General features: G+C 35.1%; 3 protein-coding genes across 5 annotated transcripts; 2 read left to right on the forward strand and 1 right to left on the reverse strand.

Annotated features, from left to right (window-relative positions):
* The first annotated feature begins 34,873 nt into the window (after positions 1 to 34,873).
* LOC140184856 (uncharacterized) lies at positions 34,874 to 45,627 on the forward strand. The gene is made up of 4 exons (XM_072238045.1): positions 34,874 to 34,943; positions 43,515 to 43,762; positions 44,509 to 44,976; positions 45,049 to 45,627. The coding sequence occupies exons 1-4, from the start codon at positions 34,874 to 34,876 to the stop codon at positions 45,625 to 45,627; spliced, it is 1,365 nt and encodes a 454-aa protein (XP_072094146.1).
* A 4,000-nt stretch (positions 45,628 to 49,627) lies between these two features.
* On the forward strand, positions 49,628 to 52,619 carry LOC112801024 (uncharacterized). Of its 2 annotated transcripts, none has more exons than XM_025843527.3 (11): positions 49,628 to 49,850; positions 49,966 to 50,079; positions 50,171 to 50,289; positions 50,382 to 50,428; positions 50,518 to 50,618; positions 51,050 to 51,137; positions 51,249 to 51,357; positions 51,458 to 51,629; positions 51,756 to 51,827; positions 51,984 to 52,097; positions 52,197 to 52,619. In XM_025843527.3, the coding sequence occupies exons 1-11, from the start codon at positions 49,746 to 49,748 to the stop codon at positions 52,287 to 52,289; spliced, it is 1,134 nt and encodes a 377-aa protein (XP_025699312.1). In that variant the 5' UTR covers positions 49,628 to 49,745; the 3' UTR covers positions 52,290 to 52,619. The 2 variants fall into 2 exon arrangements, with proteins under 2 accessions (XP_025699312.1, XP_025699314.1); XM_025843529.3 differs by having other exon boundaries at positions 51,984 to 52,070.
* Positions 52,620 to 62,977: 10,358 nt separating this feature from the next.
* Positions 62,978 to 64,379, reverse strand: LOC112799627 (uncharacterized). 2 transcript variants are annotated; one of them, XM_072236519.1, is made up of 4 exons: positions 64,064 to 64,379; positions 63,822 to 63,969; positions 63,489 to 63,727; positions 62,978 to 63,407 (listed from the first exon to the last, which is right to left on the reverse strand). In XM_072236519.1, exons 2-4 carry the CDS (start codon positions 63,940 to 63,942, stop codon positions 63,225 to 63,227), a joined length of 543 nt encoding a protein of 180 aa, XP_072092620.1. In that variant the 5' UTR covers positions 63,943 to 63,969; positions 64,064 to 64,379; the 3' UTR covers positions 62,978 to 63,224. The 2 variants fall into 2 exon arrangements, with proteins under 2 accessions (XP_072092620.1, XP_025697488.1); XM_025841703.3 differs by having other exon boundaries at positions 63,822 to 64,361.
* Between the last annotated feature and the right edge of the window lie 7,710 nt (positions 64,380 to 72,089).

The following is a 72,089-nucleotide window of genomic DNA, read 5'->3' on the forward strand; positions in this document are numbered from 1 at the left end:
GTGAAAATTAATCCTTAAATTTTAAAATTACTTTTTGTTCCAGGTAAAACCCAAAACATTATGCCATTTTGACTAATATGCTTAAATCTTATGGTTCACATAATTTTCTATTGTCCTATTATACTAAATAATGCAAGCAAAATATTTAAATATCTTCACATGTGGTATAACATCTCAATTTTTTGCGTTTGATTTTTTATCATATATTTTTTTTCAAGTCAATAAATACTATGTGTAATTTTTTTTATTATTATTCTAGTGACTCTATTATTTTTTTTAATAAGTAATCTCTATGGTAGATCTTTCTGGTATAAAATCAAATTATTTTTTCTAAAACATGAATCTTTTATTTTAACCTTTGTTTTATCACTTTTTTTCAATGCATTATCATATGATTCGTGAGTTTGATCTTTATGTAGATTTTACAATTTTATATATCTCTTATTCCTGTAGATGCCTTTTTTTTTTCTCAAACATTTTCAAACTTCAATTGTGATATTATTTAGACCAACTATTCTATCATTTTTCATCTGTTTTAAGATCTTAATTTCAAAATCTCAAAAACATTTTTTCATACGTATAATTAATCTGAATATGGAAAAGTGGAGTATCCATTATTAAATAACTTGTCAAATCACATTTTTCACGATGCAATTTATTATTGAGATTGGTCATACACTTGACAGGGGTATCTACGGGATTGGATTGGTTATGGTAGTCCCAAGCAAATCTCAACATGATGGGGACCATAGGTGGAAATTCTATAAATAATGTTAAGAATTATTCCTAATTTCTTAGTCTTATTGTATATTCACTATTTAAGTAGAAGATTTTTCTTCCGTCCTGTATAATTAATATTTTTAATTATTACCTTTAACACATTTTAAAAGCATGTTTACTTAGAAATAAGACAGTGATTGACAGAAAAAAATATCTCTAAACATTCTATTCCTCGATCGGGTTTTCAATTTTCATGTTATGAACCGCATATTTATTTTGGACTTTGTCCAAGTTAGTTGAAATTAAAGATTTGAGATTGAGGCAGTGGCAGATCAAATCATAGGGATTTTTTTATATTATTTTATTTTCTTTGGGGGGGGTTGTCTTTCCAAGAATGATTTTTGCAGACTATACTAACATATCTCGTAGTCCAATCAAAAGTACTGCACCCAATCGATTTCATTTAATTCCGATGCAAACATTGAGAGAGATGAGAGAAGACGACCCTGATCCTGTAATCTGACATTCCAACTTTGAAGCAACAACATGGCGCAAATTTTTTATTGTTTATGATAGCGAATCTGCTTTTTTAAGTTTTGGTGATTTACGAATGTGCAGTGCAATATAGAAATTGTATTCCGTAATTTTTTTTGGGCAAATCACCTCAATAAATCAAATGCCACCTAATATTACTTGGATATCTCAAACTAAAAAATGCAACTTTAGAATTTCAAAGCACATTTTTATATAAATTGAAATGACTAAATTTGATTTAATAAAACACGTAGTAAATTGAATTCATTAAATTTGAATTAGGTAAAAAACGTTGTTAAATGAAAATCGAATTAAATTGATTCGAATTATGTTGATGGACAAGATGGTAACAAATCGAATGTAATGAATTCGATTTAAAAATAGATGTAAATCGAATTAAGAAGATTCGATTTAGTCAACGGATAAAAATTCCAAGGTAATTCGAAACCATTGGATTCGATTTGATGGTTTTGTAAATCGACTCCCATTATTTTAATTTACATGTGTCCAACATCTTCCATAGTTCAAATCTAATACATTCGATTTGCATGGATCTTGGCTATATATACAAATCGAATTCATTTCATTCGAGCTAGCAAACCCACATACCCCACACCCAACCCACCACCCAGATCCGAAAATCTCTGAAAGCAACCCGGAAATAACTAAATATGTATACATGGAGGACGATTCGAATCGTCTGTAGACTAGATGGAGTCGCGTATATTGCTGGTGCTGTCTATCTCGAGATTAATGATTTTTATTTTTTTTTTAAATAAATTAGTCATTGTAGTTGGTTAGAAATGTTAGTTTGAGATTATTAAAAAAACATAAAGCAGATATTTGAATTTAGTTCATGATAGAATTAGTGAGTTATTAACTATAGAATAAGGTTAACTATATATTTATGAATAGGGTTAACTACAGATTTTTTGACTGTGTTAATATAAAAACAGATTTTTTTATTGACTTGTGAGGCACTTAGGCAGTTGTTGTGTACCCATGGAGGACTGTATGCCGTATTAATTTTTTTTTTTTACCTTGAAGAATTGGATCCTAAATTATGAAGTGATTAGTGTTTTTATCTATTAAAAATTATTAAGGAATTATTGTAAACATGTTTTTAAAGTTAGCACATGCAATGTCTATGGTAATTAGAGGTTTTTATGCATTGAACAGTTTTTTGTGACGATTGTGAGAAGGAATTTTCTATCATTATGCAACCCCATCGATGCATCAGCAGCATAAGACGGCAATATGGTATGATGTTGGATGATAGGATCGTTCCGTACTTGCAGATGGCCGGTTTGTACCATCTTGCAAAACTAAACGAGAGTTGGTTTCGATTGGACGAGCCGTTGGTCAGCAGATTCATAGAGAGATAGTGGCCTAAGACGCATACCTTTTACATGCGATTTGGGGTGTGCACGATTACCCTCCAGGATGTAGCGTACCAGCTCACGCTCCCGATCGACGGTCAGTATGTTAGCGGATGTCAGACAAACTTTTCATGATATATAGAGGGTGGCCGACCAGCGTAGGTGTGGTTTGAGGAGCTGCTGGGGGTATTGCCTCATGCGAACTGCATCTACAAATTCACAGTGAAGTGAACACGGTTTCAGGAGGGGCGGTGGAGGTTGTGGCCGAGGCCGAGCCCGACGTGGCGGTGGAGGAGGGGATGATGAGAGCAGTGGGGGGCCGACGGTCGAGGTGGAGGTGGAGATGGTGACGGGGATGACGGAGGATCTAATGATGGTGAGGGTGGTGGAGGTGGTGATGGGGATGACGGAGGATCCAATGATGGTGAGGGAGGTGCAGGTGGGCTTGGGGGTTCAGGTGGTCACGGAGGTAGGGGTGGAGGTGGTGTAGGTACTTTAGGGGGAGTAGGGGTTCCAAGGGGTAACGGACACGGAGTGGGTGGGGGACTTGAGTCAGGTGCTGATATGACATGATAATCAAACTTTTTGTGGTCACTAGAGATCGATGTGGCTAGACAAGTATGAGGACCATTGTACCATTTTACCTCCCAGATGCCTTTGCGCTAGTGGAGGCTAACCCGGATGAGCCATGTGCACCTGCTGCCAAACTCCTTGCACTTGTCATAGTACTTGCGATGATCCGATTCCAATACTTTGTACTCAACCCCACAGCGAATGCTATAAGTCTTCACGCTAAACACGACTTCCTCTTTATCCTAAAACTACTGATCGACCTGAAATTCAGATACACCTTCTGCATTTTATGTGTCTTTTGCCCCGAAGCCAACAAGTACACTGGGGTTCCCTGAGGTGTCATGGTATCCAAGTCCAGAGCAGAGAAGTGCAGGGGCGGAGGGGGGGTACTGATTAGTACCTAAACTAGATGCTCCCCAACCCACAGCTGAAGTTGTCTGTGGTGTCTCATCATCGCTGTCATCAGCTATCGTGGCGGGCTCCACATCATCATCAAAATCATCATCATGCAATGCATCCTCAACCCCATCGGATACTCCAATCTCTCCGAAAACTGGAACCATCGTAGGAGAACTAAGCGTTGCGAAAGCAACCTCCCCCAACGGTCCAACCTCACCAACTATTGCTTCACTTAAGGATTACTATGTGTTCATAACACGCAGCGGAAGAAAAGAAAGTAATCTTTAAAGATCTATTTTGTGTTTAAACTTTATTCCAATAATATACAATATATAGATAGTAGATCAGATGTAAATACCTTTAGACGCTTTAGTAAAAATCGCTTTCTCCTTCGATGGTACGAAGGCGCTATGCGTATCCACACCGAGACCAACCTTTACTGTCAACTCTTTGACCAATGGACATCTGATCTAAATTGAGAAACCTCTTGCAACTCTTTGCACGCCATAAAATTCTTCTCCAAGAATTAGGCTCACATACGTTTATGTGTGTAGAGGTAAAGGAATAAAACCCTTATGTTTTATTCTCTCTGTTATCTTCTTCTACTCTTAGAATACATATATATAGTATGAGATTTGTTACTGATTTTAAATTTGATTCTCAATTCAAATTTAAATCATATCTTAAAACTCTAAATATGAATCCTTCAAATTTATGAATCATATCATAACTCAATTTGAAACAGAATCAGTTAGGATCTCATCCAAATTTAGAAATAGAATAACTAATTATTCTCAAATCTCATTTAATATTCTCAATTATCATACTATTATTATATTCTTAGTGCTAGCAAAGAATATAATAATATTCCATTTGAATTAATATAATTATTTATTTGATCAAATCAAAATAATAATTAAATAATTCTACAGCAAAGATTAGAACACTCGTTAGTGTGTGACCCCATAGGTTCAATACTAAGCAGGTAGTAAATTAGTCATACTAAATTTACTAATCAAGGTTGGCGTCTAACAACACTCCTCGACGACCCGATAGTATGAAGTAATATATTTTTACTAAGAACCTCAGAAGAACAAAGTATAATTCCTTCCATCTTTCTAGCTCTTGGTTGACCGTTAGAGTATGGTTTAATTGTCAAACTCTAACTTGTTACCATTATTATAATGAATTGTGAATGACTTAAAAAACTCATTTCTTCATTCATTCAATCCCCTTGGCCAAGGTTTTATTCATCTCAGTCATTATAATCATAGAGCTCAAACTCTTTACCGAGAGTTTATTGATTCCTTATTGACTAATCATTAATTCTACAACTATTTAAATCATACCCAATATCCATTCAACTAGTACCTTAGGGTATTAGGTGTCCGGAATCAAAGTATAATAAATACATTGTTAATTATTATGACAGTCGCAGGTCAAAGGAAACTCTATTACTATGTTCATCTTGAGAATATCCTATTGACAAATATACGGTAATTATAACCATTAGGAATTCTCAGAGTGAGTCAGTTCAATGGTCATATCTCTATATGCACCATCTATATATATAATTTAATAAATGAGATATATTAATCTTCATCCAATGAAGACCATTATATATATATATATATATATATATATTGGTCTTTCCGGATTATTAATGTCCTTTTTAATAATCCTATGATCAAGAACAATTTAGATTAAATTATAAAAGATTTATCTCTCGATATTATGATCACTGTCACAATGATAAATTTTTAAATTTAATCAAGGACCTTATTATATTAACATTTTAATATAATAACAATAACAAATTATTTGACACATAATTAATTGGATTGTGGTCATACTCCTTATTCCCAACAATCTCCACTTGCACGAGAGCCAATGATGATAGATTGGATCTTGGGCATACTATTATCTCAATAATCTCCCACTTGCACTAGAGCCAATCAATCATGTGTATAATTTTTAATGCACATTTGTGTTTATCAAAACTCTTTTGACCTTAAACACCTTAACTTTTGAGCATATGTGCTTGACCTTTTGTAAGATATGTCTAGTGCATAATAAATATCACGTTTTTTCAAAATATAAAATCTCCCACTACAGTAGTGCATAATTTTATTTTAAGGACAATCCTTATTGAACATGATTATAAAAAAATTTAAGTAATCATTAGATCTATCTGTATAGAATTGCATCATTATACAAATAGGCTACCTTTTCAAAAAGTTAGTTTGACGATCAAACATTTTATACTTTCAAGAGAAAGTATATCCTCTATTGAGTGGTATCCAATTCTAATAAAAGTAATTGTACTCCCACTTCTTTTTTAAGATGGAATCCCTTTTCTAAAAAAGAGTTTAACCTCTTATCACAGACATTTTATTATAAGAAGAGTGATAAAAATAATCTCATTATTTCTTTAGGATAACCAATAAATCTCATTTATCGGACCTAATATCAATTCTATTGTTGTACAATCTCTTAACACATATAAGACATCTCCAAACTCTAATGTTCTTGAGTTTCAGCTTATGCCTTTTCCATATCTCATATGGATAAAAAATTGATTTAGTGAAAAATTTGTTAATTTAGCAACATTTTTAAAATATAGTCTAAATATTTAACAAACAATGATACTCAACTAAATCAAATTTCACGTTTTTTTTAAACATGATAGAGTACATAGAGTACTAATATTTGTGCATTGAGAGAATCCCATCCTCTATTCAATAGAATATCAATTAGATATTAGAAATTTTACTTTAAACTCTTATAATAAAAATATTCAATATCTTTATTATTGGTCAAATCAACCCTTAAGAGCAATTTTGATACGCATCCTCAATACTCATATTAAGCTTTTCCAAAAAGACCACAAACCTTAATCATGTTAGGGCCAATTATCAATTATAAATTATTTGTAACAAAATACATCTCTAAAAATGCTTGCAAGAACAATTCTCGCTAAAGCCATTTGGCTAATGGCATTCCAACTTCTAAAGTTGTTTAATTCAAAATATATTGCCAAATACTCTCACTAGTTTAAATAAAATCTTTGATAGTCATACTATCTTATTTTGGACACCATACATCTTCTCAAGATGTTCAGTAATAAATAGTGGGTATATGCTTTTGAAATTAGAACTCATGGTTGTTAAAACAGCCTATATTATAGTAAAATAATATTTTAGATACTTCACAAGTACTGACTATTTCATTACTAATTTTATTGGACAATATTATTTCAATAGGATTATCATGTCCATAAAACCCTTTTACACATAAGAACAATTCTCAATGTATAGCCAATTTATTACTTTCAAGTATGCCATACGAAAGATGGACATATTTAAAAATTTAAAATCTGAAAGTAAATCAAGAAATCTATATTTAAAAAAAAAATAATTTAGAATCGCGAATGAGTACCTTTATTACTTTCAAGTATGCCATACGAAAGATAGACATATTTAAAAATTTAAAATATGAAAGTAAATCAAGAAATCTATATTTCTGAAAAAAAATAATTTAGAATCGCGAATGAGTACCTTGGTTGTCAAGTTGTTATATCCAAAATAAACATGATTAAATTATATCCTATATAATTATAATCTCAAATAATTATCTGGTTGTCAGACAATTATTTAACTGAATTATATTTTATATCCCTAGGTTGTCTAGGTTCAAGTATAAAATTAATTCTCCTTATGCATCATCATATACATGAATAAATTCTATCCGTGATTACAAGTCTCCTCGTTGTCAGGTCGTTTCTTGTAAACAAGAGATAAATTTATTTTTGATAATATCCTAACTTTTAGGACTTATCTCTGTTGTTAGAGAATTTCTACCAGTATTCTTGGATTAAATTTTATACTCCCAGTTATCTAGGTAAAAATATAAAATTAAATCCCTAATACATCAAATGTATGTACTGATTATTATCTTAAAAATAAAACTCCTGGTTGTCAGGCCACTTTTTATAATAAGAACATTAGAAAAACTAATTTCTAAAATTAAATATTCAAAACACATCAATCAAATCAAAATTTGATTTTTCATGTACTAACGTTTAGCTTTAAAAAATTATCAAATCAAATTTGACCTTTATATATACACTTATATATATAAGAAACAAACAAGAGATACTTTGCATCTTATTCCTTTTATTGTGATCAAAATCACAATAAAATTTAATAAATAAATAAAATCAAACAAAATATTTTATTATAAATATAACTTTTATATTAAAAATAATAATTTAATCACAATTAAATAATTAAAATAAATTAATTATTAATTTATTAAAAAACTATCTCAATGAAAATAAATACATCACATGCTTAAAAATAATTTGAATTAATCCTATTAATTCACAAACTTTAAGAAAATAGAAATAAAAAGTTAAACACAAAAAAGCCAAAGCTCTGATACCACTTAAGGATTACTATGTGTTCATAACACGCAGCGGAAGAAAAGAAAGTAATCTTTAAAGATCTATTTTGTGTTTAAATTTTATTCCAATAATATACAATATATAGATAGTAGATCATATGTAAATACCTTTAGACGCTTTAGTAAAAATCGTTTTCTCCTTCGATGGTACGAAGGCGCTATGCGTATCCACACTGAGACCAACCTTTACTGTCAACTCCTTGACCAATGGACATCAAATCTAAATTGAGAAACCTCTTGCAACTCTTTGCACGCCATAAAATTCTTTTCCAAGAATTAGGCTCACATACGTTTATGTGTGTAGAGGTAAAGAAATAAAACCCTTATGTTTTATTCTCTCTGTTAACTTCCTCTACTCTTGGAATACATATATATAGTATGAGATTTGTTACTGATTTTAAATTTGATTCTCAATTCAAATTTAAATCATATCTTAAAATTCTAAATCTGAATCCTTCAAATTTATGAATCATATCATAACTCAATTTGAAACAGAATCAGTTAAGATCTCATCCAAATTTAGAAATAGAATAACTAATTATTCTCAAATCTCATTTAATATTCTCAATTATCATACTATTATTATATTCTTGGAGCTAGCAAAGAATATAATAATATTCCATTTGAATTAATATAATTATTTATTTGATCAAATCAAAATAATAATTAAATAATTCTACAGCAAAGATTAGAACACTCGTTAGTGTGTGACCCCATAGGTTCAATACTAAGCGGGTAGTAAATTAGTCATACTAAATTTACTAATCAAGGTTGGCGTCTAACAACACTCCTCGACGACCCGATAGTATGAAGTAATATATTTTTACTAAGAACCTCAGAAGAACAAAGTATAATTCCTTCCATCTTTCTAGCTCTTGGTTGACCGTTAGAGTATGGTTTAATTGTCAAACTCTAACTTGTTACCATTATTATAATGAATTGTGAATGACTTAAGAAACTCATTTCTTCATTTATTCAATCCCCTTGGTCAAGGTTTTATTCATCTCAGTCATTATAATCACAGAGCTCAAACTCTTTACCGAGAGTTGATGGATTCCTTATTGACTAATCATTAATTCTACAAGTATTTAAATCATACCCAATATCCATTCAACTAGTACCTTAGGGTATTAGGTGTCCGGAATCAAAGTATAATAAATACATTGTTAATTACTTTGACAGTCGCAGGTCAAAGGAAACTCTATTACTATGTTCATCTTGAGAATATCCTATTGACAAATATACGGTAATTATAACCATTAGGAATTCTCAGAGTGAGTCAGTTCAATGGTCATATCTCTATATGCACCATCTATATATATAATTTAATAAATGAGATATATTAATCTTCATCCAATGAAGACCATTATATATATAATGGTCTTTCCGGATTATTAATGTCTTTTTAATAATCCAATGATCAAGAACAATTTAGATTAAATTATAAAAGATTTATCTCTCAATATTATGATCACTATCACAATGATAAATTTTTAAATTTAATCAAGGACCTTATTATATTAACATTTTAATATAATAACAATAAACAAATTATTTGACACATGATTGATTGGATTGTGGTCATACTCTTTATTCCCAACATTCACAACTGCAGTTCAGCTTAACTGCAAAGGATGGTGAAGCTACTAAATTTGGCTCAGGTGCAATCACCGACACAACTGACAAAGAACTAACAGGCATGAAATTAGAGCAGGCTGGATGTCCTATGGAGTGGGGATTCCTATTCGAACCTTCAGAATCTTATACCACATCCACAAGTTTTGCCAACAGCTCCAGAGTCCTCACCTCGGGAAACTGATGGCGACAATGGAATAGCACCTGAAAATCTTCGTCACTGCTATAACAAATGAATCATACTTGACATCATCGTGTAACACAGAAATCGGGTTTCTATAGAACAACTTCTCTACCCGTTTCACGCCTTGCAATCCTAGTCTTTGGAGTATAGTATTCTTAAACTCAGCAAAACTAGTCGAAGGTTTGAGAAAAACACTCAGCGGGTCCTTATCAGTAAACTTAATTCCTGATCGCGTTTTTTATTTAATGGACTCTCTATAGTGCACAAGAGCTAAAAAACCCTCATCACTAGCCATTGTGAATCTCACTCTTCTACAAAATTTCGTGTTGAGCTCGTTTTTATATACCTCAGTGCTCTATAAATCGAATTATATGTTTTCGAATTATTCATATAGTACAAAACACAGTAAATCGAAACTATTAGGTTCGATTTACCATAACGTACGTGCATGGATAAATCGAATTCATAAGATTCGATTTACGTTCATTTACAAATTGAATCCATATGTTTTAATTTACGTTCATCTTCAAATCGAATTCATTTGTTTTGATTTAGTAAAAAAATATCAATTTGAATCCATTTGATTTGATTTTCATTCAATAACGTTTTTCATCTAATTCGAATCCAATAAATTCGATTTATTACGTGTTTCATTAAATCGAATTGACACAATTCAATTTATATAGAAATGTGCTTCGAAACTTTGACGTTGTATTTTTTAGTTTGGGACACCTAGATAATGTTAGTTTGCAATTAGTTTATTGAGATGATTTGTCCTAATTTTTTATTATATGTTTATGAAAAAAGTAAAAACTTTTATCCAATAATTGTTTATTTTAACTTTTTCTAAGAAATAGAAATTTCACCTAACAAATTTTAATTTTAATTTTTTTCTCAAACAAGAAAGATCTCACCCAGCGATTTCTGATATTAATTAAGAAACAAAAATTTTACCCAACGATTTCTAATTTTAAAGTTAAAAAATAGAAATCATATCAGCGATTTCTTATTTTATTTTTTGTAAAAAAATTCATCCAATAATTTCTGACTTCAATTTAAAAAAATTGAAATATCACATAGCGATTTTTTATTGTACCGCCTTATTCTGAAAAAATTCTAAAAAAATCAATATCTTTAAGGTTTGATTATTTTATCGGTCTTTATAATTTTACTAAATCTTCGATTAGGTCCTTATATTTTTTTTTCTTTTTATTCTTATATCATATCAGATTTTGAAGTTAAGTTCATGCCGTGACAAAAACTTTAGAATTAACGGAATATTTTGTTAAACAAAACGAATATACTTAACACTTAACTGAATATTATATTTTGTTTAATCGAATATTCAGTTGATTTCAATATTTTTGTGACGATAGAAATTTAGTTACAAAATCTGATATAGTTTAAGAACCTAACTAAAAAAAATACAGAGACCTGATTAAAAATTTAGTAAAATTATAAAGACCAATATAATAATTAAACCTATCTTTAAATTTCACAAAAAATCCTTCTTATATGAAAATTTGCATAACATGGATAATAAGTATTAAATAATCTTCTATTGGAACAATTTTTTTGCAAATTGATTGTTTTTTAGTTGTTTACTTGTTTTTATTTCTGTTTTCTGTATTTTACAAGAAGTTTTTTTAATTTTTGAATTTATTATTTTATTTTTTACAGGTTGCGGAAAATATATTATCTCCTACAACAATAAAAAGTCAAACATGTGGCATCTTCTTCTCTTTTTATAGCTGGTGAAAAGCTAAAACAACTCATATTTATTATACATCCCGTCAAGGACAAGAATTACACCATTTTTACTGTATTTTAAAATTTATTTGTGTTATTTTAATGTATATATTTTTATATTTTTATATTTTTATATTAAATGTAATTGATAAAAGATAAAAAATATAAAAAAATACTTTTTCTTGATTATAATAATAATTTATTATTTTGCGTGCTTTATTTTATATAATTGACATATAAGATCTTTATTGAAGAGCATTGATATATTTTTTATCAAGAGGTTTTTTTTTTTAATTATCGGAGTCAATAAGAAATGAGATTCTGATATGAAATTTATCTTAAACTCAATGAGATATAAAAGACTTAAATATATTAAACAATATAGATTCAATTGCGTTATCAAAAGTTATTATTTGAGTTTTTCAAGCATATAAATTAAAATAAATAACATTTTATGTGATTGTCTTAAAATAATATTTCACGTCATGCCTACTCCGCTATTTGCGGCTAATTTTTTTAATAATGGAACTTTTTATTGTGTTATTTATTATTAAGTCTCAAAATAACTTTTGAAGTTGTATTTGAACTTTAAAATAGTCTTTAAAATTAATAGTTACTCAATTTTATCCTTAAATTTGTACTCCGGAACTTATACTAATTTTTAAGATGCTTTTCGTTTATCGAAACACTAAAAACAACGTTGTTTTGTATTTATTAAAAAAAAAACACGCTCCCCTTCATCCTCAACCCTTTTTCAGTTTCCTTTTTCCTTTTCTTTTTCCTTTTCCTTTCACGCTTCCTTTCTCCTTTTTCAACCCTTCCTCCCTTCTCCTTCTCCAACACATCCCCAGTTTTCCTTTCTTTTTCTCTTTTCCTTCTCCTTTTCTGACCATTTTCCTTCCCCTTCTCCTTTTCCTTTTTCAACCTCTACTGCTTTGTTAGTTTTTTGTTATTATTATTATTATGACACAGCACTTGGTGTCTTCTGTTTCTTAACTGCACCGAGAGTTGTTACCGTCGTCAATCTAGCTGCCGGAACTGACTCGCGTCTTCTACTCCAGTTTGTGACTCTCGGGTCCAACAAATCAGCGGGTCGCCGACGCCTTTCTGCTTTTTCTTCTATACCAGCTGTGTCGCTATGTCGTCATTATGCTATCAAAGCTGTTCTCGAACTTGACTGATAAAGTAGTAACAAGAGTAGCAGTGGATTTTGCCTTTCTCAACCTTTCAGTGTCACTTCTTCAGGAGCACAATAATTTTTTTTTAGTTTTTATTGACTGAAAATTGATGAGTAATAAAAATATTTAGTTAATTTATATATGAAAATTAATGATTGGTAGTGTATGAAGAAAAACAAAATGAGGTAATGGAGGAATTAATTTCGAGATTAGGGAGGCAGAGGGAGACTGGAGGAGATAAGAGAAGATGGAGAGGCAGAGAGAGATAGAAAGGATACAAGAGTGTAAAAGACTAGGTTGGAGAAGGAGGAGCGTGCGGCGCGGCGTGACACCGTGATAGAGGCTGGCGAGAAGACGCTACAGAGAGAAAGGGAAGGGAAATGGGAAGGGGTTCGAGTTGGGGAAGGGTAGGCTCAGGTTTTCTTTTTTTTCTTTAATAAATACAAAACGACGTCGTTTTAAGGATAAAATTGAGTAACTATTAACTTCAAAAATCACTTTAAAGTTTGAGTACAACTTCAAAAACTATTTTAAGAGTTAACTCTTTATTTTTATAAAAAAACTGAGTATTTTAATTTATTATAGACATTAATTCTTTTTTAATTTAAATCCTCAAAACTGAGGTTCAGATTTGTATAAAAATTGGAGGCTCAAAATTATTACAAGGTAAGTCTAAATTTTTGGGAGTTTTTAAATTGGATTCTTAGATTTTATAGTGTATAAATAAAAAAATCTGATTTATGATAAAAAAAATCTTTTTCTACAAATTTAAATTTTAAATTTGTATTATCTATATATAAAAAAAGAAACACTATTTTTTTACATTGTTAAAAAATATTACTAAGAGAATCCATATCAAAATTAAAAAGTGATATTTTATTGGTTTAAATCTTCTAACAGTAAGTCACCAAAAAAAAATCACATAGGGATGCATCTCCAGTACTTCAGGAGAACAATGAAACAATACATTGTTTGCTTATCCCAATCACTCTTTGTAACCATAAAAACGAGTGAGATTAAAGAGTCCGAGCAAAACTTAGTATTATAAGATTGAATCCCTTTTCTACTATGAGAAATTTTCATGGATCCTTTCCATGCCATTTTCTGATGAGTAGGATCCTCTTTTAGAGGCAAGCTCAGAGCATACTTGGCATTAGATTGAGGAAGAAGGAAATAACACTAGCTAAGCTTTCAAAGAGGGAACAAAAATTTAGAACATTTTGTAAGATAGGAAAAGAGGATATATTACAATGTTCATTCAAGTCTGATTACAACTGGGGTGAGCACCTCCTTTTATAGAGGTGTCTGGATAGAAGTGCTATCTCACGAAATCTAAACAAACCTATCATACAATGCCAACTGGAGGATAAGGATAAGCCTTATCTTCTTTCTAACTTTTTTGAGACATGTGACAGAAGCCACTTTATTCTAGCACACTTAATAATTATACATAGTGGGACTACTGCTTTAGTAAAGGGACGGTTTGAAATAGTCTTCCAGAAGGGTCCCATCTCCATCTGAGAAGGATGAATCAGAACAGATTGACAGTTCCTAAATCCGTATCCGGGTCTTGTAGATAGAGAAACGGGTCTTCAGTGTTTCCTTCATTTGGATCTTGGGTATCTTGCAGGTATGGGTCATATGGGTCTGATTTTGGGCCTTCAGCATCATCGGGTATTCTTGCATCAACTCTGGTTGGGCTTGGCGGTAAGGCATAAACTCTTCCACTTAGATCTTCAGAATTCTGATCTTCTTCAAAATTTCTGCTTGGAACATGTGTGGACGTGCTGGGTTGGTCTCTTGGAGCATAAAAAGAGTATTGTCCAAATTGATTGATGATCCCTGAAGTTATGAATCTGGATTGGAACTCCTGGAGGGTTATTGGTGGAACATCTGTCTGAAACGGGAGTCCTTCAACTACATCTTTTTCTCCATATACTCCAGGCTACCAAAGCTTACAAAGGTATTTAGCTAAGGCATTTAAGACTGTCTTTTCATCTGTGGGCTATATGGTAGAATACCCAACAATATCGATCTTGTTCATGGTATGTGCATCTCCTCTAGTAAAATAATTCCTCTGTAGGGTGACAAAACAACAGAATTTCCATTTTGCCTTAGAGGATTTATTCCACAGTTGGTGCTGTTCGAGCATATTATATAACATTCCTCTCCATGCTCCAAGTGGGGCATACATGGAGAATAACCGGACTAGATGAGATTGGGCTGTAGTGCGGTTACACAGCATGTGATATACAGGAAAGAAAGGTATTATGATAGCACATGTATACAGGGAAGACAGAGCCCAGATATACCACATCGTTTCTTCTGGTATAGGCCCTTGGATTATGGGTATAGTGCAAAAAGGGGTATCCATGTCGAAGTACTTTGGATTTGGATGAATTTGGGTTATAATAAGGAGCTGGTGTAACCAGTAAAACAAAATTTACCTGGCTAGACAATCTATTTGAAACTCTGTCCGAGGTCTTGCTTGGAGGGGGAAAGGACCAATTTTTCTTCTGTATGGGTTAGTGTGAAGTGGACAATCAGGGAATGGAATGATGTATGAAGGATTGTATGTGCTCATGGTACAAATGTAATGGATTGGTTTGGGAGGTGGTTCTAGTGGCTTGGGAGGTGGATCTTTGGTTGGTCTGGAAAGGAAATCAGCAAGTGTATTTTGGTGGCCTTTTATGTGTCTCACTTCAAATTTATAGCAGGAGAACCAATCTTTCCATCGCAAGAGTTGAGAGTCTGGCAAGATCTTTTTCTTGATCTCCAGCATTGATGGGAAAGAGGTGTTATCCATTTCCACAGTAAAATGATAAGAACTGAGGTGGAAATTGAATTTTTCTATCCCTTTTTTGACAGCAAGAATCTCTTTGTAAGTGGCATGGTAATGTTTTTCAGAATCTTTGAACTTCCTGCTAGTATGTGCACAATAGTGTCTTGTCCCATCAATCTCTTCAAGCAGCACAGCTCCCCAGAATTCATCACTAGGATCTGTCTGCAATATTCTTTTTCCTGTGCTGGAAATCTTTAAAGGAGGGGGGTCCTGTGCTATTTTCTTCAGGGTTTTGACAGCTGTGGTTTGCTCTGGTCCCCATGGTGGGGGCTTCTTTTGCAAGAGTTTTGACAGCTGGCTAGTGTGTTTAGTCACACCTGAGATAAAGTCTCTGATGTAGTTGATGATTCCCAAGAACTATTGGACTTGTTTGACTGTCATGTTTTCATCAGGGAAGTTGATTAGCCCTTTGGCAATGTGTTCCCCTGGTTGAAAGAACCCATCTTCGAAAACCATTCCAAGAAATTCGATTCTTTTCTTGGCAATAGAACTCTTTTTTGCTGATAGCATGATTCCCCGATCTTTGATGATTTGAGTGAATTGGGCTAGAAGTGCTTTGTGGGCTTCATTGTCTTTTGAAAACAGTAATATATCGTCAATGTAAATAAGTGTGGAGTGTAATATGGGCTCAAAGATTTTGGTCATGGCTTTTTGGAAAAGAGACGGGGCTATTTTGAGTCCAAATGGCATTACTGTCCATTGATATTGGGCTTCAGGGATACAGAATGCTGTCTTGTATCTGTCCTCAGGGTGGAGCCCAATTTGCCAAAAACCAGCCTTTAGGTCAAACTTGCTGAAGATTTTTGCTCCACTTAACCTTTGTGTAGTAACTGAAATTTTTGGTAAGGGAAACTTGTCATCTTGTAAGAAAACATTAAGTGGTTTATAGTCAATAACAAGTCTCTTCTTTCCTCTATTCTGCTCAGCCCTTTTTTCAACATAGAATGCTTGACATGCCCAATTGGATTTGTTTGGTTCAATAAGTCCTTGAACAAGAAGAGCTGCGTATTCAGCCCTTGCCAATTTTAGATCTTCAGGGTTCATTCCTGAATGCGTGGCCTTTGTTGAGTTGATGTCTTCATTCTTTTTGAAAGGGAGACGGACATAAAATTTCGGATTTTTCCACAAAGGTGCAGGGTGGTTGAATTGGTCATGACTGTCACAGCAAGCACTGATGAGTAGTTGCTGGATCTCCCTGTATTCCTCTGGAGCTTCTTGAATTTCAAGAATGCTTTGCATCCCTAAAAAAGGCAAAAACTACCCTTTATAAGTTAGGCCAGTGGGTTTGATATGTAATCCATGGGTTCTGAAGAATGCATCAAATCCAAACAAAACATCTTTGTCTGGGAGGTAGCTTCCCAATACTCTGAGCCAAGTGATCTGGCCTGCAAATATCTCCAATCCAATGGGCTGTTTAGAGATAAGATTGATGGTGAAGATTTTACTGTGCTATGAATGTTTTTGAAATAGGTGCCCACATTTCTTTTGGCAAAACATGTGGTCTTAAGACAGTGGCGCAAGATCCAGTATCTAGCAATGCAATAGCCTTTGTGGATTTGTCATAGATAGATGTCTTGACCTTTAAATCAAAATGGGGACGAGGAGTACCATCAATCTGTTTCATTCCTAAGGATCCAAGGTATCCAAGTTCTTCTTCTGGGAAATTTGATCCTTTAGGAATCTTTGTAGTAATGGAGGCTATGGGTGGTGCAAAGGAGGATATAGAAAAGATTGACCTTCTTGGTGGAAGGTCTTCTTCTGAATCAGAGTCTTGGAAAACATATTCAGTTTCTTCGTCTTTAACTTCTTGTTCTTCAAGTACTGATTCAAGATCTTCTCCATCTTCAATGGAAGCTGCATCCATTAAGGACTGAAGCATCTTTATCTCCTTTTTTGTCTTGTGGGGACACGACTTAGCAAAATGTCCTTGTTTTCCACAGATGAAGCATCTATTTGACTTAGTCTGAGGTTTTCTTCTCTTGAAATAACGGTATTTTTGCTTCCTCTTTTCCCTTCTAAAAGCCTTTTGGTGGAATGCCTTGGTAGGCGATTGCCAATGAGTCTTTTTCTTGGGCTTACATTCACATGTGCTTGGCTCCTTGCATTTGATCTTCAAATAGGATTTACTGCATGCTCCTTTGAGTTTGCTCGAATTTTTGCTGAGCTGTTTGAACATTTGTTGTTGTTCGCACAGTTTGTCAAGAGCGGCTAGAGCCAATTGGTATATTTCTTTAATGGTAGTAGTAGCCACTTCCTTGCGAAGAGCCATCATCATTCGGTGTAGTTCTGGCTGGAGTTCATCTGGCAGGGATGCAATAAAGACTTGTTTAAGTGGCGGATTATTATTTCCTCCAAGAGGATAATATTTAGCTGCCATTTTCTTGTAGTGTTTTTTCAAGTCCTTTCTATTGAGTGAACAACACTTCATTTCAAAGTATTCTTGAGAATTCCTCTTCTGAATGATTGTAATGTCTCCCAGGAATTCTTGGTGTATTATTCCTAGAAACTGTGAAGAGGTACCATTGATGAGTTGGAGTCTTTCATACTCAGACAGGTTATTCACCCATTCTTGGAGGTTGCCAATCATCCGATTTATGAAGTCTGCAAGGACTTGGCTACTTGTAAGGTTTGGATTGGCCATGGTGGTTTCAATCCAAGCATTGAATTCATTTAACCTTTCTCTGTACCTTGCTGGTGGAATATCATCAAAGGTGAACCATTTGTTAGAAGTTTTAACTTCAAAGGACCCTGTCTGTGTACGACTAGACGAAGTTGTTGGTTCATCTCTTTCAGAAGTTATTTCTTCCTCTTCTTCTTCTACAGGGTTGACCATGGCTATTGCTGAAAGATCTGCTTTATAGTCTTCTTCAGACCAATCATCTGTCCCTTCACTGGTTTCAGTAGTCTCCTCCTCAGATTCTTCATTAGTTTCTGTGTTGTGTGCTTGATTGTCCAAGGAGATCATATTAATTGATCGTCCTGGAGCAGGCGACTCTTCTTTGATGCTTTTATCTTTTGTAGGAACATTTTCTTCTCTGAAAAAATTCCCTAGTTTCCAAAGAGGATGAGGCTTGGGTTGATGAGAGGATTGAGACTGTGATGACTCCATCCTTGGGGAGAGATGGATTTTTTGGTGTTTGCTTGTCTGGATAAATGATAAGTGAATTTGAAAATGGAGTCATAATCTGGAGTTTCTGGTGGTGAATATGTTGGGGGAAACAAAACAGGTGAATATGAAGGATATGGTTTAGGATACATGGATAATGGGTCTATGGCTAGTGCTTGAGGTACAACTGCTTTGTTTTTGTCCATCTCAATTTGGCGGAGTTGAGTTTTGACTTGATTTAGCTCTCTATTTTTCTTGTGGAATTCTGGACCAAAGTACCTACTGTCAATATAGGTCTTGAGTTCTTGGTCAAGTTGAAAAGCTTGCGTAGATAGCCGATCTTTGAGATCAGCAACCTATTCTAGCCTATTTGTGCTGAAAGACCTTCAGTTTTTTCCATAAGAGTGTCAAGGGTGTGATCAATTCAGAGTAAGACCTTACTTTGGCTGACTGCATTGTCTGTATGCCAGTTAAGTACTTCCTCTTGAGGGGTTGTTGCCTGATGTCCATGTGGAGTAATTCCTTGAGGAATCACATAAGGTCTTCTGGTGATTTTCTTTTCATCAGTCTGGGTCACCAGAGGTGGGAATTCTTCTTTATAGGGTCTGAGAGTGGCAATGCATGGGACAGTATTGACTGGTTGATAGAGATGATCCATAGAGCCTTTTCTGGACAATCTTGTCTTTTTGAGCATTGGTTTCCTTTTGATCATTGGAGCTGTCTCAGCATCGTCAGGAGGCTCAGGTCTTTTAAAGGAACAAGGAGTTGGAAATAACTTCTTCTTCTTTTTCTTGTTCTTCTGTCTTTTCACATATTCTTCCTCATCAGTGTTACTCCATTGGTTAACACAATCACAGTCAGAATCACACATAAAGGGATCAACATCCCATATAAAGTCGCCATTTATATGAGAAACATAAACAGGTTTTCCGTTCTCATAAAAATGCACTGGTGGATCATGTTGGTTGTGAGTTGTTTGCACCTGAACAGGAGAGATCATGTTAATTCTTCTGAAAGATGGTCCTCACAGTGAGGTTTGCTTGGTTATTCCGGGTCTCTGAAAAATAGTGGTCACCGTTCCATCACTATTATGAGTAATAGTTGGGGTGTTGTAGTATGAACATCAACCTGTTCTTTTGGGAAAGCTTTCTCATAATCAGTAATCCATTCCAATGGAATAATAGAAGAGAGTTCATCAGTGATGATCATTCTTGGAATGTTTACGATTGCTAGTCCTCTTGCATTATCTGTGAACATGAATAATGCTTCTCCTGTAGTATTTGGGAGATTGAGTTCAAGAGCATGATCTTGAACTCTATAGAGAACTTGATGATGCAAGGTGGCTTGTTCAGCATTTGAGTCTTGAATTACTCCAACCAGCTGTATCTGGATCTTTAGTCTTTGACATATCGTGGGATCTGAGAGTCTCATGGTGAAATTAGGGGCTATAGTAAGAATGACACTTCCATTTGAGAGTGTGGTTACTAATGCTCCTATCAATGCATGCTGGTATTCTTTGAAGGTGGTGTCTAAAAGAGCGACTTTGGCTATTACAGGAAGGGATCTTCTTCCATGAAGAGTGAGAATCAGCCTAACTGCTCCTAGATGTAAATGAGTGTAGCCCTGGTTCAGGTAACTTTGGATGAGTTCTGGAGGGATCTCCAAGGTTATGTACTGTTCAGCAGTAGTGGCTTTTAGACCACACTGTTGTAGGTGGGAGGACTGGATGACTTCTTTGGGAGGAGGAGAAGGGTTTCTGTGGATGAGATGGCGGATGGAGGTGAGAGTTGATTTCTTTTGCCTTTGGTAGAAAGAATATGGACTTATGAGAGGATATCAGAGCCTGAGGTTTATAAGAGGAAGAAGAAGGTATTACTAGTGAAAGCAAGTAAGAGAGAATCACTAAATATGAATCCTACAGACTCATCAAGCTCTTCACAACCCATACATCATTCTACCTCTCTGAGCATAGACCGATTACCTACTAGTTTAAAGAAAACCCTCGGCAACAAAATTGACCAACTAGTAAAATTTACTCATGTTCCAGAAGACACCACAGGGGTGCATCTCCAGTATTTCAGGAGAACAATGAAACAATACATTGTTTGCTTATCCCAGTCACTCTTTGTAACCATAAAAACGAGTGAGATTAAAGGGTCCGAGCAAAACTTAGTATTATAACATTCAATCCCTTTTCCATTATGAGAAATTCCCATGGATCCTTTCGATGCCATTTTCTGATGAGCAGGATCCTCTTTTAGAGACAAGCTCAGAGCATACTTGGCACTAGATTGAGGAAGAAGGAAATAACACTAGCTAAACTTTCAGAGAGGGAACAAGAATTTAGAACATTTTGTAAGATAGGAAAAGAGGATATATTACAATGTTCATTCAAGTCTGATTACAACTGGGGTGAGCACCTCCTTTTATAGAGGTGTCTGGATAGAAGTACTATCTCATGAAATCTAAACAAACCTATCATACAATGCCAACTGGAGGATAAGGATAAGCCTTATCTTCTTTCTAATTTTTTTGAGACATGTGATAGAAGTCACTTTATTCTAACACACTTAATAATTATATATAGTGGGACCACTACATTAGTAAAGGGACGGTTTGAAATAGTCTTCCGAAAGGGTCCCATCTCCATCTAAAAAAGATGAATCAGAAGCCAGATTGACAGTTCCTAAATCGGTATCCGGGTCTTGTAGATAGAAAAATGGGTCTACACTAATTTCGTTTTAGTATTATTTTATATACGTAAAAAAAAAAATAAACTTTTGACTTATTAGTTATTACTACTGATTAGGAGATCATGGATGTACGTAATTGGAGTGAGAAGTTATATTTGTCTTTAATTTCTTCTTCTGCTATGACCACTGTGTCTAATTCATCAGGTGTGACGCTAGAGTGATATAGTCATAGCTAGGGACCAATAATTTACTGCATCACTGATCATCACCGGCCAGTTTTGAAATTAAGAAAATTTAATGACCCTTCAAATTTTATCCAAACGAAGCAACAATATAATAACTTCCAAATATGGGTTCGCACGTGAACTTACTACACCTGAGTTCCTATTGATATGATAAGTTTTGGTTTGCCATCTTAAAGTGAATTTCATGTCCTGTTCAAATCATGAAACATCACATATGAGTGTATGACTTTACAGTTTGACTGTAAAATTGTTGACATCATGAACATTAACGATTAATAAATAAATAAATAAATAAAGGTGCAAGAATCAGGAGTCGAATTATTCCTAAAGTGCACTTGTTTCATTTTTTATTTTTAATATATATTTATATAAATTTTATAAAAAAAACTAAAATTTCAAAAGTTTTTTATAAGAATTTAAAATTTTAAAAAATTTGTTTATTTATCTTGAAAATTTTAAACAAATCATAAAGCTTTTAAGAAAAATCAGATTTTCACTTTTTAAACTATATGAAAAATTTAAACAGTAATTAAAAAAAACTTAAAAATAAATGCACCTTTTAATTTTGCTATAGAAACAATTATCAGATATTGGAGATATACACTAGAAAAAATTATCATATTTTATGGATGAATATTTTAAATATTAAAAAAATTATAAAATGATAAAACTAGCATTGTATTTATAAAAGTTTAGATTCATTTGTCAAAAATAGTTAAATGTCAAATACTCGTTAACTCTATTAAAAGGTTGACAAGTGTGGCTCATTTTTTTCCATATGAAAAAAATTATAATATAGTGCAATGAAATGGACATGTATTAAAAATTTTCACTGTTATAGTATTAATACAAATCACAACTTGCATTTTACCCTTTTTATTTGTTTTCTATTTTTTTTATTATCAAAATAATGAAACATAGCCTGCGTTTTAGTCTTTTAAGATTTTTCAATTTTTTTATTTTCTTTTGGCCTAAACGCGACCTGCGTTTATGGGTGAGCAATATTTAAATTTTTTTTGAAACTCCATAACGCAGCTTGCATTTTTAACGTGTCAGAAGCTTTTTTTTCGAAATCTTTAAAACGCAAGTTGTGTTTTGTGTTAAAAAATATTTTAATCATAGTTGTGAGTTTTTTTTTGGCAATTAGTTGTGTCAAAAAAGTCAGGTTAGGTGAGGTTGAGGTTATAGAAAGTATTACAAATTTACGAGTGTATTATAATGGTGAGATTATACTAAACATACACGAAGGAGTGACTTTTATTTGTGAATGTCCATTTTCGTTTGCTATTCCATGCACCATGAATTTTGTAGAGTTGTAAAATGGTCTTTGTGATAATATACAAAGTCACATTTCGAAAAGGGTGAGCAACATTTTATACAGGAATCCTGTCAAGTATTTGGTGAGCTGATACAGTTTCAAATAATGTCCATCAATGATGACGTAAGTATGCAGCAGATGTTCTATATTTATCAACAAACTCGATTTCACGTGTAGATGATAGAGCTGTACGTTGAGTTCAAATAGCATATGGGGTTGGACTCGGTTGGCGAGGAGGTCAATGTTGATGAGCTTGGGGATATAGACTGGGAAGAAGATAACAACGACGGTGAAGAGGAGTTCGAAGGCAACTATGAAGTCAATGACGAAAACGATGACAGAGACCTGGCAGGCAATCCGGCAGTGCAAAATGAAGCGGATGCGATTGTAAGCCAGCACTCCTTTGGTGTTTCGTCTTTTATGCGGACTCTAGATCTCGAAGCCATGCATGCCCCGAAATTTCCCGAGTATGCGAATATGGGTTGTTATGATTATTAATTAAAGTTGCCACTACTATTTATTTTATTTGCCTTGTCTGACTGACAGTGGTTCGCATGTCATAGGTGAAGGCAATGTTGCAGCGGAAGATGGTAAGTTTATTGTCGGAATAGAATTTGGTTCTAGAGAATCGGTGATATCTACAATCAAAAGCTACACCATTTCTAGAGGCGTTGATTACACTGTTTATAAGTCTGAGCTGCAGACATTCTATGCGAAATGCAAAGTTATGGTGCAGGATGCGATTGGCTTATCTGAGTTAGCTTGATTTGAAAGAAGGGGTGTTGGGAGATCAGGAGATACAATGGCAAGCACACGTGCACCACGGGGATGATTTCACAAGATCATGCCAAGTTAGACTTAGACACAATTGCAAATGCCATTAGGTCGTTGGTTGAAGCAGACCCATCGATAAAGGTGAAGTCTATTATTGCAGAAGTTCAATCCAAATTCAACTACACTGTAAGTTACTGCAAGGCTTGGTTGGCAAAGCATAAATATGTCGCAAAAATTTTCGGTGATTGGAAAGTTTCTTACCAAACTCTGCCAGTATGGTTGAAAGCAATGAATGCGAAGATGCCAAGGACTCGTGTTCAAATAAAAACGCTCCCCGTTTACCGTGAGAGTAAGGAAGTTCAAGGTGTAAGAGTTCTCCATCGCATTTTTTGGAGCTTTAATCTGTGTATTGTAGCATTCAGACACTGCAAGCCATTGGTGTAGGTTGATGGCATACACCTGTATGAAAAATATAAAGATGTACTTCTAGTTGCGGTTGCACAAGATGGGAACAAAAACATTGTGCCTATTGCATTTGAGTAAATTCCCAAAATGGTCCCCCCTAAATTGGGCCCGTGCACTAATATTGCCCATCAGTTTCTAATTGCTCTAAATGTACCCTCCAGTTTGAGCTCCGGACAACATACAGATCCTTTTATCCAATTCCAACATGAGTCAGCAGGCAGAGCACTGACCTGGCTCTGTCACCTCTACGTAGGATGTCCGAAACGACGTCGTTTTGCTTGTAGGAGGAATGAAGCAGAATGGTGTCGTAATGTCATGCAGGGCTATTGAAAGGTTTCTTGGGAAGGGTGATCATTCATAAGTGTTTCTTCTTCTTCTCTTCAAACATTTCTTCTCCTCTTCCTCCAGAGAATATCGTCACAATAGGGAACCTTCTCATTAGTGATTTTCTGAGTTCGTTGGCAGGAGAAGGAAGGAAGCCAACTATAGGAAGTTGCTGAACCAGAGGGTATCATCATCGTGAGCATCAACAAGGTTAGCAATACTATTTTGAGTTGAAATTTATTTTTTTTGGATGTTCATTAATGGTTCTTCACTTGAGTTATTGTTTGAAGTGATTTCATTTTCGTTTGGTATTTTGTTGAGATTTTTATGCTGTTAGGTTTTTTGTGGTTACTATGTTAGCGTGGGGTTTGGGTTGCTCTGTTTTTTTTATATATCAAATAGGAGATTTTTTCTTTAATGATACACTTGTTTAGTTGTGGTACACTATTAGTGATGCATGTGTTTAATTTGTTTATTTATATATCTTGCAGATGGATGAAGTTTTGGACATTATGTTTCATCATGCAGGAACTTTCGAAAAGGGTATTGATGGAAAGATGGGGTAGTATCCTGATAATAGAAGCTACCTGGGTGATATTGAGGTGGATAGGTTGGATGTATTTTATCTAAGAAACTATTATAAAGAGCTAGGTTATGATAGAATAAAGGAAGTTTAGTGGCTTGTACCTGGAAAGAGCATAGAGGAGGGTTTGAGGAAGTTAAATATTGATGCAGACTTAAGAGAGATGTGTCAGCTGTGTTCACAAAACCAGGGTCTTGTTGATATATTTATTGAACATGAGGTTTCATCACCTGAACTACTGCAAGGGAAGGAGGTTATGATATATGTTCATGATCAAGTAAGGGATCTTGGAAAGCAAGCAAAGAAAAATGCCGCATCCGTTCCATAGACCCACACGATGGTGCTAATCCAAATGTCGAAAAGACTCCTACTGTTAATATTAGTCTACCTAGGGAGCAGGAGGTTAAAGCCTCAGTTAAAGTGCCTACTGAACAAACAATAAAAAGGAAGACTAAGAAAACCCCCAAACTAACTCAAACCAAAGTGAATAGGAGGTATTGCTTAAGGTCTGCTAATGGGGTAGGTTGCACAAAGGGTCAGAAAAAGCTGCAAGGTAGCAAGATGCCTGTAATGTTGTTGTCCTCTGATGAAGACTCCTCTAATTTTGATGAGATTTCAGAAGATGAGACATATAAACCAGTTAGAGAAGACAACTCATTTGATTCATGTGTTGGGGACCCTGTTCCTTCACGTAAGGTAAAAAGTAGAAAGAAAAAACAAATAAGAGTGATGAACAAGGTAATGATAAGGGCAAGAGTAAGGATAACGAGAAGATATGTGTTGATGATGACACTTTTGTAGAGGATGTTTCTGATGTTGAAGTAGATATTGGATTCGTGGGAGGTGGTAGGACTGATAATTATGATGCATATGATCCTGGGACTGATTCTGATGGTACCAACTCGTGGCATTCGTTGGAGATGAAGTCTCCACCGAATTCTGAAGATGAAATAGAAGAAGAGACTGAATCTGATGAGGGGTTTTCAGTTTTCAGGAGGGTGCTATGTTTCGGTGAATTACATTTAGAGGTTGGAATGAAGTTTAATACGAAGTGGGATTTTAAAGAGGCTGTTAGGCAGTACACCATCCAAGAGGGAAGGCGTATTCGATTCAATAAGAATGATATGAAGAGGCTAAGGGCAGTATGCAAGGTAAAGGAATGCAATTGGGTTATTTTTGCTTTGAAAGACCGTGAGGATACTTGTTGGCAAGTGAAGACATTCAGAGATGATCATACCTGTGCAAGAGAGGATAAGAACGGAGCAGTCAACAGGAATTGGATTGCTAGTAAGTTGGTGAGAAAAGTGAGAAAGTATCCCAACTTCAGACATTTTGATGCTAATACATTCTTCAAGACTAAGTATGATTTGTCATTGAATAGGAATTCAATCTCAAGTACACTATCTGATGCTAGAAACCTTGTCTATGGTGATGAAAAGGCACAATATGCAATGGTAAGGAACTATGGAGAGAGACTTTTGAAAACCAACCTGGGTTCGACTGTTCAAATTTGCACTATTCCGCAGTCAAACTGTGAGGTTATTTTTGAGAAGATGTATGTGTGTTTAAGTGGATGCAAGAATGGCTTCAGGTCTGGATGTCGTCTACTCATTGGACTTGATGGAGTTTTTCTAAAGACTGTATTTGGAGGCCAAATTCTTTCAGCTGTTGCGCAGGATGCTAACCATCACATATACATTATTTTATGGGCAATTGTGGAAGTTGAAAATACTGTGAACTGGAAGTGGTTCTTTGAACTGTTGCACCAAGACTTGGGAGATTACAAGACACATGGTTGGTGCCTTATTTCTGACATGCAAAAAGGTATTTAGCTAGTTATGCCTATGATGCTTTATTCTGAGCTGGTAACTATTATACTTATTCTTGTTATGATGGTTGCACTGTATCATGTTAGTTGCTACAGATATGATTAAAGGACTTGTTTAGTTACACGATAACAAAAGTTAGGGACTTTTATGGTGAGTGAACAACAATGTGAAGGACTGTTATGGTGAGCGAAACCCAATGTGAGGGAATGTTATGTCATGTTATTGAATACTAATGGACTCTAATTTGTAGTTTCTAATGTATATGAATGTCTAATTGTATGCGTTAACTCTGGGTTGCAGGGCTTGATTAATACTATACAGGAGGTGATGCTTAATGTGCATCACCGTTTTTATATATGGCATCTTTGGAGAAATTTTAATAAACAGTAAAAAGATCTAAAGCTAAGGGGCTTGTTATGGGACTGTGCACGTGCCACTACGTTTGAAGAGTTCAAGAAACACAGGAAAAAGATGAAGTGGCTTAATGCGGAAGCATGGGCATACCTAGGAAAATGGCCAACACATTCTTGGACAAGATCTCAATTCAGTCACAAGCCAAAGTTAGATTCAATTTGTAACAATGCGTGTGAAGTATTCAATGCAAAGATAAAGAAAGCTAGGATAAAGCCGATAATCACATTACTTGAAGAGGTGAGGATGTTTGTAATGAGAACAATGGCAAAAAATAAGATGAAGCTGGATAATTATGTGGGGATACTTCCCCCAGTAATCAAGATCAGACTTGAGAAGGTGAGGAAGGAATCTAAACACTGGCAACCAATCTAGGCTGGAGACACCGACTATGAGAAGTTCGAGGTGCATAGACACCCTACAAACCATGTAGTTGATTTGGGGAAAAGGCTATGTACTTGTCAATTTCGGGTGCTAACTGGTAATATCTTTAAATGTCTGTCACAAGATTATCATGGGTTAATTATTTAATTAGTCTGCCTAGTTACCCAATTACTTATTCATCAAATTTATGGTACGAGTTTCATGGTTACTTAGTCACCAATATGCTTGACTGGTTAATAGATTAGTCATTAACTTAAGTACTCATTTAATTGCTAAGTGGGAATTTGGTTATTGTTTCTACTATTGCAAGAATCCTGTGTGTTCATGCTTGTGCTGCTATTATTAGAGTGAACAAGCATCCAAAGGATTTCTGTCACAAGCTATTGACTATGGAGTCATACAAAGTCACTTACAGCTACCACATGAACCCCCTATCTGGCCAAGAATTATGGGAAAGCCGAGAACAATATACCTTTGGCACCATTGGTTAAGAGAAAACCGGGACAGCTCCAAACCAAGAGGAGAAAGGATGCGGATGAAGGAAGACAGTCTAACAAGAAATCAAAGCCAACTACCACTCTGAAGAAGCAGATACGACCATTTACTTGCAAGTACTGTCTACAGAAAGGTCATACAAAAAGAGGGTGTCAGAAAAAGAGGATGCGAATGCTGCAGAAGTTGCTGCTGCTGCCGCCAAAGCTGTGGAGGTTACTGTAAAGGACCCTAAAACTGCTGCTCAAAATGTCACTGCAATTGCATCTGCAAATGCTACAACAACTAGTACTAATGTAACTCATACTACAAGTGCCGCTGCAACTGCCATTGTAACTACAACAGGAACTTGAACTGCAATAGCGTCTGCTACTGCTACTAGTGCTACTACTGATCATGCCCCTCTTGTGGAAGTAGATGTCCAGCAGGCTGAGATTGATCTATCTCAGCCCTCATACTCTGAAGCAGAAGACTCCCAAAAGGTATTGTATCATAATGTTTCATGTTATGTCTTTTTAATATTTGGCATATTCTAATTTCTATGACTGTTTATGGTGTCCTTTGTTTGCACTACAGAAAAATCCACTTAAGAAGAAGACACCAACCAAACCTTCAAAATTTCCACCTAGAAGAAGGTCACCTCATCCAATAGGGTCTGCACCATTGAATCTAATGCAGGGAGGTAGTGACGCCACTACAGCACGGTTGGCAGGCTTCCTCAAGTTTGTGCCCACCCCAAGATTCAAACCCCTAAGAAAGAAGTGATTATATCCGTAGGTTTAGGATGTCACTCTAAAGGTTTGTGTTGTTTTGTGAAATAATTATGACAATCTTATATTTGTTTTTATTTTGTTCATGGTGATTTATAGACATCTCTGCAACTATGTTATGGTAATTAGGTTACCAGAAAATAGCTAAAACAATGCTCAGTATCTTTTTTATTATTATTGTCATCACTGCATTATTGCAGAACCTTATATGAACTAATGTTATTGTGGATCAGTTATGAATGATACTTTAAGTTAGCTATCATTATTGTTTCTTATCCATAAGATAATTGGGTGTTTAATTACATTTACAAAAACAAAACTACAGAAACAACCTACGAAAGAGCGCAATCATTCGATGCATCAAAACCCACCTTATTTCAATTACAATGTTTATAAAATGGATTACATTAACGTCATGGTTATGTGCTGCAGGACTGATTCTATTCAAACATTCAACACCAACATTAACACAAACACAAATAATACAAAAAACGCTAAACCAAGCACTTGGACCATTACTTTTACATTTTTTACATCTACTTCCGCTTTACCCATCCTCCATGCAATGTTCATCTTTAGATCACCATTCTCATTTTCTTTATCAGATTTCACTAGCACCTCATCTTGTATAGAATCTGCCCAGACAAATAATTCACACCAATTCTTTCCACTAGTCTGCAAATATACATCAAGCTTAGCAAACATCTACCTCAAATCAACAACGCTTAAATTTTCATATAGTTAGTGCATTCACATTACAATTTGGACACCCAAAGAACGGCTTATTAGAATGCATCTCTGTCCCTGACCACCGAAGGATAGGCCGACATCCACATCTGCACCACTCCAGAACTGGTGAACACCTGCTTTGCACATTGTTCCTTGTCCACTTTCCCAGAAGAAGAAGAAGAAGAAGAAGAAGAAGAAGAAGAAGAAGAAGAAGAAGAAGAAGAAGAAGAAGAAGAACAACAACAACAACAAGATAAGGAAGAGATTCAAAAAGGAAGAAGAAAGAACTACGTTTAGGGTTTATGATTGGTGCCAATGACTAAATTGGGGAATTTTTGAACATATTCCACATCATCTGGCCATTTCAGATGTCCTACGTGGAGGTGGTAGTGCCAGGTTAGCATTCCGCTTTTTGACTCATGCCGAAATTGGGTAGAAGGATCTGTATGTCATTCGGAGCTCAAATTGGAGGGTACATTTAGAGCAATTAGAAATTAAGGGGCAACATTGATACACAGGCCCAATCTGAGGGACCATTTTGGGGATTTACTCCGCAATAGTCAAAGATGAGACGGCAGACGCATGAGAATTTTTTCTAACAAATTTGCAAAGATATGTTGTTACCATTGATGGCGTGGGCATTATTTCTGACTACCAAAACTCCATCGATGCAGCAATAGATCGCAGTAATAATGCATGGTCACCACCAAAAGCATGGCACATGTTCTGCATCAGGCACATCGGATCCAGCTTCTTAAGGAGGTTCAAGACTTCGTATTTGCATAAACTCCTGGTTAACATAGGTATTTGATTTCGCTGTTATGGTCCTATTCATAGTAATTTTGTGGCATCTAGTTATGATTATATGGTTTGTTCAACAGGCTATTCTAGGACGGAACAGGAGTACAACAAAAATTATCAAAGGCTTAAAGAGTGAGGTGAGTCATATACTCAATAGTGCGATGAGATCGGTGTTCAGTGATGGGTGTTAACATTTGACGAGAGTCATCGTTGGGGACATATGACGATAAATTTGGTAGAGTGCATAAATTTTGTCCTGAAGGGTGCATGCAACCTTCCTGTGACTGCCATTGTTAGGTCTACTTTCTATCAGCTAAACGAACTATTTACATAGAAGAGCGTCGAGGCTCATGAGCGTGTCTGTAACGGATTCACGTATTCAGAATTTGCCACCAAAAGAGTTGAAGAAAGTTTTCAATATGCAAGAAATATTATGGTCAATCGGTTTGACAGGCGCAATGAGATGTTTGAGGTTCATGAAATGTAAAATGGTTCCATTTATACTGTTAACCTTATGCAGCAACACTGCGATTGTGGTCATTTCCAGGTCGAGCGACTCCCATGTCACCACGTCCTTGCATGTTGCGCTACCAGCGTCTTGATTGGCAAGTATATGTGCATGACGTGTACAAGATGTCTAAAATTTGCAAGGTCTATGGAGATGAGTTTGTTCCGATGGGTGACCCATCTACGTGGGCTAGATATGAAGGAGCAAAAATGATCACGAACTGGACATTGTAGCGCACGACAAAAAGAAGACCAAAGTCAACCTGCTACTTAAATGAGATGGATTCACGGGATATGCGTGGTCGTCGTCGGTGTATTATATATGGACAGGAGGGACATAGCCGTAGCCGATGTCCTTAGCACACAAGTCTAAGCTCTGTCGGGGGTCAATAATGGTTAAGCTTTTTATGTGTTTAGGCAGTTTAACTAGTCAGTAACTTTTTATATAACTTCTTATGACCTATTTAAGTTTTTTATGTAACTTCATTACCTATTTAAATTAGTGTGTAAGCTTTTTATGTCTTTGCACAATTTATTTATGTATGCGTTAAATACTGAATAATAAATACGAAATTAGATAAACAGTGCAATAGGCTAAACTCAAACAGGAAAGTACGATAACAAAGCTAAACATACCATAATAACTACGAGAACAAATAGAAATATCTAAATATACAATAAGAGATACAACATTGAATACGAGTAACACCATTGAATACAAAGTTATACTCAAACAGTATAAGATAAACTGCAATAACCTACTTCCTCGGCGCCTTCTTTGAATACTGAGATGGTGTGTATTTATCCGGGGGCGCAGTATGTGTCCATAAATTATATGGATGACCCTAAGAAATACTGGTATCCAGACCACCGCCAACGTTAGAAGCACCGCCAGTGTCGCACAAACTGGAACCACTCATGCCCGGAGCACTCTGATGAGCGGATAATTTATACGCTTTTTGGCATTGTTTTTAGGTAGTTTTTAGTAAGTTCAAGCTACTTTTAGGGCTATTTTCATTAGTTTTTATGTTAAATTTATATTTCTAGACTTTACTATGAGTTTGTGTGTTTTTCTGTGATTTCAGGTAATTTCTGGCTGAAATTGAGGGACTTGAGCAAAATTCTGATAGGAGGCTGACAAAGGACTGCTGATGCTGTTGGAATCTGACCTCCCTGCACTCAAAATAGATTTTCTGGAGCTACAGAACTCCAAATGGCGCGCTCTCAATGGCGTTGGAAAGTAGACATCCATAGCTTTCCATCAATATATAATAGTCCATACTTTATTCGGGAATTGACGACGTAAACTGGTGCTCAACGCCAGTTCTATGCTGCTGTCTGGAGTAAAACGCCAGAAACACGTCACGACCCGGAGTTGAACGCCCAAAACATGTTACAACTTGGCGTTCAACTCCAAAAGAAGCTTCAACTCGTGGATAGATCGAGCTCAGCTCAAACACACACCAAGTGGGCCCCGGAAGTGGATTTATGCATCAATTACTTACTCATGTAAACCCTAGTAGCTAGTCTAGTATAAATAGGATAATTTACTATTGTATTAGACATCTTTGGTCTCAGTTTTATTTTATTCTTCATCTGAGGAGACTATTGATCACGTTTTGGGGGGTTGGCCATTCGGCCATACCTGAACCTTTCAATTATGTATTTTCAACGGTGGAGTTTCTACACACCATAGATTAAGAGTGTGGAGCTCTGCTGTACCTCAAGTTTTAATGCAATTACTACTATTTCCTATTCAATTCTCTTTATTCCTATTCTAAGATATTCGTTGCACTTCAACTTGATGAATGTGATGATCCATGACACTCATCATCATTCTCACCTATGAACTCGTGTGATTGACAACCACTTCCGTTCTACCTTAGGCCGGGCGTGTATCTCTTAGATTCCTTAAACAGAATCTTCGTGGTATAAGCTAGATCGATGGCGGCATTCATGAGAATCCGAAAAGTCTAAACCTTGTCTGTGGTATTCCGAGTAGGATTCTGGGATTGAATGACTGTGACGAGCTTCAAACTCCTGAAGGCTGGGCGTTAGTGACAGACGCAAAAGAATCAAGGGATTCTACTCCAACCTGATTGAAAACCGACAGATGATTAGCCGTGCTGTGACAGAGCATTTGGACCTTTTTCACTGAGAAGATGGGATGTAGCCATTGACAACGGCGATGCCTACATACAGCTTGTCATAGGAAGGAATGATAGAATTGGAAGGAAGAAGTAGGAAAGTAGAAAAAGAAAGGGCACAGTATCTCCATACGCCTATCTGAAATTCTCACCATTAATTTACATAAGTATTTCAATCCTATTTTAATTATCTTTATTTTATGTTTATTATTTATTAATATTCGAAAATCCATAATCAATTATTAGCCGCCTGACTGAGATTTACAAGATGACCATAGCTTGCTTCATACCAACAATCTCTGTGGGATCGACCCTTACTCACTAAGGTTTATTACTTGGACGACCCAGTACACTTGCTGGTTAGTGGTACGAAATCACTTTAAGATTTTGAGATTGGGATTAGAATTTCGTGCACCACACTCGCTCCACCATAATCATACTCGTGCTAAAGGTCGTGTCTCAAAAATCCCTCTTCCTCTTGCGGGTATTCATTCAAATCGAACAACTCGGTACGTGGTGGTGCGAAAGGACAGTAAGGATCTACATGATCCGGTGATCGATTCATCGAGAAGTCACTAGCATGACCTGATGTGGCGCGACGACCAACAGACTTCTCAGATGCACCAGGCCCTTGCTTCTCTGGCATCAAAAATAGATAATCTGTGTCTCTTAGGACTTGAGAGAAGCTGATGGAATCAATTCCAGCCAACTGACTGAATTGACCATCGACTAGAATTACCATTTGTGGTATGTAAGGTTCTGCTACCTAATGTGGTTGTGGTTCTAGTATGTACAGTTGTTACTGCTCATATGCCGAACACTGCTGTTGTTGCTCATATATCGGAAATTGTTGTTGGCCGTAGGCCTGTGCCTGAAATTGCTGGGCATATGCCGGGGCCTGAAAGTAGTGCTCATATGCCAGAACTTAGATAATAATTAGTAATAGTTAATAATAATTAATCAACCTGAATAATAATAATTAATAACAGGATCAATAATTATTAATAACGGTAACATTAATGATAATAAACCTTAATGATACCTAAAACCCTTGGTCATAGCCCGGTGCCTGATACTAGTACTCATGACCTGACATCTAAAACTGCTGCTCATGAGGGAGAACTTGCTGCTGAGGGCCAACTGGTTCTTCCTATTATTCCTGTGATTCATTCGCGTCGACCTCTTCACCTGCAACTCTATTTGACTGTTGTAGGTTATGCCCGTACTGTTGTGTGTACCACTCGTAGTACACCGAGAGAGGATGAAAGTCGACAATCTCGTCCCCTAGCTGCAGTGTGTTATAGCGGCTAGATATCCACAAGTTAACCCATTAACTATTCCTATCTCTCCAGTCATGGTTCTGTAGACCTGTCAACCACTTCCAATGATCACGACCAATCTTGAATGCCAGGTCTGGTGGAAGTTGTTGCAGCTCAAACTGTTGTCTAACTCGGTCTGCCGGGTGCCACTCTATACCCTCAAATGATACTAATGGCGACTTTGTGGAGCACATAAACAAATTTACTGCGAGGTAGTCCAGAACCCTTACTCCCATATACGGCCGCCATATAAACTACACATTAGTAACCACGAGACCGATTAGTAAAATTATTATTCTAAATAAGAAGTCTAACATAAATGGTTAAAACTTACATCGTTGACTCCCATGTCATCGAGTCCTTGCCTAAAATGCGCCGTAGACTTCCGTGTATATATTGTATACCGGCGCCAATGACTCCACCTAAACTAGATTAGAATTATTGCAACAACAACAACAACAACAACAACAACAACAACAACAACAACAACAACAACAACAATAACAATAACAACAAAAATAATAACAACAACAATAACAACAACAACAACAACAACAATAATAATAATAATAATAATAATAATAATAATAATAATAATAATAATAATAATAATAATAATAATAATAACAGTAAAAAATAATATCGTCGCGCAAGTGGAACACCAACATCGACGGGTAGATCGTGAGGAATAAGTGCCAGGAACAGCATACGGTCCCATGCCCAAACAAAAAGTAGTATGAGTGACCCATCCATCTCTTTACAGTTGTATCGTGATGCATGACACAACAATCTGTATAGATGTGCCAGATTGGCTGCCCTCCAACTGTATAGTATAATTCAGTGAAAATCTCGAAGTAGAGGTAGAAACTTTGAGTTTAATGAAGTGGTAGACTTATCCATAAACACAACCGTTCTGAACATCCAGAAAATGTGAGCCTGAATGTACCGCTCAATGGACTCCTGCGTGTCACACCGTTCGGTGTCTCTACACCGCCGGACCTACCCAAGATTTACCTTACCCAAGACGTGATCGTGCGGACCGGGATCCCGACCAAAAGAAGCGATGTAATTCTCTACCAAATGAAAAAGAAAAATGATAATTATTAATATCACTTCATAATTATAATTAATGTTAACAATAACATTAATAAATATTAATACTTTTCTTAAAAATTATCACAATAATAATGATAATAATAAATTCTTAATAATAACAATATAATAATAATATAATAATAATAACAATAATATTCATAGTTGATAATTAACAGTATAATAACAACAACAACAATAATAACGACGACGACATTACTCACGATGATAATAATAATAATAATAATAATAATAATAATAATAAAGTTTTTAAAAATAATTGTCTGTTAATAATATATTAATAATAACAGTTATTATTATATTAAAAAATATTAATAAACCAGAAGCATTATCAACTAAAGCATCAATTGAGAGTAAAGGGTGTGTATTTTTAGGACAAACTTTGTTTAAATCAATAAAATCAACACACACGTTATTTACCATTATGTTTCTTTACCATAACTACATTATCTAACCAAGTAGTAAATTTGATCTCGCGTATAAAGTAGGCATTAATAAATTTTTTGGTTTCCTCTAAAGATGCTTGTCATTTATCAGCACCAAGATTACGCATTTTCTGAGCTATAGGTTTGACGGAAGGATTCAAAGCCAACTTATGACAAATAACATATGGATATATGCTAGGCATATTTACAGTAGTCCAATCAAACAAATTGACATTTTTTTAAAAAAACTGTCCGAACTTATCTTTCTCATTTTCCTACAAAATTGCCCCTACATAAGTAAATTTATTTGGATAATTAGTTAAGGATAATTTCTGTAATTCTTCCATTGGAGTTGATTTTCTTGCAATTCGGCCCTTGGATCTAACTCGGCTAATTGTGAAAGATCAACCGAGTTATGAACTGCATTGATGTGTGAATCTATAGCTCGACTTGAATATATGTTCTAAAATTAGCATTGTAGCAGTGCCAAGCTTCATGGTGATCACTTTGAATAGAAGCAATAACATCATTTTGCACATGAAACTTAACACTAAGGAATTGTAAAAATTATGACACCAAATTGATTTAAGAAATGATGACCAAGTATTAAATTATAAGGGCTATAACAGTCAATAATAAGATATTGAATATTCAAAGTTTTAGCTAAAAGATGCTCACCCAGTGTGGTTTGTAACCACAAAGATTTTAAAATAGGAACACACTCACTTCAGAAGCCCACTAAGTTGAAAAAGAAGAAGGTCGTAAGATGTGATTGCTTAATTTTATCTTCTGAATTATAAAATAAAAAAGAACATCTACATTGTTTTCAGGATCTAAAATGACTTTACGAACAATCAAATCCCCTAGTTGTATATATAGGGCTTGTTTGGATGCCATTTTCAGAAAAGATCTTTTTTAATGATATTTTTTTTAAAAATCTTTTACAAAAATAAAAATTAACTTTATGTTTGGATATCTCATGTAAAAAGATTTTTTTATCTATCAATTATGTTTGGGTAAAATAAGATAAAAATACTATTTTGTTTATTTATTATGTGAAAAACATCTTTTTTTAAGAAAAAAAGTTCTTTTAAAAAATATAAATTGTAGCTTCTCAAAAAAGATATTTTTTATTTTATTTTTCTAGTGTTTTTACTTTGACTATTAGAAATTTACCAAACATACTAAAAAATGATCTTTTTTCATTGAAACTTTTTTTTTATCGATTTAATAGCGCCCAACCAAACATATATTACCACTCAATCATATAAATTGGTTGTTGTTGTTGTTGTTTGGAAATTAGATGGTTTGAATACCATTTCCAAAACAGTAGGGGGAGTTGAGTGAAACTACTAGCTCCTTCTACCGAAAGCATAGCTCGGTATGTTCGCTTTTAAGCAGAATTGATGATACCTCCACCAGCAAACTTCCAGATATACAATTAATGATGCCACGAGATTCACCAAGTTGAATGATGACACTTTTATCTTTATCTCGAGAATCATGTGCTGCTGAAGAATGGTCAGTGGAATGTCCTGTGCACCTTTGAATATGGCCACCGATGTACTTATCCATATGACCTTGTTGAAGATGCAGCAAATTGATCTTCAAAAAGCTTAAATAATTTTTGAAAACATGAAACAGATTGTGCAGATAAAGAAGAAAATCAATCAAGTGTAAGACCATCTAAAAAGGTAAGAAAACAACAACATAAAATAATATTAGAAGCACCGTTCACTAGCATTGTGGAACAAAATTTTTTGACGTGCTTTTTGGATCGTCCAGACCACCATGAGGGGTTAACGTCATTGGTAAATCAAAGTTTCTAGGAAATTGAAAATTCATGACATCTACAGTAAATGGTTCAGCTATGTTTACTAAGTCTACTTGATTTGCTGGCTGATCTCCCCCCTGCTCTGAGTTTCAGAAATATGGTTGGATCAGGTTCAATTTCTTTTTCTTCATCTGATTGTTCCTCCTCTTCTTGATTATTATTGTTGTGAGTTATTCGAGCATTGGTAAACTTGGCTATCTGATTGCCATTCTTTGATCTTTTGTTGTCATGCGCTGATTAATCTGTTATAATTCTATTACCATCCTAAGAAGTTCAGAGGTGTTGGAGGAAGTTAATCAGCCATGGTTGCACGCTAATTGGAGCTCAAAGTAAGTTTAAATCCTCGGCTTCATGGTGAACGCCAATTATTCTTGTGTGACCTGACTTTGATATAGCCTGTCCCCAAGCGACCGTCTTCTAGTTAGTCTCCAAATGGGATGAGTTATACATCGGTTACAAAAAGAATAAAGAGAGTGAATACTTGCAAAAAGCACTTTAACGCTCAAATTAGTATGTAAATAATGAACTCTTCTCAAAAAAGTAATCTTAGACCAGTGTCTTATTTTTTTTAGGCTTACTCTTTTTTATAATTGGAGTATATATCACTACATGTTATTAGTTAAAATCTCGCTGATAATAACAAATAAAAATATATAGAACGTTTTATATGATATTGATATTAATGTCTGATCTATAACGTACAAAACCAAATTATAATATATAATCAATTTATAACGGTTATATCAAATTTATTATTTTTTTTTTGCACTTTGTTATCCAATATCTGGATTTTAAGTCTTTAAAATTTTGTAAAGATTTAGGCTACAAACAAATACTTTGAAATTTTATAAAATGTTATTCGTTATAATTTGGTGTACCAGTGTAATATTTATTTACATGCTGATATGATGATTGCAAAACTTTTTTTTTATTCTACTTCATTCTATATCTGTCTTTAATACACTTCGTTAACTAATACTCATAAAAAGAATTGATCCTAATTTCAAAATTTAAATCTTAAACCTTAAATAACAGTCAAAACTGTATTTTGCAAGAAATCAGAAAAGTCAGTAAAACAAATTGTAAAATTTTGACATAAGTGAGCCCTGTTTTGGATTGAAATTAAAGTTTATAAACACCAAAAATAATTTTCAGAGTTTAATTCACACCGAAAATGGACCAGGAGTAGTCCAGCCTTGCAGGACCTGTGTACTAATCTAATTATTGGAAACCTACACAAATAGTACTACTCCTGTGGTAGACATAACTAGATATGTTGAAATTTGAAAACCAATAATATTTAAGAGATAATAAAAGATTAGTACAAATAGCTTAAATTTATTTTATTTAAACTATTTCAAATGTATTATTATATATTACGAAAGACTTCATGCATGAATTTTGTTTTACTCTTCATATTACCGCTTTCTTTTTTACGAAAACAGAAATATAGAGACTTAAACAAATTAAAAATTTATTATTTATTATTAACAATAAAATTTACTCTTGTATATATGAATTGTTTGGTCCAGTCTATATTAGTCGAAATAGAATCTGAGAGGATTGTGCCCACAGAAATTTATACCCTTATCGATCTCTTCTTACTTTATTTGCATCCATCCATTGTTGTGGGACATGCAACACTACACTGTACTGTACACTACACTGTTGAATAGGTCAAGTTCATCTGCTTTTGTCCTTTAGGAACTTAATTTTGGAAGATGGGGCTGTTGTTGATGAGTGCTAAGGTTAGGAAATTTAATTGGCTATTTTTATTCACCTACATGAATGGTTTTTACATCGAAAATATTTGGAAATTATTACTTTTCCAATAATTAATCAATAATTTGTCTTCATCTCTATTTTTTTTTCCAAAAAAGTTCTCTTTTTAAATTATTTTTGTATCTAGCATGCTTTCATGTAAATGCCTCTTCTCAAATAGAAGCCTAAGCAATATTCAAACAACAGTGTTACATGTAAAGTAAATAATTTTGTTTTGGACTAGTAGTTTGACAATAATAATTTATACCTATATTTACAGATATTTTATATACATAAAGCATATAATTTACATATATAAGTGAATATAATTTGTATCTACAATGCCATGAAATTATCTTTAGCATTTTGAAAGATGAAAAGTAAAATCCAAATTAGTTTTCCATGAATTTTAAGTTAGATACTTTGGTCTTTTAATAAACTTTTATTATTCTAAAAGTCTCTAAGAATTACTTCGATCAGGCATATTAATTTTTTTTGTTGCTTTCAATAAAATTTTTAATATACATGTTAGAGAAATAACTCTTAAAAAAATTTATTATGAGTCGAATTATTAGGTTTTCAAAAAATATCATTATAAAATAAATTAATTACTTTAGGTCTCAAAGGCTTTTAGAATAACAAAAATTTTTAAAGATCAAAATATTTAATTTTAAATTTTTCTGAGATCAATTTAAATATTTACTGAGCAATGATTAATCTGTTGAATCCATTGAGAAAAATCTAAACAATTAGATAAATACACATGTTTCTATCTAACTTTAGGTTTAAGATATACATATTTATAAAAGGAAAAGTCTAGGGGCCAGCAGTTTTATTGAATGTTGGCCAACATGTAATCAGCAGAAGAAGGAGAGCCATTGGATGAAATTTCACACCAATCTCACACCATCAAATCATCATTGATGGTTAATTGATGGCTAACAATCACAAAAATTGCTGGCCCCTAGCATTGCTCTTTATAAAAATTTTAATGCTTATATAAATATATACATTATCATTGCAAAAATAATGTCTTTCACATATCAATCACAAGAATCAAACTCAAGCTTTTATAAAATTTGAAGTTGTTCATTGTTAACTATCTCAATTATGTTTGGCAGTAAATTAGCTAATGAGAAAGTATAGGTATCATAACTCCTCGACAACCTATATCTATGCTATACTACATTAATTGAATACATATTATGCCCGACCAACCGAACCTACTATTTGGATTAGACCCGATCAATAATTTCTACTTTCAAATATTCAATAGAATCATGCATGGACTCTTATATGCTATATATATATATACATATATATATATATATATATATATATATATATATATATATATATAATAACAATTAGCAACACTATTACCTTTTGTAAAGTGGTCTAAAGGGAGGGGGAAAAACAAAAGAATTTCCACCGAATACTTTTTTTTTTTTATTTGTTCACTCAAGATTTGGCATCTCCTTTATTTTTCCCCTCAATATATTGAGTGTGATATATATGGGGTATCTTTTTATTATTTGCTTGCACTAGTACTATAGCATTATGAACTTTGGATCTCACTTTACCAAAGAGGTAATCAAAGCATTTTATTTTGTTTGGAACGTAAAATCAGAGTAAGAAAAGAACAAGAAAGAAAGGGAGAAAAAAGTTGGTGCATCGTTTCATCTTTTCAAACAGCAAAAAAGAGATACGGGACACAGAAGGTGGGAATTCAAGGATATGCCTGCTATAATATATTAAAACAGAAACACCCAATGTTTACTAGGATTAGGAATATAAATGGACCACTAAATGAACTTTCGTAAAATGGAATGGTTTAAAGTATTCTGTTTAATAAAGTTATGATAAGGGCGGCCAGGAACTTAGTTGAAACAAAACACAAATATATGTACATAAGAAAACCTCTATTCTTTTTATTTTTGGGCCGGGTAATGATATAAACCTCTATTTATTTATTTATTCATTAATTTTTGGCCTTCAAGGAGGAACGAAATGGTTTAAATATTTTTGGTTCGATTCAGTCTAGTTTCAGGATATGCAGACATGTGCTCGGGCGAGCTTGCGAGGCATGGTGCTCTTAGTAATTTCCATTATAGTAAGGTGCTTCAACCGAATGACATCCTACCCATTTTATTTGGTGTATACATAATATGGTTGGTATATTTTATAGAAAAAATGTTTGATAAATTTCTTTGATAGTTTTTCACATTCATCGTGTTTGGAACAAAAATTTTTGTAATATTACTGCTAAGAATTTTGAGTTATAATTTATATTGACCCAAATGTTTACTAACATTGGTTAACTTACTCCAACCATTTTAACGATTGAACGTTTAGGAGCTACTCAAATAAAGACGTTTAAAATATTTTTTTAAAAATATTTTTTAGTAATTAAAATTTAATATATATAATCGATTGAATTATATTATTTTTGTCAAAATTAGAGATAAATTGATTTGGGTGAAAAATTGGTAAATTAAATATTAAATTGGTCTAAATTAATTTTTTTAAAAAATGACTACAATAACTCTATTATAGAAAATGATTAAAATACTTCTATTATATATATATATATATATATATATATATATATATATATATTTTAAATTTTGAGAATTCTAAATTCTAATTCTATGACGGTAAAAAAAGAAGAAAAAGATTAGAATTTAGAGTTTTCAAAATTTATATATAATAATAATAAAAATAAAAGTATTTTAGTCATTTTTTATAATAGAGATATTGTAGTCATTAAAAAAAAGATTAATTTAGATTGGTTTAAGGAGTAATTCACTGATTTTTTGACCAAATTAATTTATTTGATCTAATTTTGACAAAAATAACATGATTTAATCAATTATATATCTTAAACGTTTTCGACTTTTCATGAGTAGAATATCATCTAAAATTTTAGGGCAAAAAACCAGTATAAGCCAATGCCATCTCAAATTGACGTATATAAGCCAAACTGAAAATCGTTTCAATAATGCGCAGGATCTTGTATATATATAATTCGAACCGATATGGTTCGAACTGCAAATGAGAGTAGTTCGAACCGGTGTAGTTCGAATTACACCTGAATTTTCTTCATAAATCGAACCAGGTCGGTTCGAACCTTGAGTGCACATAATTCGAACCAGGGAGGTTCGAATTATAGAGAGAGAGTCTGGCCTTAGTAATTCGAACCGGGCTGGTTCGAATTACACAAACCTTAGTTCGAACCGGGCCGGTTCGAATTAGTTGGAGAGAGACCTCTATATAACCGTTCTAAACGTGAGTTGGTCTCATTAGATGGAGTAAGATGGCTAGTGATGAGAGTTTTGTTGTTCTGGTTCACCACAGAGGATCCATTAAGAGGAAAACTCGTTCCGGAGTGAAGTTCACAGATAAGGATCCTCTCTGTATTGTCGTGAATCCAACGACAAGGTATGATGACCTTGTTAGATCTGTGCTGATGAAACTTGGCCTGGAAGGTGCGAAGCGGGTTAAGAAGTTTTTCTATCGCATTCCAGTCACGATCCTGCACGATACGGTGAAGTATGATTGTCTCACGATTGGTAGTGATGAGGACCTGCAAGTCATGTTTCTTTGTCGGAGGCAGTTTCCGTAGGTGAGGACACCAGAATTGCTGGCAAAGCTGGTTGATGTGGTATCTAGCTCAGGAGGTTCGAACTGGAATACCACCAATGTAGCCACGGCAGCTGGTTCCAGTTCCAGGGCTGTGGTGGCTTCTTCCTCCGTCCTAGTGTACGAGCCAGCGGTCTAACTTGTCGCCTCCCTGTCTTTTGCTGTTGATCTGAATGACGGCGTAGGCGACGAGGTAGGATCCTTTGATATTCTGCCGAACGCCTTACAGGACGTTCCACCGGTTGGCGTCGGAGACGGAGTCTTGGGTGATGCAGAGGAGGACGACGTCGAGCTGGATACGATTGAGGATGACAGCGGCGACGAGGTTGGAGCGACTGGGCCTGCATTGCCGGGCGGTGGTTCTAGCTCTGACACACAACAGTATCCACCACATTTTTCCTCATTGGACCTGGACGCCATGAGGCATGAGGGGGTTTTAGGGCACGCTGTTGGATTTGGAGCTAGAGATGCGGAAGGCACTGCTGGTCTGACAGAGTTCCAGGTTGGTCAGCAATTCCAGGATAAAGATGAGGCCCTATTAAGTGTGAAGACTTACAGCATCCGGCGAGGGGTACAGTACAAGGTGGTGGAGTCCGATCACCGCCGGTATGTGGGCAAGTGTTCCGAGTTTGGGAATGGGTGCACATGGTTGATTCGACTGAGTCTCCGAAAGCGCAAGGGCATTTGGGAGGTCAAACGGTACAATGGACCTCACACTTGCCTGGCCACATCCATCTCCAGTGACCACAGGAGTTTGGATTATCATGTGATTTCAGCGTTCATTATGCCAATGGTTAGGGCTGACGCATCCGTGAGCATAAAGGTGCTCCTGAACGCCACGGCAGCTCACTTTGGTTTTAGGCCGACTTACCGGAGGGTTTGGATGGCAAAGCAGAAGGCTATTGCCCTCATCTACGGTGACTGGGATGAGTCATACAACGACATACCTAGGTGGGTGTTGGGTGTCCAGCTGACGATGCCTGGTAGTGTTGCGGTCCTTAAGACGAGCCCGGTTTAGTTGGAGGACACGTGGACGAGTCTCAAGCGTACTTCCACAGACTTTTTTGGACTTTCCCGCCGTGCATCGAGGCATTCCGTCATTGCAAGCCGCTAGTCAGCATTGACGGCACACATCTGTATGGGAAGTATGGGGGAACGTTGCTCATCGCGATTGCACAGGACGGGAACTCCAACATTCTACCTGTCGCATTCGCACTAGTAGAGGGTGAGAATGCGGAGTCCTGGACATTCTTTCTCTCGCACCTTCGACAGCACGTGACCCCGCAGCCCAGTCTGCTGGTTATATCGAACAGGCACAACGGCATCAAGGTTGCGCTTGAGGCCCCTGACGGAGGTTGGTTACCGCCATCTGCGTACCGTGCATTCTGCATACGACACGTAGCGGCTAATTTTGCCCTTACCTTCAAGGGAAAAGACGCTAGGAGGCTTCTAGTGAATGCGGCGTATGCGAAGACCGAGGTTGAATTTGATTATTGGTTTGATATTCTGCGATTTGAAGATCCGGCGATGTGTGAGTGGGCGAATCGGATTGATTACTCCTTGTGGACTCAGCATCGTGATGAGGGGCGGAGATTCGGTCACATGATGACGAACATCTCCGAGTGTGTGAACTCAATCCTCAAGGGGGTCAGAAATCTCCCTGTAGCATCCCTGGTGAAGGCAACATATGGTAGGCTTGCGGAACTCTTTGTTCGCAAGGGGAGAGAGGCTGAGGCCCAGATGGGAACCGAACAACAATTCAGTCAACATTTGGTGAAGTGTATTAAGGCCAACTTGAAGACGGCCAGGTGTTTCACGGTCACGTTGTATGACTGGGATAACTCCGAGTTCACCGTAGCAGAGACCACTCCGACTGGTTCTTTCTCCTTGGGTACTTACAGAGTATCACTTGCCTCTCGGACATGTGACTGCGGGTACTTCCAGGCTCTTCATTTCCCGTGTCAGCACGCACTTGCATGCTGTGCCTACTCACGGGTCACCTGGACCTCTTACGTTCACAGCGTCTATCAGATTAGCTCGGTGTTCAGTGTGTATCGGATGGGATTCACACTTCCGATCCCGGAGGGCTTCTGGCCACCTTACGACGGGCCCACGGTGATTTCGGACCCTAACAAGAGGCGTGCGAGAGAGGGTCGTCCTATATCCACTAGGATACGGACGAATATGGACGAGACAGATCCGAATCGGCCAAAGAGGTGCGGCCTATGTCGCCAACCCGGACACTCACGACGTAGTTGCCCACAGGTTGGAGGATCGTCTCAAACAGGGCGCCATTAGTGGGCATGTTGTTAGTGTTAGTATTATTTACATTTAAGTTTTCCTGTTAGATGCAATGTTTGAGCACGTATGTAACTGGTTGATCTTTATACATTGTACTTTGATTGTTGCAAGTAGTAATGAATATGTTTTCTTTCATTATGAGTACTGCTACATGTTCCGTAGATGCAAAATTTAATAAGTAAAAATAAACACTAAACTGTTTCATGATTCAATGATTCTAAATAGTCAATGTCCCACAACACAAATAACAAATAACATAGGTAAACAGACTATAACATAACAAGAAAAGTACATATCACTATCATACATGATTGAACCTTAGGGAACATAATACATGAAACGTGAATCATCTAAACAGATGCGAGCCAGTACCACAGCGACGGGCTACCCGTGCCCTCTGACTTCGGCGGATAAACGGCTCCTCATCCTCGATGTCATCCCCATCCTCCTGTGGGGCAGGCTGTGCAGGTGGCGCAACATGCAGGGGTGCCGCCGACGGCCCTGTGACAGACTCTGATACAGCGGTGAAGGCGGATAGAGGGGTACCTCCGAGACAGAACTGGTGACCAGCGGATGAGGATGGAGGCTCATTCAGATCAACATCTAACGGGGCCTGTGTGCCTAAGGTCTGACCACCACTGCGGGGAGTCACGTCCCCCTGCATGATGGCGGTGATCTCCTCTAGGAAGCGTGGACTCCCGAAGTCCCCAACAAGCGTGTCTGACCCAATAAAGTCTGACCACTGTGATCCCGAGATGCGCCAAGGTGTACCCCCCTGCTCAGGCTGGTCATCGGCTAGCACACCAACGAAGTAATGTCCAAGAGGGCCCGATCCAAGTCCAGCGTCACATGTGTCAGCCCCGTCACCCATCCCTGTACCATACCACTCACCTCCATGACCGCCATCGTGTGTGCTAGTACCAGCAGCTGCAACAGCCCCTGAACCACCCCCGCCAACGTGCCCATGCTGATCGTCATCGTCGTCCCCATGGTCAGGCCACCTCCACTCACGCTGGCTCCGCCGTGTCCCCACACCCATCCTCCTCTCAACCCTACGCCTGTCCGGCACGTCCTCAGGACGATCCATGTCAGGAACTCACCCCGGACCCCGCTGTGAGGCCTCAACTGGAATCGGAGCTGCTCTCGGATCCCCCAGCTGCGTGTCTGGAGACAAGAACCTCTTCCCATGCTGACTCCACCACTCAAGGAACTCATGCGACGGTCCGGGGTCGGCAACAACGTCGAACCTCAGCACACTCTCCTGACGAGAGTCCCAGTGGAGATGCCACTTCTGCAAATAAGACGGGAACCATCGATCGCCGCCTCTCCTGTCCTTGGACATCAGAAAGTCGATGTTCAGGGCGGGATGTGGAGGGGGCTGTACCCCTCCAAACTGCGGAAGAACACGATCTATCTGATGCCACTCTATGCCAGCAAAGTAGATCAGCGCGGTCACAGAGCGCCACAACGCCATATGCCGAGGCTCCAAAACCTCTGGATGCACAACCTGAAGTACGTCGGGGCTACTATACGGCATCCATATAAACTGCACAAGGAACTCACCCTTGTCAGGGCAACTGTAGGACACAACTCGAAAAGTTTGATTATAAAAGGACACTTGTTAACTAGCATACTCACCTCCCTGTCCTGTAATCGGTCTATCCTGAGCCTCCACATCTGCACTCTAGGACCTTTCTCGCTCCCGGAAGGGTTGTAACCTGACCATCTGCACCATACACATGTGTTACATCTACTAAAATATGTGTTTAGATTATGCAATAGACTATTAATGAATACACATTTATGTATGTCAAATTGAAATAGAGAAGGCCTAGTATAGTACCTCGAGGCCAACGGCCAGCTAATCATCTCATATCGTGCAGGCCTAAACCCAGGAAAGCGCCAAAAGATCCAAGACTAAAGTAGTTGAAGCGGGCCCGCTAACTTGACAACATGTCTGTTCGCCACTCGGCACATGCACCGGTACAACTAAGCTAGTGCTGCAGAACCCCAGCTGTAGGTACCCAGCTCCTCCAGGCTCGCTACGTACGGAAGCCATCTGATGTGAATCCGGTTCCCGGACTTGTCCGCAAACAGCTGCGTGCCCAACAACATCATGATGTACGCACGGGCATATCGGCGCACATTGTCATCATCTGCATCCTCAGGGCACTCACCGAAAGTCTCCTGAAACCAGCTGCAGTTCACTGCGTACTTCTGAATCTGACTGGGAGGAGGTATAACTCCGAGCAACTCCTGGAACCAAACCCAGGCTGGACGGCCACCCTCGATGTATATATGGAACTCTGACAGGCACCCGCTCACGTAACGGCCGTCCACTGGCAAACCCAGCTGGTATGCCACGTCCTGGAGTGTGATCGTGCACTCTCCGAACGGCATATGAAACATGTGCGTCTCGGGACGCCATCGCTCCACGAATGCACTGACAAGGGCCTCGTCTAGCCGAAACCATCGGTCGTTCAACCTTGCAAGATGGTATAGACCTGCCATCTGCAAGTACGGAACGTATCTGTCATCAAGTCGCATGCCCTGCTGCCGCCGCATGCTCCTAATGCATCGCTGGGGCTGCGCATGAAATGAACCGCATAGTTAGAACCAGCTTAAAAACCAACCACAACCGTAAGCAGCACGATAAATCATCAACAAACCATTCTGCTAAATAAAACCGCATAACATTACATGAAAGATAAGCAACTGGAAAACAAACCCCATAGACCGCACAACTAAACCGCTAACATAAACCAGCTTAACGAGATCTACTAACAAGAAACAGCTTAACTAAACCGGTTTACATAAAAGAGCTAGCGTAAAACAACTACCATCAAACAAGTAAAACAAATCACCAACATAAAACCACTAACGAAAACCACCTACCCTAAACCACTAACATAAACCGCTTGCATAAACCACTCGCAAAAACCGCTAACATAAACCACCAACATAAACCACTAACAGAAACCACTAACTTAAACCACTAACATAAACCACTGTCCTAAACCACTAACATAAACCACTAACTTAAACCGCTAACTTAAACCACTAATATAAACCACCAACATAATCCCCTCACATAAACCACCTACATAAACCACTAACATAAACCACCATCTAACCCACATGCAAAACCACTAAGGCACAAATACCGCTAGAATCAAAAATATTTCCGTACTAACCTCCTCGTTGATGACCCTGGCTATATGAGCGACTCCGTCCAAGCGATATAACCGTGCCGGATCGTCCCCCATCAGTAGAGTATTCCGTTCAGGTCTTCCTCTGAGAGAATCTGGATCATTTTCTCTGAGATTTTGTGGGGTAGGGGGAGGAATAACAGTTCGAATGAGGGTGATTCAAACTCCTTATATAGCCGAATCACCCATAATTCGAACTACCTTGGTTCGATTTATGAAGGAGCACGCCAAGGGTAATTCGAACCAGCTTGGTTCGAATTACATACGTTGCACACTTGCCTATAGTTCGAACTAGCCTAGTTCGAATTACATTCAAAGTTCCTTTCCCCTAATTCGAGCCTTCCTGGTTCGATTTACTCACGTTTGTAGTTCGAATCACCCTGGTTCGAATTACATAAAAATAGCGTCTGGCTTATTGCTAAAACGATTTTCAATTTGGCGTATTTACGTTACACCCTTCTTGATGTGGCTTATTAGGATTTTTTGCCCAAAATTTTATGGATAAGAATAAGATCCAAATTCATTAGTTTGAACTTTGAATAGATCTTTTACTCTTTTAGATAAAAGAAAACAAATTTTTTTTATAATATATTTTATTTAAAAATTTTTTACTAATTAATAAATTAGTACATATAATTAAAAATAGTATTTAAACTCAAACATTTGTTTAAGCAAATAAATGAACTAATCAAATAATCAAGTAATCCGTTCAAGTTGTTTTTTTATTTTGTTTTTATCTTATCACTAAAAATCCGTTTATAGAAAATGATAATGGACTTTGCTCAACTAATCAATCTTGGTCTGAGATAACATAGAAATGGGCCCTAGTGGGCTTGGAGACTTGGGCTGGGCCACACACGCGATGCACATGAGCACCGATTGCAGAGAGAAACGTCGGAGGAGAAGATGGAGTGCGCCGCGAAGGGCAGCGGAAGAACGCGCTGCACCGGCGCCGCCACCAGGCCCTGCGCTCGCTGCGGAGCCGTCGCTTATTGCTCTCTCTCTCATCAGGTCCCTCTCTCTATCTCAATTTCTGATCCGCAGTTTTGAACATATTTTCGCTCGCTGAATAGTTCTGCGTTTCACAAATTTCTTCATATCTCTCCGTTTTTTCTTTGAACCCTAGATTGAACACTGGAGTAGCCACAAACATGAGTGTGATAGGTTAGAGCAACAGATGGAGAGTGTGCATTTACTCAATGATTTTCCTTTCACTTTCTCTCAAGAAGCTACAGTTCAGGTGATTTCTGATTCTAACAACCTTCAAAGAAAACATTGTTACCGTAAAGTGTTCATATATGCTTTTTATGCTAATTTAGCTTTTTCAACAGATTTTTTTGAAGCAGGAAACTAGGTGTTCTTTCTTGAGCAAGAGGGGAATCCATCAAAAGGGGATGTGGATGATCGAATGCCGTTGTGGCGAATCGTCTGCTTCATTTGATTGTTTACGGTTCTCTTGTTTCCTTCAAGCTTCATATTCTGAAATTATGGTGTATTTACTTGGCTTAGAACAAGCTGGTCTAAGGAGTTTAGTCTTGGCAGGTTAAACAACAGTTGGGATCTTCCAAGAAATTTGTATCCTTGTTATGGTAATACAATTGAAGCTTGTTTCTCCATTCCAAGTTCCTCATATGTATTAAATTGAAAAGAAAATAAAATCCAATATATAAATGTTTAGCACCCGAATCTCAAATTCCGGTGCAGTTGCATAGTTGGAGTGACTACTATAATTGGAGGTGCATTCCACTGGACTCACCTGCTGCTTTGCTGCTTCACTGGGTATGATTGTGTAGCCCCTTTTCTTTCTTTTTTTCTTTCTCAAAAGTGTCTATCTCATTTCACTGGGTATGATTATGTAACAATTAGGCTTTTTTAGTTTGTTTGTAACTAAAGAAGTACAAGAAGGGGAATGGACCTAATCTTTTGATGTAGTTAATGTTAGATGGAATGTGCAGGGCCTTTAAAACAATTTTCCCACTAGTGTTTGAAAATATTTAAAATAGAAAAGAATTTCTAATTTCACCTTGCAAATTATAAACTGGAACTTGCGGAATGTATTTGTTTTCTGTTGACTACTTAATAGAGCAGAAACCACCATTGAAAGTTTCCTCCTCTGATAAAATTAGAGATGTAAGAAGGATATAACCCACAATATCTTTGATAACTTTTTTATTTTTTATTTTTTAAATTGTATGCTTTGCCTGTTTCAGCCACTTACAATATATCATGCTGCTCAACTAGTTGGAATTGGAACCCTGAATCCTGAAGTCTGTGATAAGTTGTACCTACATTACCTTGGTATATAATTTCTTAAAAACTCCCCGTCTTTTCGAAGCATTCAAATTTAAATATGAATTCTTTTTTACACTACATATTCAAGCATTAATGATCAATTTTTTTTAATGGAAGGACCTGAGAAAGAATTGCTACAACTAGATGTATTTGGAGAACTACAGGCACTCTTCCCCGGCGTACATATTCATATTGAACTTGTTGGACCTGCAATTCCTCCACAAAGGTCTGATGCATTGCTGTAATCAGTAAATAGATGTTTCTATGAGCTGATACTCGACACTATTTGCTCTAACTATTTGTCCTTCATCCCTCCGAGTAAACAGGGATGGTGAGAAGATCAGCATTTCCAGGTATGCTTCTTCCAATGAAGACCAGAGTACCTGCAAATCAGCGAGTGAAAATGCCATTTTATCAACACAGAGTGGCATTACTTCGGCAGTAACATTGCAGCTGTGGCATGGACTCTATCACGACCGATATAGAGATATTGTTAAGGTATCTAATTTAATATTAGATAAGAACCAATATAAAACTAATGTTGAGAAATGCTTGTTCCTGAATTCTAATATGTTGCTGTACTTGAACACAATAAATTCCTCTTAATTAACATTATACTTGCAGGATTCCTCCCCTCATCTAGTGATTGCTCCAAATGGTGGCATTGCTGCCTATCCAAGTTGGTTACCTAGTATTGTATGTCATTACCATGTTCTTATCCTTTATTTTGGTGTTAGTTATAGGTTCTACCTTCCTCTTTATTATTGTACTTACTTAAAACAAACAACAATTAGGGTATATTCGAAGTGCGTTTTATGTTACTCCTTTTCTATTTTGGTGTCCAAATAACAGGAGTTAATTGAAAAACTAGATGTCCCAGCCGTTTTTACTGATTATTGTGAGGAAGCTTGTCATCTTGCAGCAAGTTGCATTGAGAATGTAATTAATCGCTCTTTTAGACTGCCTGTAAGCTTTTATTAGTTCTTTTTCTGCTTGTAATTGGTCTCTCTCTCTCTCTCTCTCTCACCCTGTCTTCTAATGAATTATTGTGAATTCTCCTTGTAGGTTCAGGTAAATCCTTTCAGGCAACCTATTGCTGTGGAAGATAGTGTGTTGTTGCTTCCCTGCTACTCAAATTGCTTTGTTTTTGGAATGTAAAGAGCCATCCTCTGAAATGATTGAGCTAATTTTCACTGATACTAACACCAAGATTGGCCTAACTTGTTGGAACTTTTGTGTACGTAGAGGTGCTGCCAGTTCGATGGTAGTGACCCGTTGAGGGATCATAGTTGGCAATCACCTCTTATCCATCTTGTCTTCCACATGCAACATTTCCATTGATTGCTAAAATTCAACCAACCTTCAGTCTAGTGGAAATGCTAATCATATGTTAATAAAATATACTTTGTTTTACAATAGAGACTCTGACTGCTGTTAATATTTTGTTACTACAATGAACAATGTTATACCCAGAGTTATTTGTGGCTATCTCAGTTTGTTAGTAACTTAGTATAGTCTTGCACTCTTCTTAGGTCATGTGTTCAAGTCACTTTTCGGACCCTCATTGTTCAAAAACGAGAGAGAGAGAGAGAGAGAGAGAGAGAGAGAGAAATAAAAGCATAAGGTATATATGATGAGAAGGGTAGAGAAATTAACCAAAGTGGTTTGGCTAATATAGTGCTTGTGAATTGTGATAGTGAAGTAGAGTAGTGGAGTCGCTATAATCTAGTGGCATGCCAGCAAATTGATATAAGTAGAGAAATTAAAATCAATCATAAATAGAGCAATTAATTATGAGATGGGGGTGTGCATATGTGTAAGCCTCTAAGCTGTTGGTGATAGTGAAGTACAATTTCACTTTTCTTATTATTTTTACTTTATCTCTGTTTTTTTCTCCAAAAAAAATATAAATAAATTATCTATTAATTGTAGTTGAGCCAAGTCATCAACAATTATTAAAGTGAAATCATTTAACAAATTTATTATATTTGAACCGTATATAGGTAGATGTATGACATTAACATACTATATATGCCTCGACATGCTAAATAACGATAATGATATTAAGGATATTAGGGGAAAATTTTTCTTTAGAGAAAAGGTTAAGAAGTCAAGGATAATGGCGAAGTTGTAGAAAAATTTATTACAAGCATTAAAATAAAAATAAATAAATAAATAAATAATTTTACCAAATTGATTGATTGAAACAGGTATTTGTACTTTTAAAAAATATAAACTTTTTATTTTATTTTTGATAAATTAAGAAGACAATAACAACTTTTAAATCATTCGAATATTTTTAAAAACACTAAAGATAATTTTTTTTAAATTAACTTATACTTTTTAAAATTAAAAAGTCTAATATAAGTGTCAATGTTATATATGCCTTGTCATCATGTTCTGTGCCTTGCATTCGTAATAAGATCATATGAGTTTATTGACAACAATTCAAGTGTCCAACACTGTAAAATATGGTGTGCCTTATTAGCGTGGTTTGACACTATTGATTAACATAATCGCATTTTAAAATTGATTCGTTCTACGGTAAAAATTCAATATACAGATATTCTCCTATTTAAATGTCGTTGCTACACGTGGTTAGAAAGGAGCAGGTTTTGCAGAAAAATTTCTCCTAAATGTGGCTTGGGGGTTTTGAAGCTGAGCCAACATTTCTAATAGAGTTAACCAAGTTCCGTTCTTGATGATGGACTGTTGGCCCATTATTTTATATGAGTACGAAACACGAGAATAAAAAAATAAACCCAAAAACATTACACTGAGTAGAGAGATTGAACATTGGCCATTAAATTGAAAAATAATATTTTTGTGGGGACATAGTTATATTTTTTAGTTAATGTTTAATATTTTGTTTGGAAAATAACTTTTGTAAGAATTTGGTTTTGTTTTATAGTTATTAGTTGCTAATTATTTTTTCGTTAAAGAGTAAAAACTTATTTAGCAAGCATTTATTTCCATCATTTCATTATATTATATAGTATGACCTTTGTCTATATTGTTTCTGTTTTTTTGAAAAATAAAATAAATAAATTATCCAATAGATATATTTCATTTATCAATAATGTCATCATATTACAAATATAAATACAATCACTGTTATTTCATTAGAAACAATTAATTCAACACTATATAATAGTTATGTGTCAAAATGGCTGTTCCTAAATATTATTTAACATAAAAAAATATTGCTTATAAATCTTCACTTAATAATTTAAAATTGATATTTTAAATTTGAGCAAGTTATTTTCACATTAAAACTAGTGTAAAACTCTATATTTTTAAAAATTAAATAATTAATTATTTATGAGTTAATATATTATATTAAAATGTAATTTTTTAAAAAATTATTTTTAACAAAAATAATTAAATAAAATTTTATAATTATTGAAGTTTAATTTAATTATTATTTATTTTATTAAATTTAAATTATTTATCAAAAAAATAATTTGATAAAACAAAAAATTTAATTGATTATTATTATTATTATTATTATTATTATTATTATTATTATTATTATTATTATTATCTTTGATAACCCGAAGCCATTAAGACAAAAAAAAAAAATAGAGAATTGGCAACGTGGCTTGCTATGGCTATATATATATATATATATATATATATATATATATATATATATATATATATATATATATAAAGTGAGAGAGAACGAGAAAACAATGACAACGTAAATTTCTAGTTTCGATTTGTTGTGATCTATAACTTCAATAAAAATTTAATTAGATAAAAGTATTCATATTTTCCTTTTTTATGTGTTGGTGTTATTTTTGTTCGGTAAAAATTAATGGTGACATAGTTTCTTTTCTCTTTATGTTCAACTAATTAGAATTATAGGAGATACAGACGATTTCTGATGTTTTCTTCTTCAGTAGTTCGGTCGAAAAGCTTCTCTGGAACTTCAAGTATTTTGATTTCGTATGGAAGTAGGATTTTAATAATTTCTCGCTGGTTAAATTGGTATTGAATAAGTGAATTGATGTCGTGAGTGATTGCTGATTGAATTTGACTGAATTTATGTTGATTTTTTGTGGTATATTGATATTTGTAATTAGTTTGGAGTCTGATCTGTTTAAGTGCAGCCAAGAACCGAATTATTTTGAAGAATTCGGACTGGAATGTTATTGGTGATTAAGTGGAATTGGTAAGATTTGATGGTGACATTGAGATTTAATAAGAAATGAATTGATGAATTGTGATATAAAATTGTTTGATTTTGGAAGCGGTTTGATTTTTAATTGGTTTGATTTTATAAATGTTTTGATACTAGAAATGGTTTTTGATTTATTGGAAATGATATGAAATAGTTTGAGAAATAATTTGGATGAGACTCGAGAAGGGAGACAAAGTCCGCGTTTTAGGAGAGATGCTGCCGAAATTTCTATAAAATCCGAGACTTTGTTTGAAATGTTATTTAGAAAAAGATTGGATTTGAGAAATTTTATTATTTGATTTTTGATTTATTAAGAAAATAGTTATGTTTCAAGTTTAATTCATTTAAGAAAAATATATGTTTTGAGTTCGATTTATTTAGAAAAGAATTATTTTATGATTTTAAGTTATTTAAAAAAGTATTATGTTTTGTGAACTTTTAAAGTAATTGAATTTTGATTGAATAATTTCGTTTTGCGACGTCTTAAAAAAATTAAAGAATTAGTTTTAAAGATGAAACTGGGATTGGTTTTGGTTTTGAAATTGGTTCGGAATCTCTGATTTGTATGATTTGGTTTTGATTTGATTTAGAAACTTTATTCGATTAAATTCAATTTGAAAACAATGATGGTAAAGGATTTCTAATTAACTTAAAGAAATGAGATTGGTTGTCGCTCCCCTAAAGTCTAGAGACCTTGCTGAGACGTTTAACTAATAAATGGTTTTTCTTTGTCTTTTGAAAGAAAAATTGGTTTAAGTTAAATAGTTTCAAAGGTTTTGGAGAATGTCACAAAGAGGTGGTTTTGATTTTAAAGGAAAAAGAGAAGATAAATCGGCACGTGTGATTATGAGAATAATTGAAAGGTCGCGAGAGGGTGACGGAAAGTAAATAGTTGTGGTGCCGATGTAAAAATGTTGAGCCGTGGGCTTTACATGTGAATGATTGTGCGGGGACGCCCGTAAATATGGAATGGCTTCTAGGAGAAAGAGGCGCCTGTTTCACCTGGAGAATCAGCGCCTACAAGTACGTGCAGAGATCATGTTCGGCATACTTCAGCAGGAGAATCTGCGCCTGCAAGAGTTTCGAACCTTGCAGAGGTTATGCCGCTGGAATGCCTTATCTGACTTGTGAGTTGGATTGCGTCGGGTACGGGTCGAAACCGACAAATGAGCTCATTACTTGCACTAGGGATAGACATGCATCATACTTGTTTGCACATATCTTTGTGCTATGTAACTCTGTGATTGTGTGTGTGTGCTGTGTGACTGATTGACTTCTGTGTTCTTTTATTATTTATGCTTATATGTGTTCTGCTGTTAGTTGCGGTTGGTTAATAATAGCAAAATGAACTTAACTTCTAACTCCGATCCTACTAAGAACTCCCCAGTTCTTACCCCCTATCTCCACCTCTTTCAACTACAGGTGCAAAGATTTATTGTGGAGCTACAGGAATATAGAAGATGATTTTCACAAGTTGAATTTTTAGAATTTATTTTTCACCTCATCATTTATTATTTTGAGTTTTAGAGGGGATAGGACTTGTATTTGAGAATCTTGAAATATGTCTATGTATATAATGTTATGTGAATATATATATATATATATATATATATATATATATATATATATATATATATATCTTTGTGATTAAGTGATTAAAAGTAAAACCTTTCCGTTTTTTAATTAAACTTTTGCTTCATACTCGCGAAGACTCAATATTAAATAAACATAGTATATAATTAAAGGAATAGGGGTAAGTAGCACTCGTACTTTTAGTGCAATCATGTCGGTTTGGTCACTTTTTATTATTTTAAAGAAATTAATATTTTAATTTTAAAATTATAAATTTAACTCTGCCAATGTTATACCTGCAGTACGTACATAGACAATTTTAAATCCAGATAAAGGAGGAGAGTTGTATTAGGCCTTCAACAACCAACATAAAAATTTAGTCGAATCTTCATGACATGGATCAAAGACGTTATTGCACTAAAATTAAGTCATTGTTTGGAAGCAATGATGCGTGAGCATCTTTTCTATCTTTTCCTAGTGAATTTGCATCTAATTTGTTAAGTTTAATTAAGAATTAATTATGTTTTAGCCACTATAGATGCTATTTTGAGTTTTGTGCAATATTGTTTATTTTAGGTAGCATTCGACTGGATTTGATGGAGTTTTTGCAGCTCAAGATTTAAAGGAGATAGCAGTGAGGACCGACGCGTACGCGTGACTGACGCGTACGTGAGATTTAGAGCTTTCCATGGTGACGCGTGCGCGTGACTGACGCGTATGTATGAATTGAAGAATTGCACAACGACGCGTACGCGTGACTCGCAGAAAAGACCATCGACGCGTATGCGTGACTGACGTTTAGATTTATATTTCAATAATTGTTTTCGTTCTTTATTTTATGAATATTGGGTGGAACGGAAGTATGACCCATGTTCTAATTGAGTTCTTGTAAAATTTGGAAAAACTCTTTATTTGAACAACAGCTTAAAAAAATATTATACTGAATTTCTAATTGTTTGTATTCAACGGGATACGTGACATATAATCCCCTTATTTTTTGGTAATTAGGATTCTTTTGGCATAGAAACTAGAAATTGATCATCACCCTCTAATTGGAATTAATTGACCAAGGAATTGGCAGTTAATGAATTTTAGAGGAGACTAGGAAGGTCTAAGGAATTAGGGTCTAGTCACATAGTTTACCATGAAATTAAATCTTACATGATTAAAATAGTTAGTAAGAAAAATAAATCCAAAAAAATAGATAACTCTAAAACCTTAACTATATTCTCAATATTTTATTCTCAACTTATTTATCTGCCTGTCTTTAATATTTCAAATTTACTGTTAATGCTTTTGAACTTCCAACACTATTTTCTATTTGTCTAACTAATCCTATCAAACGCTATTGTTGCTTAGTCCATCAATCCTCGTGGGATCGACCCTTACTCACGTAAGGTATTACTTGGTATGACCCGGTGCACTTGCCGGTTAGTAGTGTGGGTTGTAAAATACCGCACCAAGCAACGCGCTATATGACTCAAGTACAGTATCAAATGAGTAAGAGCTGCTGCATCAATGCTCGGGTGAAATGTTAAACGAGTAAGGTGAAGGATTACCATGTTGTTCATAACACACAGCGGAAGTAATAAAGTAATCCTAAAGATCTATTTTGTCCTTAAACTTTATTCCAATAATAAACAACATATAGATCAGATCTTGATTCCTTTAGACGCTTTAGTAAAAACTTTATTCTTCGATTGTACGAAGACTCTATGCGTATCCACACCGAGACCAATCTTTGCTGTCAATTCCTTGACCAATGGACATCTGATCTAAATTGAGAAACCTCTTGCAACTCTTTGCACACCATAAAATTCTTCTCCAAAAATTAGGCTCATATACATTTATATGCGTAGAGGTAAAGGAATAAAACCCTTGTGTTTTATTCTCATCACCGTCACATTCCTCTACTCTTAACATACATATATATAGTATGAGATTTGTTACTAATTTAAATTTGAATCTCAATTCAAATTTAAATTATATCTTAAAATTCAAAATCTGAATCCTTCAAATTGATGAATCATATCATAACTCAATTCGAAACAGAATCGATTTGGATCTCATCCAAATTTATAATTCAAATTCAGAAATAGAATAACTAATTATTCTCAAATCTCATTTAATATTCTCAATTATCATATTATTATTATATTCTTGGTGCTAGCAAAGAATATAATAATATTCTATTTGAATTAATATAATTATTTATTCGATCAAATTAAAATAATAATTAAATAATTCTACAGCAAAGATTAGAACACTCGTTAGTGTGTGACCCATAGGTTCAATACTAATCGGGTAGTAAATTAGTCATACTAAATTTACTAATCAAGGTTAGTGTCTAGCAACACTCCTCAACAACCCGATAGTATGAAGTAATATATTTTTACTAAGAATATTAAAAGAACAAAGTATAATTCCTTCCATCATTCCAGCTCTTGGTTAACCTTTAGAGTATGGTTTAATTATCAAACTCTAACTTGTTACCATTATTATAATGAACTGTAAATGGCCTAAGAAACTCATTTCTTCGTTCATTCAATCTTCTTGGCCAAGATTTTATTCATCTCAGTCATTATAATCATAGAGCTCAAACTCTTTACCGAGAGTTGACGGATTCCTTATTGACTAATCATTAATTCTACAAGTATTTAAATTATACCCAATATCCGTTCAACTAGCATCCTAGGGTATTAGGTGTCCGGAATCAAAGTATAATAAATATATTGTCAATTACTATGACAGTCGCAGGTCAAAGGAAACTCTCTTACTATGATCATCTTGAGAATATCCTATTGACAAATATACGGTAATTATAACCATTAGGAATTCTCAAAGTGAGTCAGTTCAATGGTCATATCTCTATATGCACCATATATATATATATATATATATATATATATATATATATATATATATATATATATATATATAATTTAATAAATGAGATCTATTAATCTTTATCTAATGAAGACCATTATATATATATATATATTGATATTTTCGGATTATTAATGTCCTTTTTAATAATCCTATGACTAAAAACAATTTAGATTAAATTATAAAAAATTTATCTATCAATATTATGATCACTATCACAATGATAAATCTCCAAATTTAATCAAGAACCTTATTATATTAACATTTTAATATAATAACAATAACAAATTATTTGACGCATAATTGATTGGATTGTGGTCATACTACTTATTCCCAACATAAGGATGATCGCGTTTTCGTGAACGAATGAGGGTAAATAAGTTATTTCACAAAGAAATAAGTAAAGGTAAAGGTCGAAACGAAAGAAAGTTGATATTTTGGACATGGAATATAGGCACTCTAACAGAAAAATCTATAGAGGTGATGGATATCATGACAAGGAGGAAGATTAGTATCATGTGTCTGCAAGAAATAAAATAGGTCGACGTGAAGATTCCGTAGAGATTTTTTTTTTGCTAGGCTCTTATGTCAACACACCCTCATTCACACCACCACCTCCGCCATTTCTTATATGCAATGTGTTGCGAATTGGATTGATGATCTTGATCATATCTCTAAGGAAAGAGGATATACTCTCCAATTCTTGGAAGATACGCGTTGCGAATTGGCTGCGTCTATACTTCTAATCGCAAAATTTGGTTAGTATTGCAAGATGAAGTTGGTGTGCCATTCCTACAACCCTAGTTTCAAAAATTCTAGTCCCTTAGCGTTCCGGGGCGAGAGTGGAGGACACCTTACGCACAAGCCAATTCTACAAAATCAGAATTGAATAATTTTTTTGAATAAATTAGTGTTTAACAAAAACAATTATGATGCTGATTTTTTAATAAGACTATTTTTTAGAAAAATAAATAATTAATTTATCACTTGTTTAAAAATGATTAAAGATTAATTTATCTTTTATTTTATGAGAGATGAAAGGTCAAGAACTAATTATTATTTTAGAATGATTATTATAATATTATACAATGTCAAGAATTTACAGAAAACAAAAAAGGATTAGAGACTAATATATGTTGTAAAGAGAAATCTATTTATGTGGTTATAGTTCAAACTTAGAACATTTGTAGCGGTACAGCAATTATACATTGTATATTTCACAAAAAACAAATAACTTAGTACAGTCATAATTAACCTAAGTATTATGGGATTTTTTATTTTTATAAATTAAATAAATATAATAATTACTAAAATAAATAATTTTAAAAATATTTATCGAGATAAATATTTTTCTCTTATCTTATTTACACCGTAAATAAGATAATTTTGCATGTATTTTATTTACAGTGTAAATGAGATAAGACAGATGTATGTTATATGTGTTTATCTCGTTTACTGTGTAAATAAGATATATATAATTTTTTTAAAAAAATTTAAAAATAGTAAAAAAATATTAATAATATCAATAATTCAAATTTTTACCATGCAATTAGTACATTAAAAAATTGGTAGAAGAGATTAAAATAGATATGTTTGATAAATTTTAATCCATTTTAAATGATAGAAATTAATACGTTTATTTGAAAACTATTTTTAACTACCCATTCTTATTTATACGTGGTTTATTTAATGGGTAGTAACTACCTATTTCTAGTTACCCATTACCATTTACACGTGATTTATTTAATTGGCAGTAATTCACCTACTTTTTTTTATTTGTTGTATGAGAATACATGAGTCATTAAATAAATCACGTGTATTTAAATTATATTTTAAATTTTTAAACCATGGATAGCTAGAAAAGAGGTAACCGTGTTAATAGTGGGTAATTAGTACTCATTAAATAAATCACATATAAATAATAATGGATAACTAGTAATAGATAATTACTGCCCATTAAATACATCAGGTGTAAATAGTAATGGACAGTTACAAATGGTTTTAAGTAAACGTGTTAATTCATATCATTTAAAAAAAAATATATCATCATGTTTACTAAAATATTTTTATCATTAATTAATAAATGAAAAAAATATTGTTTTATTAGAGGTGTAAATTTAAATATTAATTATCAAATTTAAATAGAACTTATGCTTTTTTATAAATATATATAATGAAGGATGATTCACAAAAGTACTGTACTAAAAAGGACAACGTGACTATAATAGTAGTTGAACTCAACAAGCATGACTTTGTAAAATATTTACAACCATAAAAGATACTAATTTAACAAATTGATATACATTAATAAAAAGAGTAACCGATATTTAAAAAATATTTGAGGGCAATGGCATCCCATTACCTCAAAGTTGATTTAAAAAAAAAAAAACAAATTTTCATCTCATCATCATGCATCCATTCATATTGAATTAATTGTTTAATATCAATAAATTTTACAACATAAATCTCACTACAAATAATAATAATAATAATAATAATAATAATAATAATAAATAAATAAATAAATAAATAAATAAATAAAGGTCTATCCAATTTTTAATCCACTCGTCTTAATAAAAATATTTCTAATCCATTATCTAATAACAAATTACTTTTTCTTTTAGCCAAAGATTGAAAGACTCGAATCCACAATCTCTTAAATGAGTATGAAAAAATTATATTATTTAAGCTATAACTCATTAACCAATAACAAATTACTTTACATGCAAAAAAAATATTCATGTTTCATTCAGAATAAAATATATAAATAAATAAAGTTTACTCATATTCTTGTATTCTAATATTGGACTGAAATACTAGTTTTTGGTGGCCAACATCAAATTGTAAAAGGCCTACAATTAACCCAACATAAAGCCCCCATGCCATACAGGACTAATCCAAGATGCGTGTAGTAACTCCCACACCTTTATCTTATTCACTCTGTAACGATACTCATCAAACAAGGTTCAATGTCGCACTTGTTAGACTGACCTGACAAGCCCTGCAACGCCTCTGACATCATTGCTTCGACTCAACTAACTACTGAATACGTGTCTAGTTTTCATTGCCTAAAATAAAATGTCTGTAAATCTGTATCAATTTAGCTCTATACCATATAATTGACCTTTAAAATTTTACATATCCCATGCTAAGATACTAGTAATTGCCCTGTAGCCAATAATTTATCTGCATCGATCTCATTCCATCCATCAACTTTATTGATTTGAAAAGCTAGCCAAAGGCCTCTTGACATCTGATCTACTATTAAAATCGCAAATCAACACACTGGTTTTGGGAAATAATAAAGAACACATAGCAACGCATGCACCGATGCAACTTTAATTTAAACCACTATAAAAAATAAGCACTGAATGAAAACGGTAGTTTATTGATAACCATAGTCTGTAAAACCACTATAAATTGTCATTAGCAACATAATCCTGCTCCTGTCACTGTCGTGCATCAGGACGGTCAGAATACAGTGCTTCCAATTCATCCAACAATTTGCGGCATTCTGGAGAACTCATTGGAGTAAGAGGCCGATAGCGCCTAATATAAATCTCCGGCTCAGTCTCCGACTGTAGGCCGTAATACTCCTCCTCCTCTTCTAGTTCTATATGAGGGTTTTCAGACTGCAATGGTGGTAGTATATATAGTTAGCGATAAACACGATATGGTAGAGGGGAAAAAATTATGAGGCTTCAAAATCAAACCTCGTCACTAAGCAGTTCAGCTTCACTCAAAGGGGAAAAATTTGACAGACACTTAGAATGATCGTGAAGCATTCCTAGTTCCTCAAAGACATCAAAGTCAAGAGGAGGCGGCTCAACCACGGAGTTTGAAATGTCAGAAAGGGCCTTCCTTCTAGCGGTGACAGATTTCTCAGAATGTCCATTGATAGAGACATCAAGGGCTTTCTTTCCACATTTCTTCGCCTTCCCGGAAACTGCACCTGCATGCCACCATCAAGGATTAGCCTACAAACGTTAAACACCAATAGAGATTGTGATACAACATTCTGGAAACCAGTGGAACAATAACAGTACCCTTCAGGTTCCGTTCTTGAATCAACAGAGACATGAAGAGCTTTCTTTCCACCAGCCTGATTAATGGGCTTTCCTGCATTGGATAGATCACCAAGTGGTTTTCTTCCACCACCAGCCCCATATTTCTTGCCCTTTCCGGAAACTGCACCTACATGCCACCATCAAGGACCAGCCTACAAACGTTAAACACCAATAGAGATTGTGATGCAACATTCTTGGAACCAGTGAAACAATAACTATACCCTTCAGGTTCCGTTCTTGAACCAGCAATCTTGAATCAACAGAGACATCAAGAGCTTTCTTTCCAACAGCCTGATTAATGGGCTTTCCTGCCATCTATGTTTCTATAATTCCTCAAGCGTCAGAGGATTTGTACTTTGAATTTTTCTGAGGTAGGGAGAAGATCAGACTTGATAGCCACGGGAGAGGATCAGCGACGACGATGGGAGACCTTCAGCGACGGTGGTTCACGGGAACGACTTCGGCAACGGCGAAGCTTGCACGGGAGCCTTTGAGATTTCACTTCAGCAACAGAGGATTTGAACTTTGAATTTGCACGGAAAATAGAAATTTGGGGCTAGCGTTAGTATTACATCACTTAAAGGATTATAATCTCATCTAAATATAAACTAAATAAATATTTAAATATCAAAGACAAATATTAAAATTTATTACAATTTCTTTAGGCAACTAAAAATTTTTTTTTACCAACTCTTGCCAATTTTTGTTAAATTGGATTTCAAAATCCATAAAAGAAAAATGCTTTATTTACTCAAATTTACTATAATTTAGAATGATATTTTACCATTTTTTAATAGAAAATTTTTAATTGGATCGGTGTCTTTTTTTTATGGTGGTATCTTTTTTTTTAAAAGTGTCTTTGTGGTTGTATCTCCTAAATGTGTCTCTTTATGCATGTGTCTTTTAATAAAAGTGTATTTGATCGAATTAAGAAAGTAGAAACAAGATAGAAAAAACGCGCTGCAGTAGACGGCGGCGATGCAGATCGCGAGGGGAGGGTGCCGCAGTGGTCCTTTAGAGAAAAAAATTGCGCTTGCAAAGTACGCGTTACGGCGACAAGGATTGGTTGCAGAGGGCACCGGCACTATCTAGAGGATTATCGGGGTGGAGGCCGCGGCGGCAGTATAGACGCGAACTACTGCACGCATTTCGAGTAGTGCAACTAACTGCGCGACGCAGCAGCGGCAGCTCCACAGGAAGGGGGTTCTGTGTGGTGGTGAAGACAACAGTGGCGAAGAATGAACGACACGATGACAAGACGACAGTATATCAAACGCTCTGCCAGGCATTCCGATGAGAGCTCAAGTTCAAGGACACTATTGATGACCGGAGAAAGTAATAGAGGATTGGAGGTAGCCTGACTCTTGTTGCTTCACGTTGCAAACACTCCCAGGGGTTACAATCCTAATTTTCAAATTTTTAATTAATTGATATCAATACCTTCCTAATTTCAATTTAAAAATAACAAATAAGACAATAGTTTGTAGATTCATTCTTGGTTCACTATACTTTTTCAATTTATTATTAATCATCAAAATCAAAAGATAAAAAAGCATATTCAAGAACTTTTAACTACTTTATTGGATCACACACTCTAAAATGATTATTCATTCAGCATTCTCAAAATTTCTTTTATCTTTGTTAGGAGCTATTTTTTAATTAAATAATCAAAACACAACACAGAGAATACAAATTAAGCTGCACAAAGCTTAAGAATCAAGGTTGCGAGAAACCAGACCAATCAATAAATTGATAAAATTACTGGTTTAATAGTTTACTGATTCGACCGGGTTCAACCGGTTTAATTAAATATTAAATAAAATTCTTAAAAATTTTATATATAATTTTAAATATATAAATTCAATAATTTTTAACATAATAAAATTTAAAATTTCACAAAATAAATTATTCATAATTTAATATTAAAAGTTGACAAATAATTTTAAATATCAAAATTCATAACTAAAAACAACCAAAATGCACATAATGACAAAAATATAATGTTCTATTATCAAAAAAAATATTAACAAATAAGTTTTCAATTAATCAAAGACACAACTCATCACAAATCATAATCATCATTAAGTGTTTCAATATTTCTATCATAAATAAATAATCTAAAATAGATGTAATTTATCACTACTGACTATACAACCAAAATAATAATAATAATAATAATAATAATAATAATAATAATAATAATAATAATAATAATAATAATAATAGAAAAGCTTAACCCAACAACAAAGGAAAAGAAAATACTACTCTACTATGTAAATGGTTTGGATTTTGGAACCTTTAATATTATTTTCGTATTGACTTTATGCAGATGACTTTAGAAAAAAGAATGATAAATATTTATTTAATTAAAAAAACTTTCCTCTCACAAATATGTGTTTCTAAAAGATAGGCCCAGCCATCGATGCAAAAATATCACTTACTTTTGAATTTTATGAAACTAGAATCGATAAAGGTGCAAAATAGAACTAATCACAGGAGCATTCAATCATTAGAACAACCTAATCATGTTACAACAAGAAGATTAACAAGTTATTTTCAGTCACATCAAACATATAGTAACAAAACAAGGAAAAAAAAAGGCACAATTAGCAAAAATACATAAGAAAATGATCTCTATGATGAGTGAGTGAGTCACAGAGGTATGGTACCTTTGTGGATGTTGGCAAGTGAATGGGTGCGGTGGCTAGGTAAGGCTTTTTGTGCTGTCGTATATATGGATTGAAAACACTCTTCAAGGGGAGTACGGCGACGACAGAGGGAACGGTGGCACCGGTGAACAAAGAGAGAGAAAGCTCGAACAGAGGAGACGACGATGGCCACAAAACTTCCACACGACAGCGAGAGAGCTTCTTACAACAGCAACACAACTTCTAAGGACGGTGACAAAGCTTTTTACGATGGCGACACAGCTCCTGCGATGGCGATGGAGCTTCCACACGCGATGTCTATACCCAGCAAAGAAGAGTTCGACAACGACAACGAAGCGAGGCTGCAGGGCTGTGGGGGCTGCAATGTCTGGGGGGCTAGAGGGCTAGGATTCTTTGTTCTTTCAATTTCAAAATTTCACTTCATTTTCAGAGAGGAGAGGAGTAGGACTTGGGTACGTTGGGAATTTAGGGTTTCCTTTTTTTTAATTTTTTTAGGAATGTAAAACGACGTCGTTTGAAGAGGGTTCACCGAACCGAAATTCCTTTAAAAAACTAGCCAGTTTTGGCGGTTCACCGATTAACCACTGGTTCTTTGATCGGTTTTTTATCAGGTGGTTTATGAGACTAACCGAACTGATCTAGTGATCGATTTTCGGTTAATCTGGTTGATCTGACTAATATGGTTCAGTTTTCAAAACTATGATAAGAATACAAAAGCAGCAGCACAAAACATTAAGTTTCACAAAGCATAAGAATGGAAAAATAGCATGAAAAATAGTAACAAATAGCAATGTAAAAAAAATAGCAACAATCAAGAACAATAAGAACAAAAAGAGCAGTGAACAAACATCAACAATCAGAAAGCATCAAGAACAAACAGCAACAATCAGCAACAACAATAAACACAACACTGAATAATTCAATAAAAAAATACAACATTTGAACAACAAGAATAGTTCCATAAATACTGTAAAACAAAATTATATAAATTACTCATAACAGAAAAATCTAAGAAAATCATTACTCATAACAAGAACAGTTCAATAATGTTCATTACTCATCATGAGTAATAAAACTCATTTTGAAATTAAATCATTGATCATGAACGAACAAACTAAATTATATTGATTAAAAAAACCTAAGAAAACTCAAAACAAAGATCCGTTAGACATTACTTACAAAAATAATAATGAACAAACAGAGATTCAGGATTTCAGAGCAGTGATTGAGGGAGAAGAAGCAAGAAAGCCGAGGATGATTAGTAGATGGACGCAGGACGAATGACGATGGAGGAGGGGAGACGACGGCCAAATTGGAGATATGACAAGACGCGAAAAAGCTTTTGAATAAGCAGAGAAGGGCTGGAGCGCATTAGAACAGAGCTGACATTGAGGAACGATCGACGACAAAGGCAGGACCGATGACGGTGGAATAGAGAAGTGGCTGCGCGACGGAGGAATGACTGACGACACGAGACGATTTGCGGAGGCTTCAAGCAACGGCGGAGACGACTGTAGCGGGGAAGGAGGCTTTGAGCAGTTGCAATGACGACGGTGACACGTTGGTGGCTAGACGGTGTAATGATTCAATTTCTAGCACGTGATGATCACACTAAAAACTGAGTGTTACTAACTTGTTCCCTAAATAAGTATTACTTAATATTAAGCCTGTAACTGAGTTAGCGCGTAATCAATATACTTTTTTTTAAAAACAAAAGGTGCGTATCACTAAATTCAGCCTATACCAACGATAATAAGTAAGTAAATGCATAACAAGCAAAAATAAACATAATAATATACCTTATATACAGAAAAGTAATACAAAATGAAACCATTCAGTGTACCATCTCATACAGCTTAGGTTTATATATATATAACACTCTGGCCCAGTCCATTGAGAAAACTCCTAAACTGGTACCCGAACTAACCTAGCGAAGCTATACAATCCCTAATCTCTCGGTAGATCTAACCAAAAATGAGAAACTAAACATAAAAGTCTATGCTAAGCTGGAAACGTCGTCCAGAACATGTTGCCCCTCATAGCCAATTTGAATGCAAGTAATATGTTTGTCCATGAAGCTCATCTCATACCAGTCATAGTTCATGAAGAACATCAACATCAACGACAACAACCACCTACATTATCCTCTAAATCGCTAGAACCGGCTCCGCCAGCTACAGCTCTACTCCTAAATCAGCCCCATTCAATACCACCACAACTCGAAAGGATTGCAGCAGTATCAAATGAAGACACCAGCACTAATAATCTGGTGCTCCCAATGCGTGCTTTACTCGTGATTGCAACTTCCATATTAGTCCTTGGTGTCGCGACATGTTGGACCTAAATTCAACTAGTACGTGCTCATGGAAAGTGTCCAATATTAATGAGATATTGCTCCTAAGTCTATGCCTTACAAATCATTCTAAAGAAGTAGTTTTTTTCTTTCTGGCATTTAGTGTTTTATAATTAATCTATTAACTTCTATAAAGTGTGTTTTAGTCACCTAGGCATTGTACTGGTACTACTTATGGTAGATGTCTTCTTTCGGTCTATATCATTTTCTAAACCAAATTAGTCGATCTATTTTATTGTCAATGGAACCTGGAACTAAACTTGGTTTACTTGTATTTAACCGATAGTGCACCATTAACCTTATGACACCGCTGACAGCTTTTTTTTAAAAAAAAAAAAGAACCAAAAGACTACTGCTAGTGAGATTCCCTTGAAAATAAAATCTCTCAATCAATGAGCTCCATCAATACAACTGACAAAACACCTAACCCTATATAATCAGCTACAATTTTATTCACATGAGTGAAATCAAATGTCGTTCTATAGCCTAAACATTATAATTAAATGGTTAAACAATTCTAACAACAATATATAACATGATTGAAGAAAAAAGAGCATCACACATATCTCCCACCAGGGTAAAGTCTCGCTATAACAACACTCGCAAAGCATTCTAAACAAACTCGCTACAAATTAACTTCATCAAACAATCACATTAAAACTTAAGGCAACCAAACTTAATCAAACATTAACATCATCAATCACTACAGCTTAACATCATAAAATTAAACATAATTCAAGGAGAATTGCCTCCGATGTGGGCATTAGCAAGGTTCTGGTAACTAGCTTTAAACCTTTCATACGATTCTTCCCAAAAATGAACCTTTGCTCGAAGTGCGTTGTTGGTGTCATGAAGAAGCTTCACTTTTTCATAGTTACAGTTGCAAATTTTCTTACCGATTATCTCAAAGACGTAACCAAGTATCTCCAGTGCTGCATCTTCCTGTGTCGCTTTCTCATTGAGACAAAAATAACCAGTCGCATCCAACTCTACTTCAAACAGGTCACCCGGAAGAACCACCGTGAAGCCAAAGTACGGACCCGAGTCCTCTAGGTATCCCATTCTCGTGGCAAACTTTTACAAGCTAATCCTCCATATCATTTACGATAGCAAAATCTAGTTAATCTCCTCTTGGGAAATTACGGGTAGCCCTACATAGCCACAGAAAAAGAATTAAACAAACAGAAGAATATACCTCACAAAGCGAACCTTAGATAAATTAGGCATAGAAAAGCTTTCTGTAAATGAAAATTCCAAAGACCCTTCTAAAAATTGATTTTGGACAAGACTGTGACACTGACTTACATGACACAACTGGATGTCGCCAGCAACCTCCTAGAGACACACCTCCTTCACTGGGTGGTCTAACCAGCTCACCCTTCGCTGCATTCTCTACCTGAATGCTTGACATTTTGGAATTGAATGCAACAGGGTTTGGTCGTAGCTATTGGATTCGTGGAACTCGGGAAAGGTATACGACACAACTTTCTCTTGGCATCCTCCCAACTACAGTACACACAAGGGTTTTTCCCCTTTGTAACTGCAAAGAAGAGGAATCGCTTCATATGCTCGTCCATCGTATATGATATATTCCCAAATTCACTATAGTGCATTACTAAGTGTTTTCTTAAAATGGGTTACCAAAGATCGTGTTAAATACCAATTATAGTGCATCATTAAAGAAAAAAATATATATAATATGAAAAAAATAAGACAAAAAATAAAACATTAAAACCACACAATTTTGGCTTCAACTATTTTCCATAATTATTATTTTTATTTTATTATACACCCTTAACAGTGAACAAAACAACATGGGTTAAACCCTAAAATGGTCCTTGAGATTGGCGTCGTGCCCTAAAATCGTCCCTGAGATTCCAATTGCACTAATTACATCCCTGAGATTGACAAAAATGCACCAATTTAATCCCTGACTCATTTTCCATTAACAGCGTAATGACATGAATTGATGATGTGTTATGTTAGTGACAAATGTCACTCCATGATTTGACTACATATAATGGTATGATGATGTGTTGACCAGTGACACTTGGCATGCTGACGTGGATGGTTGCGCCACGTGTCACAATGCTATTTGGCCACATGTCTGTTTGTGCCATGTGTCGCAACAGTATTCGTCCACATGTCATCCATTATGTCATAATTGTAGATGCACCAAATTAGTCCCTCACTTTGCGTTAAGTGACTCAGTTTAATCCCTAAAATTGAATGTCGTACACCAAACTAGTCCCTTCACTAGTTTTTTCTCCTTTTTCTAGAAATTCAAAATTATCAATATCTTTGAATCCATTAATTTCAATTCTATTTTTTCACATATTATTTAAGTACAAGTCTTTTATAACAATAAAATAACACCAAACTTAGATTTTTAGATCAAAACAAAGAAAACAAACAAGAAAACTTTGAATGTCAAGATGAACACCAAGAACACTTTGAAGATCAAGATGAACACCAAGAACAAATTTTGGAAATTTTTAGGAAAAGAAAAACGCAAAGGACACCAAACTTAAAAAATTTTTATACTTGGGACACTTATAATTTGAAAATGCACAAGAAAAATAAGGAAAGACACAAAACAAGAAAAATTAAATATCAAACAAGAGACACAAAACTCGAAAATATGAAGAACAAAAAGAGCATACAATTGACACCAAACTTAAAACATGAAACTAAACTCAAAGAAAAATTAAAGATTAATAAAGAAAAATGAGATTTTTGAAAGATTTTTAAAAAGAAAAATAAAAGACTCAAACTTAGTGATTCTAAACCAACAAAAATAAATTATTCCTAATCTAAGCAACAAGATGAACCGTCAGTTGTCCAAACTCGAACAATCCCCGGTAGCGGCGCCAAAAACTTGGTGTACGGAATTGTGATTTACACTTTTCACAACTTCAGTGCCACTAACCAGCAAGTGCACTGGGTCGTCCAAGTAATACCTTACGTGAGTAAGGGTCGATCCCACGGAGATTGTCGGCTTGAAGCAAGCTATGGTTATCTTGTAACTCTTAGTCAGGATATCAATAATAATTCTTAGTTTTATTTGTAAAAAGTAAAAGAACATGAAATAAGTAATACTTGTTATGCAGTAATGGAGAACATGTTGAGGTTTCGGAGATGCTCTACCCTCTGAGTTTCTGCTTTCCTACTGCCTTCTTCTTCAAACATGCCTGGCTCCTTCTATGGCAAGCTTTATGTTGGTGG

Source organism: Arachis hypogaea, chromosome 5 (assembly GCF_003086295.3).
Source record: "Arachis hypogaea cultivar Tifrunner chromosome 5, arahy.Tifrunner.gnm2.J5K5, whole genome shotgun sequence".
In the NCBI taxonomy this organism is placed as follows: domain Eukaryota; kingdom Viridiplantae; phylum Streptophyta; class Magnoliopsida; order Fabales; family Fabaceae; genus Arachis; species Arachis hypogaea.

Coding starts and splice junctions, on each gene's coding strand:
- LOC140184856 (XM_072238045.1), top strand. CDS start 34,874: ATGGTTAAAACTTACATCGTTGACTCCCATGTCATCGAGTCCTTGCCT. Junction 34,944..43,514: donor AATGCGCCGTAGACTTCCGT/GTATATATTGTA, acceptor ATGACGGCGTAG/GCGACGAGGTAGGATCCTTT. Junction 44,977..45,048: donor TGAACTCAATCCTCAAGGGG/GTCAGAAATCTC, acceptor TTTGTTCGCAAG/GGGAGAGAGGCTGAGGCCCA.
- LOC112801024 (XM_025843527.3), top strand. CDS start 49,746: ATGGAGTGCGCCGCGAAGGGCAGCGGAAGAACGCGCTGCACCGGCGCC. Junction 50,080..50,170: donor CTCAAGAAGCTACAGTTCAG/GTGATTTCTGAT, acceptor CTTTTTCAACAG/ATTTTTTTGAAGCAGGAAAC. Junction 50,619..51,049: donor CTGCTTTGCTGCTTCACTGG/GTATGATTGTGT, acceptor TGCCTGTTTCAG/CCACTTACAATATATCATGC.
- LOC112799627 (XM_072236519.1), bottom strand. CDS start 63,942: ATGGGGCTGGTGGTGGAAGAAAACCACTTGGTGATCTATCCAATGCAG. Junction 63,728..63,821: donor TCAAGAACGGAACCTGAAGG/GTACTGTTATTG, acceptor GGTGGCATGCAG/GTGCAGTTTCCGGGAAGGCG. Junction 63,408..63,488: donor CTGAACTGCTTAGTGACGAG/GTTTGATTTTGA, acceptor CCACCATTGCAG/TCTGAAAACCCTCATATAGA.